Source organism: Adelges cooleyi, unplaced genomic scaffold, assembly GCF_023614345.1.
Source record: "Adelges cooleyi isolate 19-005CV unplaced genomic scaffold, UGA_ACOO_1.1 ACOO_flye_CR_arks_rails_tigmint_CR_PRNA_3, whole genome shotgun sequence".
In the NCBI taxonomy this organism is placed as follows: Eukaryota; Metazoa; Arthropoda; class Insecta; order Hemiptera; family Adelgidae; genus Adelges; species Adelges cooleyi.
Window position 1 is genome coordinate 80,128 of NW_026095970.1, and position 72,089 is coordinate 152,216.

Sequence of the window (72,089 nt, forward strand, 5' to 3'; positions counted from 1 at the left end):
ATAATTTCACCCAACAAACTAAACATAAATTAACATCCAACACCTAATATCATAATATAATATAAATTATGTATTTTTTTATTCAATAGTCTATCGTTAACAAAAATTAATAAAAATAATTTTTTAATTGTCTTCACATATTTTGTGTAATTACATTATTTTTTTTAACATAATATTAAGTAGTATAAATAGTAAAAGTATATTTTTTTTATAAAAAAACAATAATAAAAATTGAATATCTAATGTTTAGGTAAAAATAATTTTTAAATAAATTAAATTATAGTTGTGGATATTGGTGTATACTATACCTATATTACAAGGTGTTACTTGCAAGTTTTTTTTGAATTGGTCACTATTTTGATACAATATACCCGACAGTAGGTATCAAAATAGTGACCACTTCAAATAAAGCTTAGCTCTTGAGTTGTGTGATCAGAAGAGACCGATGGAAAGAACTATTATTCAAGGATTAATAAATGACAAACAAATTGGGATCGCATGCCTACCCGTTTCATTGACCAAGCCATGACATTAAGCGTCAATTCTACATCTATGAAATGATAAGTATAAATGATGAAACGACAGTGTTTGCGGTCACAAACCAATACACACTCAAATAAAGTTTGTATTTTTAGGTCTAACATGAGTATTATTCTAACATTAATTTCAATATATAAAGGGCCAGTGCTTCTAAGTTCGTAGGAAACTGTACTGTCAGCACACCTGACCTAAAGCAAAGTATGAAAACTTAGTTAAGCCAGTGACTTTTATCTGTACGTTCTTTATAGAGTTAGTGACTAATTTATTACGATGAAACTTATTATGAATTAACTCAGAAACTATTACTTGTGTTGTAACACACCTTTTATAATACTTAAACTAAAAAGGAAAGAAGGTAACTCTTTTTAAAAGTAAAATAATTATAACTTCAAAAGATTTATACACAACAAAATAAAATATTTGTTAAAACAAAGTTAAAGTACAAAATGATATAAAACGTGAACATACACCCCTCGTATAGACGATCATAATATACGATAGAGTGACCCTTCCTCGGACCAAGCCCAAGAGAGTGCCTTCGGACATAACAATTTGTGCAGATTTAAATAATATAAATAAATATAATTTTCGCTGTATAAATAATTTGATCGTTTGCCATTTGGCCTAGATATATTGCTTAGTTTCATACTCGTATTAATCCTCGCTCCTACTACACTACCAAAGAATGATCTTTTTTTTCTTTGCTTGCTTTTTTCAGACTTCAAGAAATTTAATAATACATCATTAAACCTGAATGTTGTAAACATTCTCGAAGTAAAATAAAAAGGTAGGTAAAAAATGTACAAAAAATATTTTGACTTTTGAGCAAATTAGGGACATGACTCTTTGTGGTGTGGCATTTTTTAGAAATCTGTAGTTCACCGTTGTTACAATTCATACCGCACACATCAATAAAATATAAATAATAATCAGTCATAGGTATAATCAAGTTTTTACTTAAGCCTGGCTTGTGTTCTACCACAAGTTACTCTACATATTATAGTCTCTAATGTCAAATATAAATAAAAGTATATTAAAATGATGACCGTATCGGCTGACAAAACATTTGAAGGGCACAGGGGAAAAACGGTAGTAGTCACATTATAAAAATTTTAGAGTATAGCAAAAACAAAGTTCGTGAATTCCTCTCCCTCTTACATAAGAACAAAAAAATCACATTAAATGCTATTCTAATAAAAAATGTATTTATTTAAACAATCTATTGACATAAATAAAAAAATTAATGGCATAAATTGAAAAATATACTATTTGAAAAAAAAAAATGTCATAATGTGACTACTACCGTTTTTCCCCTGAGCCCTTCATTTAATAGGTACTAGGTAAGAAAAATAAATATGATAAGATAAATTATAACCATAATAACAATTTTATGATAATAAATTATTATTTAGGGTTTCTGTTCGTTTGACAGTCGTATCATAATATCTGCGTGTAGACATTTCTCCCGACTCTCACTTAAGAGTATTGTATCTAGGTAGGTACAAAGGCCAAAGCACTCAAATTAAATAAATATTTAAATGGCTGTAAACATTCAATTTTCAACCAAAGTTAATTCAAACGTCAATATTTGTAAAACAAAATAAACTCATCGAACTATATAGTTTAAAACATTAGTTGCTGTTTGAGTTTCTAAAGTTACCCCTTAAATTTCCCCTTAATTTTGAATTTAAACATTGAAAACATTTGAAAACCAAAATATTGTACAAAATGTAATTTTTGGCTAGTATAAGTATTTCATTGAAATTTCCGCTATTACAGAAATTATGAATGACCCTGTATATGCTAAAGTTATTATTGTGTGCTCTGATAATTTGTTTAAACTTTTCCCGAAACTCTAAACGGATATGATTAATAATAATGTCAAACATGAAGTTCATACGTTTTTACAAATTACATTATATTACATCGTACTTTCCTTTGATATTGTAACTAGGCTATGATAGATACGGATAGCTGTGTCAGCGCTTTTACGAAAATACAGAATCTATGTATATAAAGCACACCCCACCCTGTCTATTAAATTAAATTTATCGGGAGACAATGTTCAGCCCCGGTTTCATCCAGACACAAAATAAAAACACATTATTGTAAAAGCAGTATCTCCCGAAAGCGCTACCTGCCGACCCAAATGGTCAGCTGCGTGTGTGTAGTGGTGTATATAGCTCTAATGGAAGTGGGAGGGGCTGTCTTTTTTTTCTTCCCCTTCGTGTGCATCCGTAGAAGACCGGAGGAGGACTACCCAGTGGGGCTGCATAAGCAAATCCAATGTATGTAGTGAGTTAGTGTGTAAGGGTCACTAAAAAGTTTCAAAAAAAATAAAGAAAGAAAATTCGAGACTGAATAGTGGTAATAATAATAATAATATTTAGAATAATTTTTCAGCTACTTTAGCTCAACAACAAATAATAATTACCAAACAATAAAGACAATAATTGCACAACAATATTAAAATACACTACTACTGTAGTCTGTACACTGTACACTAAACAGAACCAACTGTATCTGATATATGGAATCTACTAAACACAATGCAAACAACCTTCTCTTCATATGACACCCATTTTAAAACCATAAATAATAAACTCAATAACTTAGAAAAATGTAATGCCGTACAAACCACTCTAAATGATTTTCATATCGAATTATCTCAACTAAAACTAGATAAATTAACTCTTGAAGGTGAATTAAATTCAGTACCTGAAAAATTGGCCAAGCTCGAAATTACTTCTGTGACACCATCTCAAACCAATAATCTTGACTTTTATACTGAGATTGAGGACAAGATTTCAAGAGAAAAAAATATTTTTTTAGTCAATGTTTTAGACTCTGAGAACGAGGACCTAACCCTTCCTTCAGCTACAGGGTCAGACTTACTAAAAGATTTATCCCTACCAAGTATTAATATTATTCGTGCTAAACGTTTAGGCAAATTTGTGTCAAAACCTCGCCCCATTCTATTAGAATTAGATTCACAATCAAATGTTTTAAAAATCCTCAAATCTAAAATTAAACTACGATCTATCAGCCGTTGGAGTCATGTATCAATTACGGAAGATAGGACAACACATCAACAGGCTTCAATGAAACAATTACGATCTGAACTAGGCAAAAAAAGAGATTCTGGTGATAATAGCTGGTACATCAAATATAACAGAGGAACTCCGTATCTCACTCGAAATAACTAAATTCCTACCAAAGGGGCAATGTTGTAAATATTAATCATAATAGAAAAAATGGTAAAAAAAACGAAAGGAAAAACGAAGTTGAAAAATATGTAGTGGAAAATATGAGTGTGATATCACTCTAGGAGATGTTTTTGACGGACTAGACAATATTGGTTATGATACTGCCCCGGGTCCTGATAAAATACCTTCCATGTTTTTAAAAAGATGTCGTTATGCTCTTGCGCTTCCAATATATATTTTGTTTAAAATATTCTTGAGTTCAGGCGTCTTCCCTAAATCATAGAAGATTAGTTATGTTACACCAATTTGGAAGGCAGCAGAGAGAGACTCGATAATAAACTATAGGCCAATTTCTAAAATTAGTGCGATTCCTAAATTATTCGATAAATTAATGGAAACTAAATTATCAAATAAGTTAAAATATGTTTTTGATGACAACCAACACGGTTTTCGCAATTCCAAATCTTTAAATACTAATCTGATTTTTTATTTTTCCCATTTAGTAGAGTCAGTCTCTCATGATGCAATCTACACAGACATTAACGTTCGACTCGGTAGATCATAGTATGTTAATAAATAAGTTGTCGAAATTCGGTTTTAGAGGTACCTTGATCTCATGGTTTTCGTCTTACCGGCCGTACTCAGTAAGTTAAAATCCGAAGTACTATTTCCAACCCCATAACGGTAACCTCAGATGTTGTCCAAGGAGGTCTTTTATTACCTATTTTATTTTTTATTTTTATTGATGATGTTAAGAATACTTTTACTCATTGCAAATTCTTGCTATTTGCAGATGGTTTGAAGGTTTATTTGACCATAAAAAAGGTTAAAGACTGCTATAAATTGCAGCAGGACCTTGATAGGTTTACACTTTGGTGCTTAGAAAATGGTCTACAAATAATTACATCTAAATGTTCACAAATAACTTTTCACCGTAAAAAGACGCCTATAGAATTCCAATATAGTCTGGGAAATTCAAACGTCGCAATTGTAAATCATATTCGTGATCTAGGAATTACTTTATCTTCAGATTTAACTTTCAAGCAGCATATCGAAGGTATTTGTGATAAAGCATTAAGGAACTTAGGTTTTATTAACCGGAATTGCTCCAGTATGTCCCCGTTATGTTTAAAAGTCCTATATTGTTCGTTAGTACGATCACCGTTAGAGTTTGGCTCAGTAATATGGAATATTGAACAAACCGGCTTGACGAACAAACTAGAAAAAGTTCAAAGACGATTCTTACAAATGGTGGCCTTTAAATTAAAAATGTCCGACCAGCCAATTAATAAAGTCGAAAAGCATTGCAACCTGACTTCTTTAAAGTCCAGGCGAGCATATTTTGATGTTCTGTTCCTTTTTAAGCTAGTAAATGGTATAATTGACTGCCCGGATTTGCTGTCTGATATTGGTTTATGGGCCCCCCAGGTTAGAACTAGGCAGAATAAACTATATCACATTCCCATCGCTAAGCAAAATTATGTTCTAAATAGTCCCATAAATAGAATACCAACTTATAGTAATAAAATGAGAATGAATTTTGATTTTGATTTTTTTTTTACGATAATGATGTTAAACTAAAACATGTTATATTTCAATAATGTCTTCTGTTTTTGTTTTGTTTTGCTCAAATTTGTATTAAGTACACTCTCTGCCCTTTTGGGCGTATGAAACAAAAAAAAATAAAAAAAATAAACTCAATGAAAACAATTAAACGATAAAATTAATAAAATAATGCTTAATTTAACTTATTATTTACATGCTTAAATTGTGTGTAGAGAAGTTAGTTTAATTAATTCGATTGAAGACTAATCACGATTTTAAATGGAATTAATAGTTGCTGACAAGAATAATTATTTTTCCCTTAAGGTAACTAACACTAAAATATTAAAGATAATTCGAACACGCCAATTAAATAGAACGACAATAATTAAAAAAAATCACTAGTAACAAATGACTAGTAGGCTATTCGAACCTTATTAACGAAAAAGGGACTTTTAGGGTGATTTAAAGTTAAAACTTAATCACCTTCAAATTAAATGCTATGGTTATTATTTATATGTAAAACTAAATAATAATTTATATAAAAAAAAAAATAATAATAATATTTTTACTTAGAATTTTATGTAATCTGTATATTTGACTTGATTTAGTAAAGTTAATTGAATATTCTATACTTTTAAAATGTTAAATTCTTTTACTAGAACCTATTACTTCAAGGCTTGGGATTATCTAGTTTAAACACATTTTAAAATTATAACAACACTTTATGTGATTTAGTTTTTTGAGCATAATACACTTTACCTAGCACCTTTTTGGTGGGATTTTTGGTTTTACCATCTTGTAGTGTTTTTTACGGTTACTACAAATCTAAAGCCTTTCGTTCCAAAATTAGACCTACTTGAAATTTGAATATTTCCACGTGTATAATTATAGGCAGATGGCAGCCGCATAATTTATATGTTACGATGTTAGGTTAGTTTGGTCCTTTAGGCAAGCTATATTTTCCTTCATTAAAATTTCCCTCCATTTCACTCGATACTGAACTAATTCCCTCCATTCCTGTACTTCCAATTTATCAAAGTCTTCTTCCACAACATCCAGCCATCTTTTCATGGGCCTACCTGTAATCACTGTAAAAAACTCTACGAGTTGTTAATTTCTCTAATCTGCAAAAATACTATAATAATTTATCAGCTCAACATTTTAAATATTTATTACAGTTGAAGATTTAAAAAAAAATGGACAACATAAGAGATAACTTTACTAGAACTGTTAACGATACGAGAAAAATAAAATCTGGTAGTGAAGTCAAACCGATCAAGAAGTACGCATAAGATGATATTTTGTCGTTCCTATTGCCAGTTATTAAAAAACCAAGGAAGTAAGTAAAAATATATGAAGTAACAATATTATATTATTCTTAATATATAAACAATATCATATAAAATAAATAATACTTTAAACATTAGCTCTTTTACAGTTTAACTAAACTTAGGTTAGGGGAAGTCATATGGAAAACAGTTCCCCCTCATTGGTTCTGTATTTAAAAAAAAAAACGTTTAACAAAATCTATTAGATGAGTATATTGCATATTTGTATGCAACTTTAAACATAATTTCATTATTAAATAAAAACATATTATTTGAACATATTTTATTTATGTTTTTTTTTGTAGAATTGTACATGATGGCTTGGAATTTGTCAACGTTTTCTCTAGACACCTCTAGAGTTAATTATTTTCTAAACATTTCAGATATGTTGAAACTTTTATAAAACGTACCGATAAATATGAAATGTACAAGTGAAATGAAATTTAAAATAAAATTGTATTTTATAGGACAACTGGTAATTTTGAGAATGAAAGTGATCCATATTAGACCCAACTCTAAGAATTTCACATTATTTTACTGAAGAACACGATGACACAATAGATAGTGTTTAAATGCTTTAAACATTTAAAAAATAAAATAGTGAAGATCAGAAAGGGGTTTAGGATTCTAAAAACCTTAAGACTTAAAATTAGTGCTTTATTAATTTTTTTTTTATTTCACAAAAACATAAATGTAGGTTTTTTTAAGAACACTAATTTTAAGTTAAAAGGCTTTTTAATCCCAGACCTCACCCCTGATCTCCACCAATGTGTTAATCTAACCTTATCTTTAAATATTTGTATTAACAATTTCTTTGGTGGCTGTTCTTAAAGACCTATGCTTTTAATAGAGTGAAGCTATGCGCCCACTCTTCTCTGCCAATCTAATGATCTCATATAAGAGTTACGATGTATATAATACTTTAATATATTATTGAACAAAAGTTACTTATCTATACTAAAAGACAAAAGTAGCAAGTATATAATATAATGTACTGTTGTTTATTACATATAAGAAGAATATACAAATATAATATTTAGTACAAAAATTAATTCACAATATTGTATTACACAGTGTATACCAATTATTTGTATTATTAAAAAAAAGTAATATTTACTTATGACTATATTTTTTAATTTTTAATGTTCTCATTAAAAAATCAGTGTAATAAGCAAGAGTACTAATTATTTAGTATTATTACGGTCTAAAAAATTATTCTAATGGTATACCTAGAGCTTTATCCTATACAAATTTCTCTATGCTCTGAATTCAAACTTTTTATTTTTTATTTATTAAAGGAACAACCAAAAAAGAAGGAAAATTACATTTGGACTGTAGTCAATTTCTAGGTTGCGATGCGTGAATTAATCAACAGTCAACAGGTATTTGTTAACAAAATATTTTCATACATTTACAATGTATAGATAACAACGGTAGCTACTTATTATAGAGTTGACAATAAGCCCTAATCGTATCCTCCATAGTACATAAAATATAATGTGAATTACGTTATGACTTTTACAATTAAATATGTAAGTTCCCATTTAAGATTTAAAAGTTGATAGTGCTGTGGAAAAAAATAAAAAAAGGTATGAATTTGAATATTGTCTTATATTGTAAGGTAACATAATATTAAACTAAAATGTTTTCAAAAAGAAAAGCTATGAAATTGTATTTATTTGACACGAGGTAAACAAGATCTTCAGAATTTCATGTCTCGTTGGATTTCTTATGGTAAATTAAAAATATAAAAATATTACTAATGTAAGCCATTGTTTGATTTTTATTACACAATAATAATTTATGCTAAAAATATTATTTTATAAAAAAATTGGTTATTGTCTAATATTGTAAAATAACAATGTCCGAAAAGAAATACCATACAGTTTTGATTTTAAGAGAAAACGAGTGTCTTATCCTTAATTGAATCACTAAGTATTTAAACACATATCAAAAAATTTTTTACCACGTGAACGACTAGAAGATATATATTTTTTTCCTAATTGAATACAAAAAAACTATAAGAATTTGTTCAAAAGTTAGTGGAGGGTTTATTGCATACGTTTATTGAATCGAACAATCGACTAAGTTATTTCATCTACTTCTGTATTAAATTATTTAGGTTAAATCCTTAGTAAAGTTTGAAAAATAATTTTTTTTTGTATTTAAAATTGTTTTAATTCTCTCTTTCTTAGGGAAAATCAAGAATCAAAATATAGTCGTATAAAGATGAAGCATAGAAAATATAACTAAGCACCTAATTAAATTATTATGATGACAAAAAAAGTATTAAATCATAGTAACTTGCTTTATGTGTCTTGGGTAGCATTTAGCATTAATATGTAAAAAAAGTAAGAAAGGTTATTATTAATTTTTATTTCTATAGAAAATGAACGTCTGCAAGGGCACAGAGTACAATTAAAGATATTTTCTGTAATCAAAAATTGTTAATAATAATATATCAAAAGGATACAATTATAAAAAAATTTAAAATTTACAGCTGGCACAACCATTGACTACTAAAATATAATTGTTTTTTAAAACGAACGTCCTAAAGGATCAAGTACAGTTAATAAAGTGAGTGCTTATTTCTAGATGTTACAAAAGTAATAAAATATATCTAATATATACAAAAATTCCATATTATACATCCATACTCCAATATAGGACGAACCAAAGCACAAAAAATAATTGTATGGCATAGTACTTTGATAAAAGATTCTATTAAAAGCCTAGTGCTTTACAATTTAAAACATAAGTAATAGTTTTTAAATACTCGTAGTTTATTACAATGTGTTAGAAGTTGAATCAATACAAGACATGATAGAAGCATATTATATATAAATGTATACTGAATATGGTACTAAGAAGACTCAGGAATCGAAGATAATCTTTGGGTTCTTCTATGTTTAACGCCAAACGATCAACCATGGCATAATAAGTGTACCCAAAAGTATTGCAGTTTTATTTTGGTATTCATATATCACCTGTAAAAAATTAAAATTATGTAATTATTAAAAATTAAAGGTAATGTTTGACTATTTATGTAGGTTATTGGCAAAGCTGAACAAAAAAGTACTAGTTGTGATTAAAGGGGCTTAAGGTTTTTACTAACTATTAAATTTAATTAGGCAACTTTGTTTTTTATAGTAGCGTGAAAACTTTTTTTTAAAAAGTATTAATTCTCTGACGAAAAATATTTGTAAGTTACTAACGATATTAACGGTTGTAATAGCTATTTAGGGGCTTTTAGTAAGAAAAGAAATTATATAATATTTAACAAAACAATAACAGTTATCTGCTTAATTTATTTAGTAATTTCATAATTTTTTTTTTCTCAAAAAAGCCATCCTAATGGGTTTGAATTATTGTGAAACTGGAGAGTTAAAGTGTTTAATAAAATCACTCAAAAAACGATTTGATGCCAGTCTATTCTATGTATGTAGTAAAATCTATTATCATCTATTATAATCTATTACCTGATGTTTTAATTTTTCTCAATAAAAAGTTTGACTACAAATTTTGTGTTTTTACAATTTTATAACATTTAAAAGTTTTAATTTATTTGAGACAAACAATATGTTATTTTAATAATGTTTTATATAGATTCCGAAAGGATGGGTTTTTTTTCATAATATTTGGATTTCTAATTTATAGATTTGGTATAAAAAAAAAATAGGTCCAAAAGTTTAAAATTTATTGTGGGTCAAGACACACAATTTTAAAATAGGGTTAAATCAAATTTAAATAAACAATTGAATGTTAAACTGTAAATAGTAAAATTTAGTATTTGTTTATAGTGGTGTTTATCGTATAACTATAATTTAATCGTATAAATATTGTTTTTACAATGATGGGTCTTTATTTTTTTTTTTTTGTGCCTAGACCGCGGAATTTCCTAAACCGCTAATTCGACTTCTTTATGCATTAAATTTATATATCAAAAAGCCTGTACAGTGAGGTCCATGCTGCACTACTGGACCTCATTTTGGTATGTTATTACTGTGTTTGGTTTAAAATGTACTAGTTTAGACTATACTTGATTAGAATTCTTACTATCCCCTTATTCATATCGAAGTGTTAATTTAAAAATTGAATATATCAGTTTCAGATAATAACTCCTGTAAACATGTGACCTCCCTTGTCTATGCTATGCTTTGTCCCCACTATGTTCCCGCCGTACTGTCTTTTTGTGTATAAGAATATTACAAATTATCTCAAAATTGAACACAGTAATCAAAAAACAATATATTCTTTGCTCCAATTTGAGGCTAAAATAATATTACATTTTTTAATTAATTTAATAAACAACTGTATTCGTTAGTTATTAAAAACATATTTAAAGATATTTTCCGATGGATTTAAAACACCTAAATGGGCATCAGATATTTTGCATGCCAATTTGATTTTAAAACTGCCTTCGAATTTATAATGACACAGTGATAGCCTTAATAGATGACTGGATCAAGACACAGTTTAAAAAAAAGAAATTAATATTTAAGTCCCTTAACTATAAAAATAATACATTCTCCGCGTATACGTATTTCAGCAACAATGTTGTCTTCAGCGGTAACGGCAGACTTTTAAAATCTAAAGGAGCCCGCTTGGAGCCAAAACAAAAAATTGGTGCCTAAGACCTCGATTGCCACAATATATAATCTTATTTGATGAGAGCTTAAACTTCTCAAATGAAGACGAATATCAAATAATAAATCAAAATAAATTTAAATTTATAATATTATACAATAATAATGAAAATAAAATTGGCACCTATACATTACATAATATATTATTATTTATCTAATTATTGTTACTATATATTATGAAATCTGACTTTGTAAAATTGTATACATATACTTAAGCTAACTGACTTGTAAGAGCATGCAATATGCTGAGACATTTTAATAGAAATTTTAAAAAAAGAACTACCTTAAAATTGTTTAAAAAATTATCAAAATTTGCAATAATTTTTGTATAAGAGAAAATATAAGTTTTACATTAATCTCATTTCAATAAAAAAATTGCATTAAAGGTTCAAACTAAATTTATCAAATAACGCTATTAATTATATGTTTTGTGTTATATTGTTCCACGGTGGTGAAATTATGGCAAAAAGCTTGTGTAGACAATCCATTTTACCCCAATAACAAAATTCAACGCAGATAGTGCAATTTCAAAATTACATTGACAAAATCAAAGGGTTTTCGATGGAAACTGCTATAAAATGATTGCTATAACATACTACACCTCTAATAGTATGATATAGGCTTTAAAATCAGAGAAATTACCCTTTTAACCCGTTTTTAATCAACGTTGCGCCGTGATTGGTAAATAGCGCTGAACGTCACTATTTCATGAGCTTCACGGTTTCATGAGCTTTTCCAGTAGGAACAGTCGCGACCGTAGTTTCCCGGTGGCTTGATCAAACGTTCTCGGCTCTCGCATACATTAGTGTCTCTAACGCCAAAAATGTCAATAGGATCCAGTGAACCTGGTTCAGTGTTTAACCTGCAACGCAATCAGATTACCGAACATCGCCAGGTTAGTACATTATATTTTTACTTTTTAATGTTTATAATATTTGAAATACTTAATAATTTAATCACATCTATTAACAGAAAAGAAAACGAACCACATATACGTTACATCAGCTTAATAAACTAGAAGAACTATTCAATACTACGCGGTACCCAAATGAAATACTAAGACAACAACTGGCTGAAACTATTGAAATTGACCCATATCGTGTAAAGGTCAGTTATAACTTTTATTTATTTAAGTAAGTTGTTTACTTCTTGTGTTAAAAAAATAGTTTACACTAACTTAATTGAAAAATGTTGCACAGTGTATATAAATTACGTTTCATTACTATACGGATCTTGTGTGTGCAATAACAAAAATATTATCCAGTCAAATTTGTTAGAAATTCGAGTTCTTACACTTCTTGTGTAGCAGTCCTTCGGTTACAAGCTTCATACTAGTAAAAACTATTAAAATATATATAATGAGTAAAAAAACTCTTTTAATAATTTATTATTTTCAACTTTACTATAATACTATTACTATAAGATATACTTACAGTATATTATAGTTACAGTATTAGTCATAGATAATAGACTGGGCCAAAAAAACAAACAACTTTTTTTTGAACGGCACTATGAAAATATTGTTCATGATGATAAAAAAATGATGGTGAAAGTTAGAGCCCTTAATATTAACATTCAGATACCTATCATGACGACTGACGGGTTTTTACACTAATGGCATTTTTTTTTATCTATAACTAAGTTATTGGCCTGAAAAATTCTATTGATACATATTCCTAAAGAAAATTGAGTTTCCTACAAAAAAGCTAATTATGTAAATTTTCCTCAAACAAGTTTTTTTCATCGAAATCACGCCTTAAACATTTAACGGTTTTTTCAGTTTGAATTTTTGTAACTACCACAAATATCAATAATTAATATTTAAACGACTTGTTTGACGAAAATTTACAAAGATAGCTTTTTTTAGCTAAAAAGAAATATATCTTAACTTAAAAAAAAAAAAGTTTTATGTACTTTCGTTGATATAATAAAAAAAACCTTTGTGAGTATTTTTGTTAGACTATACAATAGTGGCTTATTTCCAAAACTAATTATCAACCCTTTTTAAAATTTCGAGAGAATATGAAAAAAACTGTTTAAAACGTCTAAAACAATCATAGATATAATTTGTTTATTAATCTACTTACATTTTAAGTTATTTTTCTGACAAAGTTTCAAATCAAACACTTTAAGGCTTAAGCCAAATGAAAATATTTAAGAAAAATGATTTCAGATAATTAGTATTAGCTCTAAAATGTGTGTATATTATTAATTACTAGATTAAAGTGGGAGGATTAAAGTTCCGAGGAAAAAAATCATTACGATTTTATTTATGTTGTCAACTTGGTAAACAAATATAATAAGTATTTTCGTTTTTTTAAACTTAAATGATTACTAACTTTAAAATTAAATTCAGTGATAACCTAATGTGAGTATCTATTGGTTAAATTTCTCATTTCTTATTTGTAATTCTATACATAAGGGTTTAATATATAATTATGTAAACAAGGGCGCCCATAAACATTAAAACAAATAAATAATAAGTTTTGGAAATAAATTTACAAATAAAGTTAAACTTTATTAGGGAAATAATAAGTTTTGGAAGTATATTTAAAGACCAAATTAAAACAATATATTATTTAAAAACTTTAACATAATATCAATATTAATTTTTTGGAAATAAGCTACTCTATTATGATAAACTATGTTAAAAATAGGGTAAGCCATCTTCTGGTAAATAACATGTTTCTTAAATGTGTGTTTACTTTTTGACTTGTGTCACTTAACAAACACATATCGACTGCCCCAACGAAAAGGGTCGTATCTCGTTTATGCAACTTTTCAGGATGAACCAAACAAACATTCAAATTTAAATTCTTATTCTGTTTTTAACATATCAGTTTGAAAATTTGGATACATTTTATAGTATGTTATCCAAATTTTCCAAGTTAAAAACAGAATAAGAATTTAAATTTGGATGTTTGTTTGGTTCATCCTGAAAAGTTACAAAAAACTAGGTACGACCCTTTTCGTTGGGGTAGTCGATGTGTAAATTTCAGTTTTCTTTACTGTTTGTACATTTAGCTGTCGTTACATTATTTTACGCCTTTCGTCTCATTGTGCACTAACATTTTTATACTACACATGACACATATTACAGTAGTATTCTAATTTATGCCACTTTGAACTTAAGTAATCACACTTAGCTTAGTCTTCACTTCCTCATCGTCACATAATATCTATATTTTCCAAACTAAGTTGTTCAGTACCTCATAGAGTTTCTCAGGGAATCAACCCCGTGTAAACTTAATTTACCTAAGAGTACTTACATACACCAGCACTTTGAAAAAAAATGATTAAATTAAAATCTAAAATTTATAATTCAAAAAATTTTTAGTAATAATTAATAAAAGCCCAATCCCACTTAATATTATAAAAAAAAATGTATAGATTAACTAAAACAGTATCTATATATTTCATTTGTAAAATATCGTGTATTGTTAAAGTTTTCGACGAAATATTACCGGGGGATTTAGCTTTCAACCCCCCTAACCTCTGAATTTTGGGTATGAAAGTCGAAAGTTTGATTGTACAACTTTTTGTTACTTAGATTTGGTTTCAAAACCGAAGAGCAAGGCTGCGTAATGATTTGAATCTACAAAATTACCACAACAAGTTGCAGAACCGGCGAATGAATAATATTGAAGCGCAAGCCGATTTAAGAGGTAACCTCGTCAACATTTAATTTAAATAATTTCAATAAAATAATTATGTTAACTAAAATTTTACCTTGTATAGAACATCAAGCACTGTATGGAGCCCATTTTAACGAAACCAGTCATGGTACTATCAATTTAAGACCGGATATAGAGGTGCAAGAAGAGCAGACAAATATAAGTGTATACTTAAATAACTTCTATGAGCCCAGAAATGTTGAGTATCCAATTTATTTTGCGTTATAATGTATAACCTTTAATCATTTTCTAAGTTAGTTAGTTATTAATAAATTTATAACATTAAACCATACTTAACAATGATTTTTTTGTCTGTAACCGCTGTAACTTATTTTTATGTTATTCATTAATTGTTTACAAAAAGGTGTGATATTTTTTTAAATACAAAACAAAAAAATTGTTATAAAACACTAAGTATTATAATTAATAGTTTTAGTAGTAGGATGAAATGTATGCCTAACTATTTATGTTTTAAAAGTAGCTATCAAAAAAACTAATTTGGGATGGGAGTAAAAAGAATTTCTTATTAAAATTCCCTTATTCAAAAGGGAAGAACATTAACTAGGTTCTTCAGTCGTTTTTTTAGAAAACATTAATTTTACCTTAAACAAGCACTTAAAAAAGTAAAAAAAGGCAGTATTCAAATATAAATTTTGAATGTTGGTTTAATAATTTAAAAAAAAACTGACGAGAGAACCTATAAATAAAGATCTCATTATTTTAAATATGATAAAAATGTATTCTACGATTATTATTTAATCAATATTAGAGACTATGCATAGCTATGTTTCGATGCAACTTTTTTTTAAATATCTGTCAAAGATGCTGTGATAGACAGAAAAAAATTCCTAATTACTGAACTAATAATTAGACATCATAGTTAAACCTTTAAATTAAGATTTTGTAACTCCTTAATAAGACTGGAAGTAGTACCTTATATGTACTTTCTAATGTCAAACATGAAACAATTTGTTTCCTTGCCATCAAGAGCATAAACAATATTTTAAATATGTACACTTTTTCCATTTTAACTTTACGTCAGGATAAAACTTTTTTAAAAATCAACCAATTACTTTTGAATTTGGGTATCTTTTTCTATAGATATAATATACTATTACCAGTTTACAGAGACAATAATATTAAGCCTTTCATCCAGTGAGGGTTTTATTCTTACTCTTTTGGTTTGGTTTTATGTCTTTAGTTCTAAAATCTAAACTAAAGCTTAATCCAATTGAATACATTAAAAGTTAGAGTATCAATAAAATCATTTGTTATGTCATTTTGTGAAATGTTAGAACACTCAACATTTAAGCATTGTGTGCAACTCAACTTTTTTTTAAATAGTCCCAAATTCATTTAAATATTTTATTTACCTCGAAAAAAATTCCAACATTTGCAAAACTAGAATTACAATAAACTACAAAGGTATATATTAAAATATTCTATCAATAAATACCGTATGTCACAGATCTTAAACGTTTTGTAGTTTAAATTTAATATATTATGATTAATACCTTATTTAGGATTTTGAAGCTTTATTAGAATGTTCTCAGGAAAAGAAGCCAAGTCGAACAAATTTTTAAAGATATAATTCAAAGATATTTTCACTGAGCCAAATTCTTTCTTCATAGCTGACATTATCAAAAGTTGTTTAGGTTTTGTTATAAAAACATATCGTAACGAGATGGAATTACTTTTATGATAATGTATGTGCCTTTTTGGTTAATATCAATCAAGTTCTTTTAAATATAATATAATTCTATGTGTAATAATTACATGAAAGTGTTCAAAATTAAAAAAACATGTTTTGTAGCTCATGGTAGAATAGTAAAAATTAGTTCAGCAGTATGCATAAAGTTGAAGATGCTAGTACATTTTTATTTTCATAGCCAAAAATATGTCTAAAAATATCGTTATTGAAAATAAATTAGGAGAGTAAAAAAAAAACCTCTACTCAAAGTATAAGAATTTTAAATTCTATACCCACTCTAAAAGAAAAAGAAAATCATACATTATAGAAGTCGGTTGCAATTACATTTTGTAATTAGACCTTCTATTCGTCTTTGTCATTGCCGTTGCACCAGTGGAACGAATTTTTAGTGTTGGTAGTGTGGAATAATCTAAAAAAAGACGGAGTATTAATGACAAGAACTAAAATTTAGATTACTTAAATATGATAAATAGTTTTGTACTGCATTTCAAACAGACAACTTTCATGCAAATAATTTCAATTTTAATTATTAAATTAATAAGGTAAAAGTAGATGAAAATTATTTGGTAATGAGGAACCTTTATTGACTATTAGGGAAAAACAGTCAACACCTTTTTATAAATAGATCAAGGGTTAGAGATGGTTAAAATTTTTTTTATTTTAAACAAGCGACACAAAGCATATGACTAAAATTTAATATCAGCTCAAATTTAGGGCGGAAAAACGACCACTTTTTCAGAAGCAATTAAATATGCAACGCTACAACACCGTGTTTGTACTGCCATCAGACAAAGTAAGGTCGTAACACAATAAACAGAACGTTTAAATTAAAATCAAAAAAGCAATAATTGTCGTCACTGTAGCGTAATTTTATACAAAGCAGTTTTATTAAGCGCATTTAATGTATTCTAATATTATTGATAAGCAAACATTCATGTATATTGGATATGCAAAAACAAAGTAGTCACGTTTAGTAATGATATTCATTGCTTAATCTATATTTGAATATACACACTATAAATCAAAGTTCACATTATGAATAAAACTTTTTTCTGTACAGAGAGCTTTTAATTTACAACATTTATTGTAAACTAGTAACTTTTTCTATGAAATATTTGTTGTAAAAGTTTTTCTAGGGGTATTTTTAGAGTGTAACAATTATAATATATTGTCTTGTAAAAGGATACTTCTAAAAAGTATTTTAACCCATTGGTACATTCTGACTAAAACATTAAAAAAAAACGTATTTAAAATAAAGTCTTAAAATAAGACAGAGTTTCCTGATGTACACTTAGGTAGTTGTTTAAGTTTTAAATGCTAACTTTTAGGTATTGTACATATTTTATTTTAACAAACGATCAATTTTTATGATATGGTTTTCAGGTAACATTTTTTCTATAACCCTATTTACCTACCGCAGAAAAAAAGTAAAAGGGATTTTCATTCCCTTAAATTAATAATTCTCCTAGAATAGATTTTAAATAAAACAAAGAGGCCATGAAAAATACAATTTAATTAAATAGACTTTTTTTTGGAACCAAGGCGCAACAAATAATTTTGAGTAAATTAATTTTGGTGTAGTCACTCTCCTACTTTTTTACTCTGCTTTTTCTTATATATTTTCAATATATAAAGGAGAATATATTCAAAAGTATTGAAATGCATGAACAAATATTTTATTACAAGTATTTAAACAGAATCATAATTTTATAGAAGAAACAAGTATAAAATCAATGTATTTGTGGTTAAAAACATTGATCATCAAACTAATTTCAACAAATATGTGTTTCATATTAATCGTTCAGTTGTACCTTTGCATTAAAAAAATTTAGTTTGTAATGTTTATAATGTTAAACCTATATTCTATAATAATTTTCTTAGTTAATTAGTTATTAAATATAATTTATAACATTAAACCATACTTTATAATGATTGTTTTTTCTGTAACCACTTTAACTTTTTTTATGTTATTCATTAATGGTTTACAAAAAGGTGTGATATTTTTTAAAATTAAAAACGAAAAACTGTTATAAAACACTAAGTATCAAGATTAATGTTTTGGTAGTAGTCCACTCTAAAACAAAACAAAATCATACATTTTAAAAGTCGATTGCAATTACATTTCGTAATTAGACCTGTCTGTCGTTGCCGTTGTCATTGCCGTTGCATCAGTGGAACGAATTTTTAGTGTTGGTAGTGCGGTATAATCTAAAAAAAAGACGGAATATTAGTGACAAGAACTAAAATTTAGATTACTTAAATATGATAAATAATTTTATATTGCATTTCAAACAAACAATTTTCATGCAAATGATTTCAATTTTAATTATTGAATTAATAAGGTAAAAGTAGATGAAAATTATTTGGTATTGAGGAACCTTAATTGACTATTAGGGAATAATAGCCAACACCTATATATTAATAGGCCAAGGTTTAAGGGTGTCTAAAATTTATTTTATTTTAAATAAGCGACATAAATCATATGACTAAAATTTAGTTTAAAATAAAAAAAAATACCCAGACAGTTTACATATCATAACTTGAAATTATGATGCGCTATAACGTTTTAGTTTAAAAATAGTCGAATGTTTATAAATTTGTATGGAAAGTTTTTTAAACATAGTTTTATGAATAGGTATACTTTGATAAACTAAAAAAAGTATACAAATCCATTTACCCCAATGGGTAGACATTTTTTACTTTATCTCACTCTATTAGGTGTAGTTTATGGCTTTCAGACCTGAAAATTAGTCTAAATATAATTTAGCGAAGGGGGAGGGGTATAATATATTTAATTTTCTCAAAAACGTGTGGTCTATATTATTTTTTATTAAAGAAATACAAAAAAAAGAGTTATAATAACTCTTGAATCCCTATGATCTCCAACTATCCAAGATGTACCGTTTCCATTATGCAGTGGTTCGAAATCACTGTTTTTTTTTAAATACCAATTTTTTACACGATACTCTCCAACAAAAAAACTAATATTTATGGGGTTTTGGCCAAATATTTCAGATTTTAAACCACTGTGTCGATCCCACTAAGCTGTTTATTAATAAAAATCATTTTGATTGCAATAAGACAATAATAAAATTATAATTACATTAAGACAATTATAAATGTTATAGTCCCACTCTCAACCATATTTTTTAACGAATAAAAAGTTGTTAATTAATTTAACAATTCAATTATAGTATCTTAGCTTCAATTTCAGGAAGAGTAGGTATTGGCTTTATAGTTATGTGTTTTAGCTTTGGGACGGAGCTAAGATGGTATTGGTAATACAACGATGTGTTATACGTTTTGTTTTGTTTTTTTTTTGTGTAGAACACACATTGGGACTTAGTATTAGAGTGAATACATGATTGGTAGATCGGCTGTCAATAACATTATGTTACCGTTGTTTCCCATAAGTCGTAATTGACTACCTGTTATGTTCACTCTTATAGAGCAACCTAGTAGTATAGTCAAAGTGTATTTTTCTTCTTTTTTGGACTTTCCTTATATCCCCAAAGGATCTATTCACTCTAATTTTCAGTCCTCAAATCTTAAAACTAACCTTAATAATGTAAAAAAAGCTATGGTTTCCACATCTTCTAGGAGTAAGGGTTTATGATTTTTGTTTGCCAATTCATAGGATGTTAAAAAAAAAAATTAACATTCCACAATAATATGGACAAAAAACTTCAAAAAGAAAAACTACAAAATTATAAGTTCCACTAAATCCACATCTTGTTAGGATGATATATTATAAACTTAATCATAAAGAATTTTGAGTTCTTTGAAACACTTGTAATTTATAAATTATTCCGGACTATGAATTGACAACAAATACTACAATTGATAATTACAATAGTTGTAATGAGCAGCTATAAGATTGATTGCTATAAAAAAATACTTTCCGAGGGGAAAAAAAAAATTTTACATTTTACAATAACCAATTATTATGTATATACTCACCAAACACGACTATTCTAATTAAAAAAAAGATGACTTGTAGCCACTCAGCAAATGTCACAAATATTGGTCGCTGTAAATTATGTTCGTTAAAAAAATACACAAATTAATAATTATTTTAATCATTATTATTTATGGCTATACTTACCTCGAACGATTATTAAATTAAAAACAGAAGATATGTTGCCAGTCAGCAAAACTTGCAAGAATCGGTTACCATTATTCAAGTTTCCTAAAGTAAGGTAAAACAATTATTATTTTAAAATTATCAGTTATTTTGTTTATACTAACTATAACTACAACTGTCTAAATCCAGGAATAAGAAATGTTGTATTTCAGCAGGACCCCCAAGAATTGACGGCTGTAAATGAGGTTCCTGCAAAAACAAAAAAATAATAACGTATTATTTACGGTCATGAGGATTTTGTCATTATATTAGTCAAAAAATGATAAATTTGAACTTTTACATTATAATTTATAAATCTCATCTTTCGACTTTTAATAGCTGCGTGTATTAACAAAATATCTATAGCTGTTTTAATTATAACTTAAAATAAAAATCTATTAAAAAATTAGCACTGTGTAAACCTGCATATTCTAAACCAATCACAGTCCAAACTAAGCATTGTTTCAACCAAAACTGACTGTCGTCATATTGTCTTTAAATTTTATTCATTTTTTTGAACCGAATGGTATATAAATATAACGGTGGTTTCACCGCACTTCACTAACCTCTTATAATATGATGGATAAGAATTAAAATAATCAAATATTTAAAAAAGTTTAGGCCAAATCTGTTGTAATCCCTGACAATGATAACATTGCTACCAAAATATGCGTATACAATAAAATGCATTTTGTTTTGTAGTTTAGGATTTTTGAAATATTTGATTTTTTCTTAATAACTATAATAACTATAGTTGCTTAGCTGTTTTCTAGATAATAACATAATATTTCTTATTTTCTAAGTCACATTAATGATGTGAATACAAATAAAATGTCTCGATTTTATGTTTTCTTGGGAACTACTAACCACACAAATATATTGAACAAAATTATTTTTACTAATTATTTAATAATAAATGTAAATATTGAAGTAACCATATTCTGCTGATTTGTCCGAATGATATTTATTAATATTGGTCAGGTTAGGTTTACTATCAATCAAACTTAATAATTCTTCGAATTAAAAAAAACGAAAAACTTATTCTAAAAAATATAAATGAAACTACTACCATTGTGTAATCATAATTGCCGAAATAATAATACATTTTATTTTTAATTTTTAACATGGTTCGCATAATTCAACGCATAAAAATAAAAAAATATTTTTAATTAAAAATCAGTTTTAAAATACAAATTAACATATATTATAAACAATTTCTCTTAAAAACCAAAAGTAACTAAAAAAGACTAATAACATTTTATAACAAAAAATAGTAATAATATTGTTTACCATATTGCATGTGTAGTTTATGAAAATTAAAAAATACATTATAAAAATGTAAAAACTAAACAATTCATGTGACCGTCGAAAAATTAAATGGAAAAATAACACTTATGTTATTGATTTGTTAAACGATAGTAATAAATAAAAAATTATAAGACAATTAATAAAAATATATTAAATCTGAATTAAACCATTAGTAAAAAAAATGATAAAATAATAACAAATAGATTTTAAAAAACTATTTTTAAAACTGCCAAACAGTCACGTGAGGTGTATGAAACTATGAGCCGTGTGCTTTTGCTTGGTGACTTTTCAGAGTATCTTGGCGACCATATGATTAATTTCCACACACTTCGATTTAAGTACATGTTTGTTCATTTTAGTCAAGAATAAAATGTCAATTTATATGAGTACATATGTTTCTACCAACTAACAAAAATATTAAATACATACATATGTATTCTGTTGGTGATTCTTGTACAACCTGGAGTTACTTAATTTAACAGTACAATTTAACTACCAAATTATACAACATGTTAAACACTGGTTTATAAAGTATAAAACACATTGGTTTCACTAAATGCGGTTGTGCAAGAATATTTGTATATTATATTATTATAAGTTAAACTTTTTAAAGACTATGTTGATTTTCTACTCAAATACGATTAAATAGAAATATTATATGTTGTAAAAATTTTGTAATTTTTATTTTTATTTGAAAACATAAAAATCTAACAAAAAATAGTATTTTTAAATTCCCCAGTTATTAAAGTGAATTATGAACATAGGTATTTTAATAAAGAATTGAAACTATATTACCTACTTATTATTTTAAATCTATAATTAACTCAACAAAAAAATAAACACAATTTACAAGTAACACAATAAATTATTATTCTTTAATTTAATCTTTCCATAAACATGATTCGTTGCATAAAAATTAATTAATATTTCTAATTAAAATTCAATTTTAAAATACAAATTTACATATATTATAAACAATTTCTCCTCAAAGCCAACAGAATGACAGAATGTTTTTACACAGACATTACATCGCCGGTATGTGTTCTTTCGTGAGTTTTGAGGTAAGATTGTATATTAAAACTTTGTTTACAGACATCGCATTTATCATAGTATCATTCTGCATAGATATACATAAAATTGTTTTAATGATTTGATACATTTTTTTTAAGATTTTAGGGGTTTTTGTTAATATGTACGCAATCTGCGAAAACATAGTTTTCCGGAAATTAAAGAAAAACTGTAGTGCCGAATTTGTTTTTCGTTTAATATGTTATGGATACATATGAGTTCAAACAACTGGCAAATTTTCAACTTAAAGGAATTAAAATTACGCCTAAAAACCCCAAAAAACTTGTACCCCCCTCCCCCTAGGGAGATGGATGGGAAATGGGTATAATTTAAATTTGATACAACTGACGTATGAGGGCATACCAAATAAATATTCCTAACAAATTTCAACTCGATCCGACTCTTTTTCTCGAAATTATAGCCAGTAAATTTCTAACTTAAAAACTCGTACGGTTTTTTTTTGTTTTTTTCAAATTTCGACTGTGTAGAAGTAAAATTTTTCGACTTTTACCTCCTCAGAGTACCAACTAGATTAAATTTGTGATTTATAGAGTTGCTACTCGAAGGAATTGGTCCAGTATTAAAAAAGTTACAGTGCATACAGATAAAAAAAAAAACACATATGATACCTTCGCAGCTTTGTTTCGAAGCTAAAAGCTGCATAAAAAGCAAATTCCAATAGTTTTGTTATTGTTATACATTATAATAAAATATTATTCAAGGTTCTTTTGGCGTTACGTTTTATACATGTACGGTTATTCTATTGACCAGAGTCCTTATAATATACGTTTTATACTGTACCTAATATTACGCTGCAACCTTGTGTTCAGTTTTAAAACATTTTGTAATGCTGTATGACGAATGAGTACGGTGTAAAGAAATAATATGTCATTTGATGAATTTTATCGTAAATTGTTAAAACATTAAAAAAAAAAAAATTGTTCAACGTTCAATGCGCGTATGACGTCGTCTCGTACCGTACTGCATGCAAGGCCATCCGCCATGGTGAAGTAAAAACGGTAGCGTGCGTTTCGCCGTAATAAATCAATAATAACGCTCGGTAACAGCTGAGGGAGTCCAATATGCATTGTTGCTATTGCAACACCCTCGCCGCCACCACAACCCCCAAAACGTCACGTAGCATTTTATACCATCGCCGCACATAAAAAAAAACATTACACTCATAAAACGTTATGGATTTGTATTAAACAAAAACGTTTGTAATTTAATAATAAATTAAGTTAGATTTTGTGTGATACATTATATTAATAAACATTGAGTATATTAAATTTGTTTTTATTATAATACTCATTCTATCAAATACTAGTTAACTCAATGTTAAATTTATATGTATTTAATAATTTTATATTACGTATTAGGTAATATTGGCTGAGGGTGAACCGTGAAGTGGTGTGACGCCACTGTTCGGACTGTCTCTTGGTTTTAGGCGTATAGTGTGCAACCCAAGTTTCATCTCCAGTAGAAATACACTTGAGAAAATCATCACCCTTCAGTTCATAGCGTTCCAAAAACTCTTTGGAGGTCTGCACTCGATTTCACGGATTTGGCGCGGATTCTCCACTTGGCGGAAGACTCGATCGACATGTTTCACGAGAAAAATTCCTGTGACCACAGTTTTTGACGTACTGAACTCGTTCTGGTCTTGTTTTGAAGGGGAAAAAATAAGCTTAACTGCATTGTGGCCAACATAGCAAAAAAAATTTTCTACGGCCTTGGGGGAGGGGGGGCTTGTATTGGGTTGTATCTTTACTCTCCGGACGTCCTTGGTGCGATATCTTATCTATAGACGTTATTCAATGATAACCAATTATAAAGATGAAAGCATTATTTTTTTCTACCCTTTCAGTATGATTTTTTTCTTACTTGTCTGTCTATCTGTTTATCGTATCTGGGTAATAATATTTATTGACACAAAACTAATTTAGTTTGTGTCGTGCTTCAGTCGGCTTATGTATTATTATGTAGTATGTATTTACGTGCGTCAGGCGTGTAATATTTTATACCTAACCTAACCAGTTTAAGAGCAAAAAAAGTCTCAGAGTCATGATTTAATTTATTTATACTAAAAAGCCTCAAGCTCAAATAGAGCAGCTCGGATAAATGTATTTAAATATACAATTATATAGATGATTCTCTGAAACCAAGGAATTTTGACATAATTGTTTCACTTAAAGAAAAGTCAATTTTTTTACAATATTTTTTTTGTTTCTGATTAAGCCATGAGATTCACATAAAGACCTTTAATGTTCCTTCATAGAAATTCTTAGTTAAGCAGAAAATTTGAATTAAACAAATTGTCATTGTGAGGGACTGAACGGCAGTGTGAAGGACTGAGGAAATTATTCAAACAAACGAACAAATTTGTTTAATTAACAAACATAATGCATAACAACATAATACTGTTATTGACAAATAGTAAGTTATTAGTTATCACAATTTTAATTTGTATTCTACCAAAACTCTGAACAAGACCGAGTACCGCGCGATGACGAGTGAAAAAAAACGCAGCCTTGAACTTTCACTTAATAATATAACACGATTTAGGAAAATATAAAATTAAATAATTCCAGTAACCATGTCTATCAGTGTGCTCATTTTATAAATATTCAATGATGTACGGTAATTTAGAGTTCATCCTCATTATGGTTCCTAGCAAACTGGTTTAGGTTAGGTCGGAGGAAATGGCATGTATACCACTATCGATCCGGTATTCGTCAATTCCGCCCATTTTGGGCAACTACCTATATTGTATACATCTATTGCGCCGGTGGAATTAAGGTGGTATACTAAAAAATATAAATCAACAGCGCCGGGGTTATATTATAGATTAAATGTAATATAGATAAACAACGCGTATGGAACAGCTGGAAGCTCTTTTTTAGTTAGTTTTTCTGTCAATAAGGCTCAGAATGGATTTCAAACATATGCTTTTTTGTGGATCACATATAATTTATTCTGGTTTGAGCTATACCACACGTTTCCACCACTCTTCCCAACATTGATCGCTCCCAGTGTCCAAAATCTACACTAAAATATTTGTGTTATATGCGTTTCCCATCATAACATGGACATTATTTATCTATAGTACATTTAATGTATAGTTATATACATCAACTGCGGCAGAGTTTGTTTTAGCTTCGATGCAAAGCGAGAAGGTATTGGTTTTACTCTGATGTGGGCTTTTTTTTTCGCTGTATACACTGTAACTTTTTTAATACTAGACCAATTCCTTCGAATAGCAACTCTATAAATCACAAATTTTGTCTAGTTTGTACTTTGGGGGGGTAAAAGTTGAAAAAATTTAAGTCTTCACAGACGAAAGTTGAAAAAACAAAAAAAAAACCGTACGAGTTTTTAAGTTAGAACTTTTACTGGCTATAGTATCAAGAAAAAGAGTCGGATCGAGTTGAAATGTTTAAAAAATATTTATTTGGTAAGCCCGCGCACGTCAGTTTTGTCAAATTCAAAATATACCCATTTCCCGCCCCCCTAGGGGGGGTACAAGTTTTTTTGTTTTTCGGGGTTTTTAGCCGTAATTTTAAAACTTTTGGGTTGAAAATTTGCCAGTAGTTGGAACTCATATGTACCCATAACATATTAAACGGGAAAAAAATTCGGCACTACAGTTTTTTTTTAATTGCCGGGAAACTATGTTTTCGCAGATTATGTATATTTCAACAAAAACACCTAAAATCTTTAAAAAAAATTGATCAAATCATTAAAACAATTTTATTTATATCTATGCAGAATGATACTATTAGGTTTTGTGCTCAAGTACCACTCTTGACTTAAAGTTTACACAAAGTTCATTTTTTTTTTTTTTTTTTAACTAAAAACCCAGTGTACCAGATGTGAGAAACGAACAGACACTAAAAACTATCAGTTGGTAACGTCTATCCGTGATAGATTAGGTTAGGGTCCAATGATCGGTATCATAATATTGTGTTTATTACATGATATCATAGGCGACTAAATCGTGTAACTGATTATAGTAGACACTCGATTTATTGGGAAAAAAACCTATCCGTGTACTTATTAAGACATTTAATGATTCTGATACGACAAAACCACTTTCGTTATCTCGTTATTTTATAGCCTGCGTTATATAACCTTACCGAAGGTTAACTATGAGTATTTAATGTCCAACTACCTGCAAATAATGAAGAGGACTGTTGTTTTTTGGATTCAGATTAAGTGTTGGTTTTTATGCAGTATACCGCCTCAAAATGTTTTTTTTATTACACAATTTTTTTAAAGGAAAACTTATGTTTTGTATATTGTTATACTGTTATTCATTTAAAGAGATTCACGCTTGATTGTTTAAATTGTCTAATATTAGATAATCTGCTTCGTGCTAATTTTATTTTTTTAGTTTATCAACTTGTAGCTCTAATTTTGTAAAAAATATTTCATTATTTTATTACTATGTACCATTACTATTAAGATAAATTTTAATAATAATTAAGTCATAAATGATAATACTTTATTTTGTGACTAGATCAGATCTCGTGAACATTTAATATCATGATACTGCTCCTATGCTATTATTAAAAAAACACAATTTTTAAAATCTCCATAATAGGTTATTGTTAAATAACAGGCAACAGCCGACCGCTAGTGGCTATACATGTTAGTAATATTTAACTAATAAGTAATAAATGTAGGTAAAATTTATTGTTTTCTCCATCACAGTACCAGTATACGATTTATTTTAATTTAAATGTAAGAAAATCGATTTTTCTTTAGAAAATAACAAGAAATTAATATACAGGATGAGGCAGTAAAACGGCGATTTTCTAATGTATTTAAATGGTAAAAACCCGTTTCACTATCCCACCCTTTACATTTTAAGGATCTATGAAAAGGTTTTTTTAGTTGCATTTTATTTTGTACATTGTCAATCTAGTAAAATAGAAGTATAATATAGCTTTGAAATAATATAATCTGTGAAGTATAAATAGTTTGTTTGAGATTGCTTTAATGGAAGTATATAATACATAAATATTAATTTTATTGAGAATAAGCGATTATAATTTAAACTATGGAGTACAAACGATTGAAACATGAATCGTCGACCATTCCAACAAAATATAACAAGACATTGTATATGTGTTATTTGGTCCACTAAGTTTTTGCAAAAAAAAAAAAAACCAGTACAGTGGGGTCGGGGCATAGTGGGGACGGAGCATAGTTGGGTCGGGGCATATTGGGAACGGGGAGGTCACAGGTTTACAGGAATTTTTAAATCTGAAAGTGATAAAATCACTTTCGAAAAAACGCTTCGATGCAAATCGGTAGTTAGTATTTTCAAGCCAGTACAGTCCAAACCAAGCACAGTATAAACCAGCAAAGTTAGAAAGTTTTAAATGAAGATTCTGTATTTACAAATGAGCATCAAAGCGTTTATTTGAAAGCGATTTTATTCAATTTTATCACTTTTATTTATAATAATTCTTGTAGACCTGTGACCACTCCGTTTCCTCATTGCTTTGATTACATTATGCCAATACTCTACTGTACTAGTCCTCTCGGATAAAATCGCATATAAATAAACGCTTTGATGCTCATTTGTAAATACAGAATCTTCATTTAAAACTTTCTAACTTTGCTGGTTTATACTGTGCTTGGTTTGGACTGTACTGGCTTGAAAATACTAACTACCGATTTGCATCGAAGCGTTTTTTCGAAAGTGATTTTATCACTTTCAGATTTAAAAATTCCTGTAAACCTGTGACCTCCCCGTTCCCAATATGCCCCGACCCAACTATGCTCCGTCCCCACTATGCCCCGACCCCACTGTACTGGTTTTTTTTACTTGTGATTTTTAATTTAAGTTTTCAACGCTATTCATTCGTATGTATGATTTAAGTTAAATTTTACTTAAGGCGTTAAGCCTGTGATCGCCTTCTAGACTTTAGCCAGTAAACCTAGGATTCTTTTAGTTTAGCGTAGCGAGCGAAGCCATCGAGTTACAAAACACTCGGTGGCCATCGAGTTACAAAACACTCGGTGGCCGGCCGTACGATAGTAGATATCAAAATATGGGCGCATACTAGTTGCATCTGGGAAACTACGAATTGCATCCGATCCTTATCGTAACTAAAAAGGTCAATCTACAGTAGTTGCCTCTCAGGCTTAGTATATATAAATATGAGTTGCATCCGAAAAAAATTATTATTAGTTGCATCCCGCTAAAGAAACAGGGGTTCTAAAACAACGCTAAAATTTTATTGAACTTTTCTAATAAAACTGACATTATCGTTAAAAAGTACTACTATCTACGTTATTTTCCATTAATTCCGCGTGTAATACTTTTGCCGGTCTTTCGCACGATGTAGTTTTTACTGGTTTTCCTTTTTCATTAATCATTTCATCAATTTCATGTTCCATTTTAGCAAATAATAAAAAATTATAAAAGCACTCGACGCGTTCACTCTCAGTTTTCTACTCGACGATTGCAACGATAACACAATTTTTATCATTAACTTAAGCTTAAACCTAAGCTAACATGCATTTTTAAGGTACAAAAACTAAGTTGGCATTCTCAATACAGCTCTTTTAAAAACTGTCTTGCAGGAACGTTACAAGCTAAAATATGTTTAAACGCTTATTTTTTTTTTAAAGTTTTAATATAAAAGACATCGTTTCGGCGCAGTTGAAATATACTCTATCGATCGATACCCCGTTGTACCACAACTCACACAGTGACATTTCTAAATAGGGGAGGTGTTTTTGCAGGACCCTGTATAATAATGTTCCTTTGTGATGACGTCGCCTGTGTGTATGCACAAAGTAAACACACCAACATAAAACCACGTGAACTGTGCATGCAGCATGCACAATGGTCATCCAGAAGCGACGTTTTTCAATGTACTTTATATTAAAAATAGAAACAACTGAAGGTCTGAATATTAAACTGAAGATAAATCTAGAGTCGGACTAAAACATATACGTTTTTTTTTTAAATCTGTAGTCAAAGTTTTTTTTATATTAAGGAAAAACCAAAAATAGAGAAGATAATAAACTTTGACTGTTGTAAATTTCTAGGTCACTAATGTCTATGAATCAACTATGTCTGAATGAATCAACAGTTGACAAATATTTGAAAATATTTTCATTATATTATTACGATATAAGTAACAATGGAAACAAATTATTATAGACAGGCGTTGTCTCATCACCGTAATCGGTCCAGAAAAAAACTATAAAACACTAGCACATAAAAAATATAAAATTATGTGAGATTTACTTACCATTTACTTTTAACAGAACCGCTGATAATTGATGATTCAAAATTTGCTCGTTGTCGACCAAATTATAAAGCACTCTAGTAGACATAATTTCGAAATTTTCGCGGCTAACAGACTGCCTAACCGGGGTATGCGTGCGGCTCGGTTAACATTTAATAACAGACTGTCGGGCACTGCCCTGGGAGAAATTTCATAATAGGGCTCACCCCTTCCGGTTTTTGTTATCGCGTGGCAACCTTTCGTCCTCATCCTATTCCGTAAGACTACCGAATCGGTGTACGCGTGGTGTTTAAACAAAACATTTAAAAAAAAAACTCTCAAAGGGCTAATATAAGGGTTAACGCAACCTCAGATGATAGGACTGGATCAAAAGACTGACAACATTTTAAAATAATATCAACTCAACATAAGTAATAACACATTCTATTAAAACTTATTACATATATTTGAATTTTTTTTCAAATTTTTATCTACTACCTGGTGAATTATAAATTAAAAACAGCTTCCTTAGTGCAGAGTAAACGTTCTTAACTGGCTTTAACTGTTTGTATTTTTTTATCTTAGATATTTTTTGAGCTATACTACTGGATATTCATAGAAATTTTTTTTTATTAAATTGTAAAACACGTTCGGCATAAAAAAAAAATCGAACAATATTTTGGAGTACAGCTCGGTCATAGTTCCCTTATATAAAATAGTTCCCTTATATATGGTTTCCTTATATAAAAGTAATAAAATTGTAACTATTTAGTTAATATACTTAATCTGACAACTTTCCAAGAACTTACAGCAGTTTAAAGTTAAATTTGGAACAGTTAAAATTGTTTTTATAATTTTCAAAAGGAAGTAGTAACTTTGTAGTTATTTATTTGTTATGAATATATACACAATTACATAATATTTTAAACACGTAGCAGTCTTAACTTATAGCCCCTACTAATAGTACAAAAAAGGAAGTTCCCACGAAAACGATGTATTAGTATTCTAACGTCCGAGTTCGGTCTCTCCTGAAATAGCCATTCCGGGTTCACGTTGAAAGAAATCTCTTATTCGCGTAGATGGCTGTCAAACGCCGAACATAGAAACCGCCTGGAGTGCACAAGCGGAAACCACTTCTCAAAGTGTATTTATATACATTGATAGTATAGCTGTGGTCGATGATAGGGATAAAACCAAGTTGTATACAATAATACGAAAATGAAATACTTTTTTATGAAGAAAATATGTAATTTTCACTGATATAATTCAGTAATAGCTTTTCCATTGTTGACAATTGAAATTGAAATAAACTGTCATCATAGTAAAAGTTTAAAACTCTTTCAGTTCACGCGCGTCGTTAATCGAAACCGGTTGTCCGTCTGTACGTAAGCAAAGTTTATTTTCGTCGTTCGTTCCAACGCTTCCCTGGGTATGGCACCCAGTAAAGCAATGCTTACTACTTCAAAAAAAAGTTCTGTCAAAAGAACATCCAGTACTGCTCTTTCGCCACCAATAATTAACAGAAACAGATATTCACCTTTACAGACTCAAAATGACACAAACATTGATTCGGATAATGATATCGATTTAGACCCTACAGAGGTAAGACAAAAAATACCACCACTCTATGTTTATGACATCACAAACTTTATCGAATTCCGAAATACAATTACTCCAATGTTAGTTCACGATTTTAACATTGTTAACAAAAATCAGTTTTCGAAGCTACATCTCACCTCCGCTGATGATTATCGCACAATAACTAAATATTTTCTCGAAATAAATAAAAACGATGCAGTCGGTACGGTATATTGTACATTCAGTACCGATGGACAATGCGGTAGTGTGGGGTGGCGGCTGCCGAGATAAAGTTCAAACAAGGGTCATATGTGTAATTGTTTTATTTAACTAGACGATTAGTAAAAAAAGAAACATTTTTTTATTGAAAAAACATTATTTTTTTAAACTAATTACGATCATTTTTAATGAAAAATGTCAGATATTTTAAACGTTTTTTTGATTGAAGAGTGTACTGTGTAGTACTAAAATTTACCCATTTTAAAAAGCAAGGCGCGAATCATTCAATCAATAACGTAGCACAATAAAAACAGCAAATCTTGCGGTAAACTATGATCAACTAAATAAATGCATTTTGGGCTCAAACCGCAGAACTGTTGGCATCGATCGGCTCAGCTGTAAGTTAACTACGGTTAGGTTATGTCGCCGGCGTCACGGTCTCGGCCAGCCTCGGCACTCGTCGGACGGCAGTGGCATGGTCTGCGGCTAGTCGGCACGCCGTCGGCGGCGCCGGAGCGTCTGCGGCGTCTAGTTCATTTGCCGTCATCGGCGACGGCGGGGTTGTGTGCGTTTAGTCCCTCCGCCTTCGGCGTCGGTGTTTTTGGTGGCGGAGGCGGGACGTCTAAGCTTCGGGTAGACAATCTATGGCTAATTGTAAATCGAACCGGGCGGACTTAACATGTCATCGGCGCGGCGGCTGTAATAGTGAATTTTTTTTGTACCATCAGCACAAAAGTGTACATTTTTTATTAGGAATTATTTCATTAATTATTTTAATACGAGTGATATTACACTGATGACGGGTTGCACCGGATATTTACATAGAGATAAACTCGATTAACTGGAGTTAAAATAAATTATGTTGCAGAAACCATGTTTTAAATGTTATCTGCTGTTAAAAATGTACTTTATCACGAGTTAAATTAATTTATCGCTGTGTAAAAATGTACGTATAGTTAAATTTTGTTTGCAATGTTTTGCGTTAAAATGGTGATAATGGAAATGTGCGTTCAGCGGAAATCAGTGTATCGTTGATTAGTCCCAGTATGATTATACCATTAACTCCTACTGCTGATGCCATTTATTCGTTAACCAGTATACTGGTAATAAACTGAATATAAAACAACAAGTTTAACAAAAGTTAGTTTATTACGGTGGTAAATAATTTACCAATAGATAACAACAAGTTTGGTGCAACCCGGTATGAGTCCTTCAAAAAAAAAACAGCATGACATCACACTATTAAGTAATTCAAGCCAAAGGTTAGTTTAATATTTATTATGTGAAATAGTATTTTATTAATAAAATAATAATAATATTGTTAGTTTTATAATTTAATTTTTGGACACAAAATCCCTGTTACACCATAACAGGGGTTTTCTGCCCAAAAATATAATATTTAAATTATAATATTTAATAGTAAATTTTATGTCTTTTGTAAAAAAAAAATGCAAAAATATTCCGTGTGACGTACAGATTTAAAGTACTGTTCGCGGCCGGACGCGCCATACGCAATATTAGAGTATTTTTGTGTAAGATAGATGTTCATAAGATACAGAATAAATATCAAAGTCCTTTATCTAAAAAACGAATAATAATAATAGTTGTTTGTTATTATTGTTATATTATTAATTATTAATGTATATAGAGAAAAATACTAAATTATTATTGTTTGGTTATCATGTAAATAACACATTTTTATTTAATTATTTCCACTTGGCTTATTTTATTAATTTTGAACATAGTTGGAAAAATAACATAAAATATAGAACAATTAAAAGTAATTGTATGTTATACTTCTAGTTGTTTTAGAAATGTTTAAACGATTTTTGCCTATTTTGCCAAAAGTGTTTATTATTAATTTTGAAAATGAGCTACTCATATTCTTTATTCATCGACTAATTTGAATTCGATTTTATTTTTGGCGGAAAAGAATCTCTACCGCAACAAGTGTTTCTAATGTCTGGTAATTGATGACAGTGATATCGACGGGGGTCAATATTACCAATTATTTTATATTATTGTATTTTTTATTGGAATCTCGCCGAAGTACTGTCTATAAAAACAGAACGAATGACGATCTTAAATTAAAATATTTACAAAGTCATACGTTGCAAACCAGTTGTTAAAAGTTAAAAATTCAAACGACAATATTTTAAACTATGTGTCGTTAAAAAAAACAATTGATAGTCTTGTTACGTATAGTAAGGAATGATCTTAAACATCTTCAAAGTATTGAAAAATATAGTAAAATATGTACCTACAAACACAAGAATAAAATAATTATAAAAATATTTGCAAATATTTTTATAAAATGCCATTTTTTTGGCAATTTTTGAAATCATTTTCGTAATACCTTACAAAACTAGCGTCTTGGTGTATATAAATCTAAAGTAAAAAAAAAATATTTAAATATTTCCCCCGCCCAAGTAAAAAAACCAATATTTAGCAAAAATATTTAGATTTTCTATCATAACTCAAAAAGTTTCAATACTAAAAAAAATTAAAAAACTATTATTTTGTAGAAAACATTTTTTTTAACTTTGATTTAATTTTGAAAGTGAATAATAAAGTTTTTTTTGAAAATCAGTTTTTCTACGCTCTAGACTAGTTTATTTCACATCAAAATCAGACTTGAAAAAATATATATATATATAAAACAACTATAAACAAAAACAAAACACCCGGATTATGGAAAAAAAATGTTTGTTACTCTATCAACACTTTGGAAAAACAAAAAATAGCAAAGCATATCGTTATATGTGGGAAACACATTTCTAGTAAGTTGTTGTGGACTATAAGGAATTCGATTAAAACTTAATCAAGTTTTTGCACACATCTTGTTCATAGTGAAAATTAATATACTGAAAATATTGGCTAAACATATTCCTATGATATGTATGCAAACACAATGGCCCCTTTCCGGACTATCGATCAATAAATCAGTCGTCCAAAAAAAAAAAACAAGTAGTTATATTATTATAAACTACTCTTTTGTGATTCTGAGAAATAATTATTTACAATTTTTCATAATCCGGGTTTTTTTTGTTTATGATTTGTTTTTATATATATATATATATATATTTTTCAAATCTGATTTTGGTGTGAAATAAACTAGTCTAGAGCGTAGAAAAACTAATTTTTCAAAAAAACTTTATTATTCACTTTAAACATTAAGAGGATGCCACACCTGCCATTTTTAAGGAGAAAAGTATAGGCAGTTTTTTTAAAACTTTTAAAAGTTTTTCTAAATTAAAAATCTTAATTTAGAGTTTAAAATACAATGCATACTTATTAATACAGTTATGAGGATACTTTGTTGATTGCCATTTTTTTTGCCAGACTAATACAGTCATTTCTATAGGACAAATTACAATTTTTTCCATTCAAAACTGCTTTGTGCGAATTTATTTTTCTCAGGCTTCATATATAGTTAAGGAAAGAAATTCATACATATTATTTATGACGAAATTATCTGTGTTCCAACAACCATATTTTTTCGATATACCTCACACAACCAACGCTATATCATTTTTAAAAAAGTCAAAAAGTCCTTTCTTAATTAATTAATAATTCATTAACTAGTTAAAATATTTAAAAAAGGGCGATAGTAGAACACAGACAATGCTGTTGTCTATATTATGTAAAAATGTGGTTTCTTAGTTTTTATTATAGCCTTTGTAAAACTAATCCGCGCAAGGCGGGTTTTTTGAAGAAAATAAGCGGCGTGTGACGTCCTCTTAAATCAAATACATCACTTTTTGTCCTTGATATTATTATAAAGGGTCATGCAAAAAAGGCCAATGTATTTACATGCAATTTAATTTAAATGTATAGATGAAATGTACATAAGATACGGTGGTGTCAATTTTTTAATATGTCAAGAGTAGTCACCGCGTATTCGGCGAGATTACGGCCAGTATGTCTCGCATAATTATATATTATTTGTTTTTATTAAAGTCCTTTTTTGTATAATATCTGAGCGCCTTCGCGTGAGTATGGTTACTGCTCTCGTTCCGTACTCTGCCAGACGCAAAGGTTTCAAACTAATGCTTAATTATTTTCGTCCCTTTGAATTTGACATGCCGATGGAAAATGTTTACCGCGACGGTCTTTGGTCAATTACAGCGTGCAACTTCACTCTCGTAGTATACCGTGTCATGTCCATCCACTCACTATTTTGTTTCCACTAAATAATTAAATCGCTTCCGACGGTTGCAATATACCGTATAACCGTCTAAGATCAAAGTGCGTGTAGCCTTTCGGAGATAAAATTATTCTATACACTGAAGTTTTGCGGAGGTACGCGGCGGCAATTATAGCGTTCCGTAGAATCCCGGAGTTGTTAGTTTTCACCCCCTGCGTGTCTGGCCTGTACCCTGTCATCAGCCCACACGGCCAACCCGGATATTGCGGGAAATGCTGCCGTAAGTGCTTTTCGTAAAATCCCGGGGTTGTGGTCTTCACCCCCTCGCGTGTCTGGTCTGTACTATAACTACAAACAAAATGGTTTTATGATGTCAAAAACATTTTTCACGTATAATCAATAATATTGGAAATAATGTTCAATTTTAATAATTAAGTTACTTTTACAGCATTTTCATTGGTATTCGTGTACTGAAGGTACACTACAGAACACATACAGTATATTATACAACATGTGTACAATTTTTGTTTTCTTGCTATACCGAATAATTGATAACATATAATACGTAGAAAGGATTTGTCGAATAACCTATTTAACCTAAGAATACCTATTTCGTGTGTTTTTAGTTTAACTAATAGTGATGAGCTACTGTATAGTTCAGAATTTTTTTTTTAGAAAATGAGAAACACAAAAAAAAAACTATGGCATATTTTTCGCCGAATCTGCATCTAGCCTCAGAATATTACTTTAGTAGGGCTAGTTATTTTTTAAACAAACTCAAAAATAGTTTTAAGAAGCTCTGTTACTAAGCGTGTTACTTACGTTTGACTAATTTGATAAAATAGTGCTTTTTTGTTGTATCTATTTTGCTTGTTGAACAGAACTATGTAGTTACAAAATTAATGTAAAATTTCAAGTTTCCTTAAGTGTATACAAAAAAGTAATTTAGGAAGTTTTGGTTTTATCAATTACTTACACTGTTTGTTTTTTCAAAACAAACAAACGTACTAGAACAATTCTGAGGCCAGACAATTTTTTATAAAATGCACTTGATATTTTGAGTTTTGTTTATAAAGAACGTAAAATATTGTTGTAACGTTTTTGAGTATATTTTATTGATACGCCTCGTTTTGGAAATTAATACATTAAACTAATATTATAAAGTGACCACACATTTACGTTAATTAGGATAAAAATAAGTGAATCGTCTATTTGGTTAGCTGTTGTCCCGTCCAGTGATTCCCAAGTGACCTTATGTATGTATGTACATATTATGTATTGTGCGGGAATATTGTTATGCTACTATCATATTTTTCTTATTATTAATATCACCCTAAGCCCATTTCTATTGCTTGCCTCGTGTATACTTTCACTTCCCATCATTGGAATAAAATATGTTACCCTTCCGCACTTGGCATTTAGGTCACCAACCACCAATTTGATTACATTCCCTGGCAGATTATCATAAGTTTGTGTCAGGTCCTCGTGGAAAAGTCCTTGACGTTTTTAATTATTTTTTTTATAGCTGAAGCGTATAGAAATAAAATGTTTAAGTTATTAAACATAGTTATACCTATGCAAGTGCAACTGACATTTTTATTGTCACCGGGTGGTCTTTTTAATCAGACTTGTGCCCATTTACAATGAGGGTTTATTCATCGCATAGATTGATTGGTACCCGATAGGTCTGGCCGCCAAGTGAACACGGCACGCTAAACTTCGACGCCGAAAATAGCTGGAAAAATATTCGTAAGCAAACAATGTTTACCAAACTTGTTGAACTAAATTTTAGTTTGTAAAATAATTCACCAAACACTTGTGTAAAATGTAGATGATAGGACACAGATAATAGAACAACAAGTTTGTTAGTTAGAAATTACATTAAGTGTTTGTTACGATATTTATAAATATTCAATGTGAAATATTCCTTGTGCAAGGAACGGCACACATCTAAGTGATGGTAAAAAATACTCATAAACCTGATGGAGCATGTCGACCGTAATCAAATTGATGGCGTCTAAAAAGCACACATCAATATGCGTACATTATAATGTATTTTGTTCGTTGATTTATGTTTTGGATACCTTTTATAGCGATTTCAATGGTTTTAGTACTGTTGTGAAAACACCTACAGTGTAGTTGAAAATGTATTTTGTGGTTTTCTTTTATTATTCCTGGGCCTACTCTATTTTGATTTCTGGTTATTTGTTGAGATCATTGAAGATAATAATATTTTAATTTGTGTGAGTTGTGACGTGTTGTGTAAATTGTGTATCGTATTTGAAGTTATAGACCCATGGTGGTTAAAAGGAGTTTCTTCACATGATGCATTTATTAGTTCAATTCCAATTTCTGTGACGTATAGTTTTCTTCCTGTATAAATAGGTATAATGTTTTTTTGATTTTTAAAAGGATGTTGGCGAGTTAGGGAAAATAGCACAAATAATACATTAGTGATTGTTTCATTCTTCTTAACCACAATGGACTTGTATGAAAACATACAATTGATAATTTTGTTCCATGATTCCAAACAGTTTCATTATATTTACACATATTCGGAATCAAGCCGATACATCGGACCCCCTTCATACATGTTGAAATATGATAACTGTACTTAATATATCTTTGTACAGTTCTTTTATATCTAATAAAAAACAATATACTAGAAAACCTTTAACTCGTATGGTGAATTCTGATTAATTTAATAAAGTACTCAAACCGGAAAACCAATTTCACACTACACCAAGCGATGCGATTATATGAATGTATAATGTAATTAGTATTATAGATATTGATGATTTTAATGTAATTGCGTTGTGGACATTATTGAAAACAAATTATTCTTGTGTATAATCTGAATGCTAATACAGCTTGGAATTATACAATAATAATTGTTTATCATTTTTCCCCGTTTTAGTTTATATTCAGTACAATGTATAACTGAGCGTTTATAAAGGTTTACGGAGCCATGTATGCTCTCTTTTTTACAAAATTAAAAATGTACATCAACTAGTTATATGGCCAATATTTTAAAGAAACAAATGCATTTCGAAATTCTTATATGTCTAGACAATCAGTATAATGTTTAGATATATCATATACCTATTATATTTTTATATCAAACATGGCTAAGCCTTGCAGCATAGATTGTAAATATTCTTTAATAAAAAAAATATATATATATATAAAGATTAGGGCGAAATAAGTATTTGTAATTGTACATGAATCAGGTAAAAATAATGAAAATGTTATTTGCTATACAACAGATTAAACAGTATTATAAAGTTAAATGAAGGATATGTATATTTTATGTTATTTATATAAAATAATTTACCTGTGACTTTTTTTACTTAAACTTAACGTATAATTTACCAATATTATAAACGATTTTAATAACCAATACACTAATAAGCTAATCATACTTTTTATTTTATTCGTTTATTTACCTACTATGATAGTTTTTAAACACTAAAGGTACAGAACGTTTTATGAAGTCTTGATTGTTGACATATTCCTAATGAAATTACTATTTTAAGTAAAGTGAACCTTACAATTCTCATCTCAAGTAATTGTATGGGGACACTTTAAACGGATATGATAATAAAGTCATCGGAAGACATTTTTTTATTTAGTACAGGTGTTCGCTGGCTTTTGTGGTTCACCCCGGAGGGATCGCCTACGGACTGACTAGTAGACGGGTCCTGTAATAAATATATACAAATATGTTTTTTTTTTTAATTTAATAATTAATCAAAATACTTTATACTTTAATAAAAAAAAGATTTAAAAATATCTAAATGACTTAATACCAAATTCGATTTAAATGTATATTTATTACTCGTATGATGTACACTATACATGCACATTAAAGAAACAGATTGACCAAAAAAAAAATGTTATTTAAATATTTTCAGTATTTTATAACAAGTTTCACAGGCCATTTTGAGAATTCTTCCCACCTAATTGTGTTTCTAAACAAGCACAAGAAGACAGTAGGCCGTCGGTATTTAGAATTTAGATAGATTTATCAAAATAAAAAGTAAAATTATTGGCAATTTCCTGTGTATATAATAATAAAATGTTTAAATTGTTCGTAGTGATAGATATTTCCGTATAATTTATAATAAAATAATAATAAGCAAAATATTGATTTTATTGAATAAAAAAGTATAGTTTTACACTGTAATTATGTATAAATATAAATTCTATAATTTATATTTATATCAGCGTGTCCCACAAAGATACGACAAATTAAATCACTTTTGTTCTAGTTAATATTTTTAATTTATTTTTTTTAATTAATTTATACTCATTTGCGCTAAAAGCACCGCGTTTTTTATTGCACTTACCTATTTAATTTTTTTAAACTATTTAAATTTTTTTTCAATATAAGCATTTTATTAAGAATAATTTTTCAAAAATAATTTGTGAAAAAAATTAGTATATTTATTCATCCATTAAAAAGTTATATGAATTTGAAAGTTATGAAAATTTGATTTCACATTTAATGCGGCGGCCATTTAACCATGTTATTAAATAACAATTATTCATGTTCACATTTTTCCAAGTTTTTTTTTTTTTTACTGATTATAATGATACCTACAACATACAATATTATTGATATAAGTCGAAGACTCAAAACTGAAGTTGGTCGGTCTTGTGCCGCCAGTGGAGCCGTCCACTCTGTCGTTGCTGCTGGCCGAATCTCGGGTCATTGTGGTCGTTTTGGTGCGTTTGAACGATGGGCCCTTGTGTCGCTTGGACTACCTGATGTCCACCTGGAGCTTGTGTCGGTTGTTCTGAGTCAGCGCCACCTAAGCCCATCGTCTCAGTCGGCGCCTGGGGGCCACGTAAATCCACAAGTAGGTGATACTCATCACCACCAGCGGTATGTAGAACGACCCCACGGACGAGTATATCACCTACCGGAATGAATGATCAGCTGGCACAGAGTGCATTCGTCGAACGCTTCCGGCCAGTCGTTGGCGTCGGCAAGCTGATGATGGCACTGAGCAGCCACACCAACGCCACTGTTCAGAAAACACAACGTGACGAGCCAGCCAGCTAGTCGGCAACGTCGTCTGCAACCTGTGGCTGCCGTGCGACGTACTGTACTGCACCGAGTCTATACTGAACCTATGCACCACCGGTACCGTGCCATCACCCAGCCGATAGCGTACGCTCAGGAGCGCACCGTGTCCCGAGCGCTCTGGACAGTGGCGTTGGTGTGGGTGCTCAGTGTAACCATTAGCTTGCCACCGCTGATCGGCTGGAATGAGTGGCTGAATGCGTTCAACAAATGCACTCTTTGTAAGGTGACCAAAAATTCCGGTTACTTGGTGTACTCGTCCGAGGGCTCGTTTTACATACTAGTGATGGTGAAGAGCATCACCTTACTTACGGATATACGTGGCAACCAAGCGTCGGCTGAGACGACGGGCCCGGGTGGCGCTGCCTCAGGACAGCCGACACCAGATCCAGGTGGGAACTGGGTCGTCCAAGCAACACAAGGGTGTGTCGACCAAGTACACGAAAACTATTACAATGACTGGAGATTCGGCCAGCAGCAGCGACATAGTGGACGGCTCCACTGACGACTCCGGCAAGACTGACCAACAAACCTCGTCGGGCGGCTGCAAGCAAGTCAAAGAACTGCTCGAGAACAAATAGTGCATATCGCTATCAAAGGAACGGAAAGCGGCCAAAACGTTGGCATCATTATGGGTTTGTTCGTCGTCTGTTGGCTGCTGTTCTTCTGACCTATCTAACCTATCTGACCTATTTTGACCTATCTGTAATAAAGGTTTTTTTTGTCATATACTACCTTGTCTTAATTTAATATTTTAATACTGTAAAATCTTTATTTATAACCTTTAAAGTTTATACAAGTTAAAAAAAACTTTTGAGTATTACTCCAGTAATTCAATATAAATAATTAGATTAAAACATTTTTTAAAGAGCTTTTTAAAACGGAATAACTCTTAAGTTGTAACCTTACATAGTATGTTTAGGGTATTTTACATTTGTATTAATTTGTTCTTATCATATTATTATAATGCTGTACAAGGTGATCGTGAACTACTCAATAATACTACACTAATAACTACTCAAAAAAAACCAGTACAGTGGGGTCGGGGCATAGTGGGGACGGAACATAGTTGGGTCGGGGCATATTGGGGATGGGGAGGTCACAGGTTTACAGGAATTTTTAAATCTGAAAGTGATAAAATCACTTTCGAAAAAACGCTTCGATGCAAATCGGTAGTTAGTATTTTCAAGCCAGTACAGTCCAAACCAAGCACAGTATAAACCAGCAAAGTTAGAAAGTTTTAAATGAAGGTTCTGTATTTACAAATGAGCATCAAAGCGTTAATTTGAAAGTGATTTTATTCAATTTTATCACTTCTATTTATAATATGCCCCGACCCAACTATGTTCCGTCCCCACTATGCCCCGACCCCACTGTACTGGTTTTTTTTTTTTTGCAAAAACTTAGTGGACCAAATAACACATATACAATGTCTTGTTATATTTTGTTGGAATGGTCGACGATTCATGTTCCAATCGTTTGTACTCCATAGTTTAAATTATAATCGCTTATTCTCAATAAAATTAATATTTATGTATTATATACTTCCATTAGAGCAATCTCACGCAAACTATTTATACTTCATAGATTATATTATTTCAAAGCTATATTATACTTCTATTTTACTAGATTGACAATGTACAAAATAAAATGCAACTAAAAAAACCTTTTCATAGATCCTTAAAATGTAAAGGGTGGGGTAGTGAAACGGGTTTTACCATTTAAATACATTAGAAAATCGCCGTTTTACTGCCTCATCCTGTATATTAATTTCTTGTTATTTTCTAAAGAAAAATCGATTTTCTTACATTTAAATTAAAATAAATCGTATACTAGTACTTAGATGGAGAAAACAATAAATTATACCTACATATATTACTTATTAGTTAAATATTACTAACGTGTATAGCCACTAGCGGTCGGCTGTTGCCTGTTATTTAACAATAACCTTTTATGGAGATTTTAAAAATTTTGTTTTTTTAATAATAGCATAGGAGCAGTATCATGATGTTCACGAGATTTGATCTAGTCATAAAATAAAATATTATCATTTATGACTTAATTATTATTAAAATTTATCCTAATAGTAATAGTACATAGTAATAAAATAATGAAATATTTTGTACAAAATTAGAGCTACAAGTTGATAAACTAAAAAATTAAAATTAGCACGAATCAGATTATCTAATATTAGACAATTTAAACAATCAAGCGTGAATCTCTTTAAATGAATAACAGTATAACAATATACAAAACATTAGTTTTCCTTACTAAACCAACACTTAATCTGAATCCAAAAAACAACAGTCCTCTTCATAATTTGCAGGTAGTTGGACCTTATATACTCATAGTTGACCTTCGGTACGGTTATATAACGCAGGCTATAAAATAACGACAGTGGTTTTGTCGTATCGTTTTTTTCCAAATAAATCGAGTGTCTACTATAATCAGTTACACGATTTAGTCGCCTGTGATATCATGTAATAAACACAATGTTATGATACCGATCATTGGGCCCTAACCTAATCTAACACGGATAGACGTTACCAACTGATAGTTTTTAGTGTCTGTTCGTTTCTCACATCTGATGCACTGGGTTTTTAGTTAAAAAAAAAAAAAAATGAACTTTGTGTAAACTTTAAGTCCATTTATTACTTATTAGTTAAATATTACTAACATGTATAGCCACTAGCGGTCGGCTGTTGCCTGTTATTTAACAATAACCTATTATGGAGATTTTAAAAATTGTGTTTTTTTAATAATAGCATAGGAGCAGTATCATGATATTAAATGTTCACGAGATCTGATCTAGTCACAAAATAAAGTATTATCATTTATGACTTAATTATTATTAAAATTTATCTTAATAGTAATGGTACATAGTAATAAAATAATGAAATATTTTTTACAAAATTAGAGCTACAAGTTGATAAACTAAAAAAATAAAATTAGCACGAAGCAGATTATCTAATATTAGACAATTTAAACAATCAAGCGTGAATCTCTTTAAATGAATAACAGTATAACAATATACAAAACATAAGTTTTCCTTTAAAAAAATTGTGTAATAAAAAAAACATTTTGAGGCGGTATACTGCATAAAAACCAACACTTAATCTGAATCCAAAAAACAACAGTCCTCTTCATTATTTGCAGGTAGTTGGACATTAAATACTCATAGTTAACCTTCGGTAAGGTTATATAACGCAGGCTATAAAATAACGAGATAACGAAAGTGGTTTTGTCGTATCAGAATCATTAAATGTCTTAATAAGTACACGGATAGGTTTTTTTCCCAATAAATCGAGTGTCTACTATAATCAGTTACACGATTTAGTCGCCTATGATATCATGTAATAAACACAATATTATGATACCGATCATTGGACCCTAACCTAATCTATCACGGATAGACGTTACCAACTGATAGTTTTTAGTGTCTGTTCGTTTCTCACATCTGGTACACTGGGTTTTTAGTTAAAAAAAAAAAAAAAAAATGAACTTTGTGTAAACTTTAAGTCAAGAGTGGTACTTGAGCACAAAACCTAATAGTATCATTCTGCATAGATATAAATAAAATTGTTTTAATGATTTGATCAATTTTTTTTAAAGATTTTAGGTGTTTTTGTTAAAATATACGAAGTCTGCGAAAACACAGTTTCCCGGCAATTAAAAAAAAACTGTAGTGCCGAATTTTTTTCCCGTTTAATATGTTATGGGTACATATGAGTTCCAACTACTGCCAAATTTTCAACCCAAAATTTTTAAAATTACCGCTAAAAACCCGGAAAAACAAAAAAAATTGTACCCCCCCTAGGGGGTGGGAAATAGGTATAGTTTAAGTTTGACACAACTGACGTGTGCGGGCATACCAAATAATTATTTCTTATACATTTCAAATCGATCCGACTCTTTTTCTCGAAGCTATAGCCAGTTAAAGTTCTAACTTAAAAACTCGTACGGTTTTTTTTTTTGTTTTTTCAACTTTCGTCTGTGAAGAATTAAACTTTTTCAACTTTTACCCCCCCAAAGTACCAACTAGATGAAAATTGCGATTTATAGAGTTGCTATTCGAAAGAATTGGTCCAGTATTAAAGAAGTTACAGTGTATACAGATAAAAAAAAAACACACATCAGAGTAAAACCAGTACCTTCTCGCTTTGCATCGAAGCTAAAACATTTTTCTGGATTTTTGTGAAAAAGGCATTAAAAGGGGTCAATTTACATGTTATTGGGGTCGGTGATTACGAATTTGTTATCAGTTCTCAATTTTAATCATCCGGAAAGAACTTAAGTAAAAAAAAAAAAAATTGAATTTGTGTAAACTTTAAGTCAAAAGTGGTACTTGAGCACAAAACCTAATAGTATCATTCTGCATAGATATAAATAAAATTGTTTTAATGATTTGATCAATTTTTTTTAAAGATTTTAGGCGTTTTTGTTAAAATACACGCAATGTGCGAAAACACGGTTTTCCGGCAATTAAAAAAAAACTGTAGTGCCGAATTTTTCACCCGCTTAATATGTTATGGATACATATGAGTTCCAACTACTGGCAAATTTTCAACCCAAAAGTTTTAAAATTACCGCTAAAAACCCCGAAAAACAAAAAAAATTGTACCCCCCCTAGGGGGGTGAGAAATGGGTATAAATTAAGTTTGACACAACTGACGTGTGCGGGCATACCAAATAATTATTTCTTATACATTTCAACTCGATCCGACTCTTTTTCTCGAAATTATAGCCAGTATAAGTTCTAACTTAAAAACTCGTACGGTTTTTTTTTTGTTTTTTCAACTTTCGTCTGTGAAGAATTAAACTTTTTCAACTTTTACCCCCCCAAAGTACCAACTAGATGAAAATTGCGATTTATAGAGTTGCTATTCGAAAGAATTGGTCCAGTATTAAAGAAGTTACAGTGTATACAGATAAAAAAAAAACACACATCAGAGTAAAACCAATACCTTCTCGCTTTGCATCGAAGCTAAAAGTTTTTTTGACATTTTCATGTCTTAGCTCTAGCACATAACCGAAAAAAGCGTTATTTACTTAGTGTTACCAAAAAAGTGTAACGAAAAATTACCACATGGAGATGGAGTTAGGGTGGGAATGGGGTTGGGGGTAAGAGATATGAGATAGGGGGGATAGGGGTGGGAGATAAGGGGTAGGAGATAGGGGGTGAAAGATATGTTGTACGTTCAACGTTCAAATTAGAACTAAATGATAAATTCAAAATAGTTTAAGGACCCAAATTCTCTATGAATTGTTTTAAGCTAGATATTAAACACTACAATATTAGCCAGAAACTTGATGTTTTAAGATACTAGCTTGTTACTGCTTCTTAATATACTATATAATTGTCTATAATTCCACCACTACTCTAAATTTATTCGGTACTTCAACGAGACATGAAAATGCTCTTTCGTGGTAGCACACTCGGCTGAAAAACTTTTTTCATTTTTTTTTTATACAATGAGATCTTAATTTTTTTTGTTTTTACCCTCCTCCCAACTTAGTTTTTTTAATAGCAACTTTTGAAACTTAAATTGTAACGTATATGTTTTATTATTTTTTTAAATTGAGAATAATACATTAAACATTTTGACTGGTCGATAACTAGTTTTGGATAACTATTTTTGAAGTTATTGAAGTTTCAAGTTAAGGACAGGAGGAATGGTGGAGTGTAGTATTATTTTTATCTGCGCTCATTTCCCAACCGCACTTCCCCTCCCACTCTAGTTTTAAAACTCTTATAACTTCAACAATAGTTATCCAAAACTGGTTATCCACCAGTCAACATATTTAGTACGTTATTCTCAATTTAAAAAGTTAATAAAATATATACGTTACCATTTAAGTTTCAAAAGTTGCTATCAAAAAAGCTAAGTTTGAAGGGGAGTAAATACAAAAAAAAATTGTAAAAAATTGAGATCACATTGTATAAAAACAATATAAAAAAAAAGGTTAATTTCTTATTAAAACCTATAAGATATTGAGTGGTTCACGCTAAGTGTATCACCCTGTATTTAGTTGAAATTTAAAGGTCTTTTAAAATGATTTCTATTTATTTTCATTATACTGTTTTAATTATTTTGCATACAAATATGTACAGGGTGGGGCAGTAAAACGAGCGATTTTCCGATGTATTTAAATGGAAAACCCCGTTTCACTGCCTCACCCTTTACAACTTAAGGATCTATGAAAAGGTTTTTTTAGTTGCATTTTGTTTTGTACATTGTCAATCTAGTAAAATATAAGTATAATAGAGCTTTGAAAGAATATAATATATGAAGTATAAACATTTAGTGTGAGATTGCTCTAATGGAAGTATATAATACATAAATATTAATTTTATTGAGAATAAGCGATTATAATTTAAACTATAGAGTACAAATGATTCCAACTAAATTTAACAAGACATTGTATATGTGTTATTTGGTCCACTATGGTTTTGCAAAAAAAAAAACCAGTACAGTGGGGTCGGGGCATATTGGGGACGGGGAGGACACAGGTTTACAGGAATTTTTAAATCTAAAAGTGATAAAATCACTTTCGAAAAACGCTTCGATGCAAATCGGTAGTTATTATTTTCAAGCCAGTACAGTCCAAACCATGCACAGTATAAGTTAGAAAGTATTAAATTGAAAAATCGGTGACTTAAGTCGTTTTTGAAATGACCTATTCAATTTAATACTTTCTAACTTATACTGAGCATGGTTTGGACTGTACTGACTCGAAAATACTAACTACCGATTTGCATCGAAGCGTTTTTTCGAAAGTGATTTTATCACTTTCAGATTTAAAAATTCCCGTAAACCTGTGTCCTCCCCGTCTCCACTATGCCCCGACCCCACTGTTCTGGCTTTTTTTTAAATATAGAGTTATGAAAAACTCTTTATTTGTATAAATTATGTAAATTTAATAATGAAATAGTTAGGGTTTTATTTATTTAAAACTTAAGTAATTGTCGTCCAAAAAAATTGACCATGTCAATTAGCCTATTTTTAAATGGATTTTGGAGATTTCATTTCAATTTTATGACGTATACACTATGTATACAATGATAGAATATCAACATTTTGCACATGTTATTAATTTTTATGTTGAGATAAAAATGTAATACTTGTTAAAACAAATTTGTTTGGAGTTAGGTGATGCTATATTCCATACATTTATTGTAAAAACACCACGTAACTTAATGACTAATTATGATACCGAAATGGAATTTTCACTGAACAATTGTAATTGAAGTGTTCTTTCTTTTTTATAATATCCTTAAACAATTTTTTTTCAACATTTCAATTAGCCAAAAATTGAAAGACACATAAAAATTTTTATAAATTTCATTAAATTTTTATGCTGACTCAAGTTCAAAATAAAAATAAAAAAATGTTGAACCGAACTTTTTATATACGTCTTTTAATAAAGTTTTAAAGCAGCATGTAATGGAACGATTGCGATTCGTATGATAAGAATTTATTATTATTATGATTGTTGGCGGCGAAATTTGAATGTCACGCCAGCCAGGTATCATCCGACAATCTCTGCCGCCTGTTTCCCTCCGCTACAATCAGGTCGATCAACGGACACCCGTCGCCAGCACATGACACGGCCATATCATGTGTTGACCGTACCGCTCTTACAATACTTTGTAACTTTTTATTATACGCAGGTATGTATATTACAAATTAAATTTATTTTATCTTATTAAATAACCGGTAAAGTGGGTTAACTATATAGTGAGGTTAATGTTATTATCTCATACAGTGATGCTACAGTATATTATAACTTTAATACCTAACAATTTTCGCTGCGGTTACTTGCCTATGATACGCATATACTATTTTTTATTACAGTGTGACTAGCTCCGGCTCACAGCGACTTCAAAGTTCAAATCCTAAAAAGACGATCGAAATAAATATCTCCTGAATTTCAATTATAAAAACGTCAAAATATATGTTTATGGGGTCACCGCATTCGAATTTCATATACATTTTAAAGTCTGCCTCCTTTTTTGGATTTAGAGGGAGGATTCTTTTAATTAAAAAAAAAATTTCATGAAATACAATAAATTATATGTATTTGAAGTCTATGCTTTGAAGTTTGATAAGAATTGTAAAGAGCTCCAGCTAGGAGTTACAGGCCGGTAACTCCTAAGGGTAGTTTTTAGATTAAAAAAAAAGTCATCCATTAATTGTAATAATAGGATTATTGAAATCAAAAATTGTATAAGATTTACAATCAAATTATATTTTCGAAAACAAAAACATTTGTAATTGAATCCCTAAGTATTTAAATGTAGGGATTCAAGTTATTTTTTTTAGCAGAGGTCTGCAATTAAAATTAGGTTGTTTAATTACTACAGACATAGCTATTTAGAAATATATTTGAACTGTCTATTGGAACGAGAAAATGGATTTTATCGTCTCAATATTCCAATAAATCGTAAATATACAAACGTAAGTACAAAATATCTATTTTTTTTAATACTACTTGTTTCATACGAAAATCCGGATTTTTCAAAAAAACGCTATTTGAGCCACTTGAAAACCTTATAAATATTAAGTATTATTACAGTTAAAAGCCGTGTACCTATTAAAATGTAAATCAAAATTTAATTTATATAATAGTCCATCTACCGCTTGCAGTATTTCATTTAGTTCATGGTGTTGGCGCTTATAGCTACGTCCATGTTAACTCAACTATCGCATTTCACCAAAGCCACCATTCTCATAATCATCGTTCTCATGCATTGCGTTATCAACATGACCACCGTAAGCAGCGCCATCGGCTGTGAGGACTTCATCATTAGCAAACCGTACAAGTAATACTTAGATACATGTTTAACTGTTGAGTACAACTTATTTATATGATAGCCGTCTAAAAGTTTACGCTTACTTACAGCATTGATTGAATTTTTAGATATTATAGTTTTTTTAGTGTAAGTACTTTACTTAAATAAAAACGAAAAATATAAAGCAATAAAGTGATACGGTAATAACTATCCAGGCGCGAAAATCACTTCAAAACAAAACTAGTAACACTAAATTAATTATTGAGGCTAAGTGTCACATAATAATAGTAGTATCTGTCCGAAGTTTTAATATAACCTATTACAAACCTGCTACTATACTATATTTAGGCTCAGCCGTTATTTCTTGAACTTAACAAATAGGTAGCGCACTATGATTTTAAATGAAAAATAAATAAATAGTAAAGCACTCTACACTACTTTAAACTGAACGTTTAAAACGCAAACTCAACTACCTAATGATTAATTGCGATGTCCTGTTATAACCGTAATATATTCAACATTACTGGGTATCCCATGTAGGCCAATATATTTGAAACAGTAATAGTTGTTTAAAAGTTTTTGTAAACGTATGATAGTTGCTACAAGGTCGGGTTTTTAAATATACTAAACGAGTTACTGTTATATTTTTACCAGCGTTTTGTTTTTTTGTCAGGATTTTATCGTTTTTGCTGACTTCCGTCACCATGGTACTCGTTTACTTGGCTATAGGAACGTAAGTATCACCTATTTACGTTTCAAATATTTGGAAAATTCCTACAGTCGGTATCAACCGCAATGTGTTATGGGTTCAGATGGATAAATCTTCGAGGTCATCCAAAATCCGAAGACGTAACGAAGCTTTAGTGTACAACATCCTACCGCCAAACGTAGTCGACCACTTTCTGGGAAGCTACAAACTTCAACATGAAGAACTAAATAGCCAAAATTTTGCTGAAGTCGGAATATAGTACATAGTTGATTATTTTCCTCGTCGAGTAAAGCTGATTTAATATTTTCCCTTTTGAAATTGAAGTCATCAAATACAATAAAATAATTTTTTTATCTTTTAGACTTTTATTCCGGAGAGACGGTGAACAACCAGGGACTGGAATGTTTAAGATTCCTCAAAATATCTGATTTTCACGTGGTATGCTTAAACGGTATTGTCATATTCAACGGCCAACGCTCGTCTAAATTACATAAGACTAATGAACGTTACAGCTTTTTGAGCAACCACGGTACCACGACATCATTAAAATCAAAACTATTGGTTCATCTTAAATGGCGGCTAGCTGGTTAAATTCGGCAAGAAAGGTTGAGGTAATAACTCCCTGGTTACGCTTATATTTTGTTTGACACTTACTTATCGTTAACGAATTTAGGCCGAAGATTCAATCGAAATAAGATGGGCACATCTAGCGTTTCTCGTCGACTTCGCTGTTGATCTGAAAAAATCATTGCAATGATTTAACGAGCAAAGTTTCAACCACTTTGTATTACAAATGGGTAAATATTTAGTGTACTCGTACAATAATAATATTATATTAATAATACAAGTCTGTTCAGGGAATATAGGTTACGCAATAATTATTTACTGTACATAATCATTGTTTATGATAAGAGACGAAAAATAATTTCTTAAATATTAAAAAAAAATGTTTATCACTACTGAAGGTAATATAATAAAATATGCTCTATTGTAAAATCGTTTAAAATTAGCTTGTTATATTAATTGCAACTTTATTTTTCCTCACTAACGTAACACCTAATGTCCCCAGGTACCAACCACGAGTTTTTTTAATTTAAAGTAGTACTGGGGATTTAATTACAATATTGAAAAACCTGGGACAGCTGCTCCTGTAGTAGTTTTTATCAAAACCTAGTCTGTCTACACAATTGACGAGTTCTTTTTATTATATTATATTTCTTCCTGGTTTATAATATGTTTTCTTACTTAATCATTGTGTATGTTACATACATTTTTTAGCTTCGATGCAAAGCGAGAAGGTATTGGTTTTACTCTGATGTGTGTTTTTTTTTTATCTGTATACACTGTAACTTTTTTAATACTGGACCAATTCCTTCGAGTAGCAACTCTATAACCGCAAATTTCATCTAGTTGGTACTTTGGGGGGGTAAAAGTTGAAAAAGTTTAATTCTTCACAGACGAAAGTTGAAAAAACAAAAAAAAAACCGTACGAGTTTTTAATTTAGAACTTTTACTGGCTATAATTTCGAGAAAAATAGTCGGATCGAGTTGAAATGTATAAGAAATAATTATTTGGTATGCCCGCACACGTCAGTTGTGTCAAACTTAAACTATACCCATTTCCCACCCCCCTAGGGGGGGTACAATTTTTTTTGTTTTTCGGGGTTTTTAGCGGTAATTTTGAAACTTTTGGGTTGAAAATTTGCCAGTAGTTGGAACTCATATGTACCCATAACATATGAAACGGGAAAAAAATTCGGCACTACAGTTTTTTTTTAATTGCCGGGAAACTGTGTTTTCGCAGATTTCGTATATTTTAACAAAAACACCTTAAATCTTTAAAAAAAATTGATCAAATCATTAAAACAATTTTATTTATATCTATGCAGAATGATACTATTAGGTTTTGTGCTCAAGTACCACTTTTGACTTAAAGTTTACACAAATTCAATTTTTTTTTTTTTTTTTTTAATTCAAAACCACTAATTAATTTAAACTATGGAGTACAAACGATTGAAACATGAATTGTCGACCATTCCAACAAAATATAACAAGACATTGTATATGTGTTATTTGGTCCACTAAGTTTTTGCAAAAAAAAAAAAAAAACCAGTACAGTGGGGTCGGTGTATAGTGGGGACGGAGCATAGTTGGGTCGGGGCATTGTGGTGACGGGGAGGTCACAGGTTTACAGGAATTTTTAAATCTGAAAGTGATAAAATCACTTTCGAAAAAACGCTTCGATGCAAATCGGTAGTTAGTATTTTCAAGCCAGTACAGTCCAAACCAAGCACAGTATAAACCAGCAAAGTTAGAAAGTTTTAAATGAAGATTCTGTATTTACAAATGAGCATCAAAGCGTTTATTTGAAAGCGATTTTATTCAATTTTATCACTTTTATTTATAATAATTCTTGTAGACCTGTGACCTCTCCGTTTCCTCATTGCTTTGATTACATTATGCCAATACTCTACTGTACTAGTCCTCTCGGATAAAATCACTTTCAAATAAACGCTTTGATGCTCATTTGTAAATACAGAATCTTCATTTAAAACTTTCTAACTTTGCTGGTTTATACTGTGCTTGGTTTGGACTGTACTGGCTTGAAAATACTAACTACCGATTTGCATCGAAGCGTTTTTTCGAAAGTGATTTTATCACTTTCAGATTTAAAAATTCCTGTAAACCTGTGACCTCCCCGTCACCACAATGCCCCGACCCAACTATGCTCCGTCCCCACTATACACCGACCCCACTGTACTGGTTTTTTTTTTTTTTTTGCAAAAACTTAGTGGACCAAATAACACATATACAATGTCTTGTTTTTTAACATCAGAGTACAATATTATTTATCTTATTTTCATTTTCTAGCTTCACTTCCTGGTATGTGGGCAAGAACCATAAAAATTGGCAGCCAAAACATTTAACATGACTAGTTGGAAACTTGGTCAGGCGTATCGTCCAGATTATCTCATAAAGAATATGCAAGTTGATCATCAAATTGCAATTTTCACATGTCCTACAACATGGCAAGTATGTTTTAATTTATAACAGTTTTGTAACTGAGTTATCCAAACTTATAATCGTAGAGCCGAGGCTGTCACAGGTCTGTAAGAATTATTACAAGTGAACAAAATTGCTTTTAAGGAAACACTTCAATGATAATTTATAGAATATGCTGTAATAATTGTTAAGTAGATTGCATGTGATCTGTTTTTTGACGTTTTAGACCAAAAAGCCAGAAAAAATAAAAAAAATAAAGTTATTAGGTATAGTTGTGTGTGAAAATCCCTCACATATCTGCATCTAAGTTTAAACAAATTGACTAGGTATTGTAAAATCAATACCATTTTTTGTTTCTTTTTCAAGCTACAACTAATATGTATTAAAAATAAAAAAATCAATAAGTTTAATAATAATAAATATAAGAATAATAAATAATAATATGTAATAACAAAGTATAATAATAGGTAACAATAAATTTGATTAATTTTAAAAATGGATTGTTTTTGTTAAATGGGATCCTATTCGATTTTTAGGCTGACTCAATTAATGTGTATAATAATGGACCAGGATTCTAAAATAGCTTTGACATACTAAATGAGTTAGTTGCAGTAAATGGTTTTTAATGGGTCTCGATTTAAAATGTGGTTATTTAGTAATGTTTAAATTACTTTTTGGAGGTGGCTTTTTTAATTAAAATATTGATTAAATTATTGGGTATTGTTGAAAGTTCATTTTTATAAATTTTAAAAACTATTTCAATTTTACATAAATATATAATATCTACTGATGGATTTATTAAACCACCACGGGTTTTCATATTTATTAGCGATTAAAACATTAAACTGATTATTGTCGCATATATTTAGGTCGTCGTTTTGCAGTGGCCGCTTCCATTTGAGTCCACGTGTTGCGCAATCCAACTGGCGTTTGACTGTACCACGAGTTGGCCGCATCTACTACCACCGCCCGACTGTGCTGTACCACGGGTTGTTGCATCTGTTAGTGCCGCCCGACTGTGCTGTTCCGACCGCCGATGGTTGACCGCTACAATTACCGCCGAACCTTGCTGTTCTACTGTGTCGACGTGTTCCAGGGTGTGGTGGAGTCATAAAAAGCTGTATTTAGTTTGTTAAAATGTATTGTTATATTTTGGATACATTGTTTGTTTCTCTTTTTTTGCTGTCTAAACAGACAAACTTTTTGGGTATATTTCATAGTCTTTATTGTTATAAATCTGTAATAAATCGTATATTTTGGTCACAATTAGTTATGTCATAAGTTCTGATTCGTGGCGAAACTCATTGTTAAGCCATAATGAGAACAATTAAAATTCAATATTGAAATAAAATTATTTAAACATTTTTAATATAAAAATTTCGTTATCGGGTATTTTCATATTAATATTTTTCCATGATATGATTTCTTCCATGCCATACCTAACAACTCATTCTGTCTCTTTTGAACGATATCGATATCTATCTCTCTGCTATAAGTCCATTTCTTTATAGGTCTATGGTAATAACCGATAACGCATAATATTATAGATAAGTAACAAATAGGCTAGGTTAGGTTAGGACTCGACGGAACAAAATTTCCCTCGTTTTGGGGAGAATGCATTTTTAACAAAATTTTCAACGATATTAAAAAAAGTTATTGCCGTTAAAAGTAAAAAATTACTATTGTTCGATTATTGAATATATTAACAATCTGACAGGATAATATTGGACAGAATTTTGCAGAGAGCATCTGTCCTTCAATCACTTACTATTATTATCGTTAAAATTGTTTTTTAATTGCCAGCCATTTGAAAATAAGCAAACCATTCAAGAGTATTGAATAACACAATACTCTACAATATTACTTGTTTGTTTTTTTACAAAATATCCTTATATTTGTTGTATACAACAATTTTTGCATAATGGATTTATATACAACGAATCGGTCAAATCTCTTAGCATATTATTAAAGAATATATGTATGACCTTATTGTTTTTTAAATATGCGTACATTATATTGCAGTCATCTGATGTTATCACAACAAAATATTATTGTACATTGGCACTAAAAGTGTTTCACAGTTCACGCCTTATTGAGTATAAAGGAAATCAGTTATAATACTCTTATCGTTCTTATTGTTTATTGATGCAATAGTCCAGATTGTTTGTCTAATAAAAACAAATACTTAAATGCACCAACCCGACATAATAATTACAAAGCTTTTTGGTTAACGTTTCAACAGTAACTGTATATTAGAGGGTTAATTACGATAATATTTGATGATACTATATTACCTCATCATTTAAAACTAGGTATTTAGAAGTATTATAATTGTATTAACTTTAGACAATATTATAATTTATAGTACCTAGAAAAGAAAGTAAACAACAAAAAAAATAGGATGCGCCCTAAGTGTACATATTCAAATGTATCCAAAACAAGCAAATATCTATTAATTTACAACATCTAAAGTAGTTTAAATTAAAAGCGTTTTAAAATAGTTAATAAATGAGTAGTAAAAAATGTATTAAAATTAACAAACTTAAACTTTAGCTTTGTTTATAACCATCATAGCTACCTAGCATGAAGGTTTCAAAAATATGTTAATGAGTGAAACATCGACCGTCTACGGCCTAACACAATTTTTAATTTTAGGTATAATGTTTTAAAATAAATAATTAAAAATAAAATTTGTTGATAGAAGGTAGTCTGCGAGGGTAAAAAACAAAAGTAAGGGGTGAAAATTGGAAAACAGTATAAATTACGAACTCGTGTGCTAAGTATTACTACTCTAAGAAATCATACATAACTTATTACTTGTATAGTATAGTTCTTGAAGATAAATGTATATTAGAAAATAAGCAATAAAATGTAGGCCAAACAGTCAAAACAAAACGAAATTGTCAACACTGCAAAAATTACAATCATGCCTATTATTTTAAAGTGGCCCCAAAATACGATGTCGGTGGCATTGTTTTAAAACAAGCTGTTGTTTTTTGATTTTACATTGTTTTATAAAAATTATATCTTTTTGCGTGTTTATTCATTTGAGTTACTTTTCTTTTACTTAATTTTAAAAGTGTTACCTTACTCTCATCTCCCCGAAGGTAATAAAAACTAAGTGTCTTTATACAAAAATAAGTGTATTGTAATAAAGGCTGCACCTCCTGGGGAAGCCAAGTGCGGCTCTGGGTTCTTGCTAGAGTTATAACTAGTGGTTAGGCTATTAACCCGTTTATTATAGTAAATATCTAGGCAATATAATTGCGTCGAGTTATTTCTATTTATAATATATAATCGGAGGCCTGGCGTTGGATGGAAAGCACCCGAGGCAAGATCAATCCGGAAAAGGCGACTAGAGCTCTGCCCCTTTTCGCACCACTTATTATAAAAGGCACCTTAGTTGTCAGATACAAGGTATTAAGTAATTTTATTTAAAGTGTGTGTGTATTTATAACATTTCATGTACGAAAGTGCGTATATGACAAAATTAGCGCCCAACTGGTAACTCGATCCTTCACGACACCGAATTTTTCCAGTCGCTTTAAAGGTGAGTTAAAGCGAATTTTGCAAATGGTATGTCGACCAAAAAAGGGTTAATTGATTGGATTTTTCTTAATTTTAGTTTTCGGTTTTGGTACTTTAATTATAAATAATTACTGATTTTAACCTGACATTAAATTTATTTGTTTTAGGTAGCATTATAATTTTAAATTTTGAGACTATTTCAAAAACAGCCAATAAAAAAAAAGTCAAACATTTCATTTTACGATTTACAGTTGTTTATAATGTTGTTATTACCATTTTAATTTTAAAAAAACCGATGAACCATTTGAATCGCTTCATGCAAATAGGGCCTTAGTTCTTAACTTTAAACTTTTGGAAAAATGAAAAAAAACGTTTGATATGTTTCAAAATGCATAAAAATATAAGAGCTTTATCAAAGTTAATAGGTATTAAACAGTAAAATTACATTCTGTAAAACAATATTATTATTTTCAAATGCAGTCCAGATTATTAGCACTTAAGTATAGTGGACTTGAACCCTTTTTGCACGAAGCGATTCATTTAACATTGTGTAGCATATTGAAGATAATATATTTTTGGTTAAGATATGGACTATATTATAAATTACAACTTGGATAAAAGATTACATAAGTATAGTAATTTACAATGAAGTTGCTTCTAGGCCTTAGCTTAGCACACTACTGCAGATACACAATAAAACAAAAAAAATATTTACTTATTATACTTAACAAATATGTAATTCACATTCGAATAACATGTTAGTTCAAATAGTATCCATTTTCGGACGACTATGCGGGCTTGTGTGTTAACATACATAATTTGTAATAATTATACATAGTTTATGTACTCCATATACGTACTAAACTAAGTTTTTTCTATAGTTTTGTTATGGACAATGTACATCGTTCGATTCTAAATTTTTGTTAATGCGTTGCAGATGTAAGTATCTTACCCAATGCCTCAACGGGCCAGTCCATTGTTATCTCCATACTATAGCATATTAACTTTTGCTACTTAGTCGTTATCAAAGTACACTATAATGTGTACCGAACTTGTTTTGAAATTTTGTTGTTAAGATGTATTTGGTACAATTTAATTTTTACACGAAAAACGTGATGATCATATTATTGAGAGAAACATAATGAGGAAATTGTTAAAGTAATTTTAGAAATTGTATTAAATGTTTTCTTGTATTTAAGAATTTATATTTAAATTATTTTGCTTTATTTTTTCTATGAATGGGTGCCCACAACGAGGCTCTAATCAGTTTCGTGCGGCTCTTGAAACCAAGCTTAGAGTAAAATTAATACATTTTCATTTCTTCATTTTATAAACATCTCTTAACAATGTGGCTCGCTTCGAATTAGCTTTATAAATTTGCGGCTCCAAAATAACGGCTTGTGACCACCCATGGAATATAGGTATGATACAAAATATATAAACTTAAACAGAGATTGTCTACACTCTATGTAACCAATCAAAAATTGACATATTTTGTTATAATAACAACAAATATCGTTTGAAATAATATTCTAATAGCTTAACTGATTTTGAATTTGTAAAAAATAAAATCAGTAATATTTATTCCTTTTAGAACGGTATACAGGTTTTTTTTCACAAAAATATTTTAGAATAAAGGTTTAAAAAAAATTGTTTGTTATTTAAAATCAACCAATTGCAACCCTAGAGCATATTCACTTTTTGACCTATCAATTATCATTAGTAATAATGTAAAAATCCACTTAAGTATGTCATATACAAATAGGTAATATAAGTATTAAAAGTATAATAAAATAGTAAAACTGGCCAAAATAATAAAAAAAAAAAATTTAGAACATTATTTTTATCGTTACAGACATGCAGAGTATGTTTTAAAAAGTTTCGAGGAGGGGGGTGCTTCAAAAGTTAGTTCATATTTGGATTTTTGGGCCATGTATCGGGTGATTCTTTTAACGCCCTACACTAGTTTACACTCAAAATAATAATTTTACCTATCAATGTCAAGACCAATCTGACAAGTGACCACGAATCGTTTTAATAATAATATTTTGTACATTTTGATACTGTTATAATGAAATATAACCTAAAAATTGCCGTGCTAATGAAATACTTAAATTTTAATAGTCAATAACTGTATAGCTATGTGCTGTTTACATTAATACTAACACATATCTTTTTACGTTAGTTTTAAATATATTTGCGTTTAATTTCATTGAAAATTGGTATTCTTAAACTAAACCATGCTTATCTTTAAAGTGGTTTTGAAAAAAATAATGCTATGTATAAGAAAATTTCGGCATACCTTTTGATTATGGTAAATCACATTTAAACTTTCCGGAATAAAGAAGTTTGATTTGTTTACTTAAAAATTATAAAATGCTTAATGGTAAGTGAACCACTCAAAATTATTTAAAACTATTGTAATTATAATAATATTTTGTTTTCTGTGTATTGGGTAAAAGGCACCGATAATTAATATTTTTCATACTCTTCCCTAACATCAATAAAGTTAGCTTGCAACATGTTATAATTGGTGACAAGATATTTTAAAAGCGTTTGTTTGATACATACATATGATGTAGAATGTGGATCTATACATTAAACCTACATCATTGTGAAAACTGAGAAAATAATAGGTAAAATAAAATAATGTATTTAACTACCTAAATTATAATGTTATAACCTTAATATTAACAAATATTTTGTTTTTTGAAGTGTCGGACGCAACTACTCTAGTCAGTGTTATCCGAAAAAGTTGGAACGCAATCCTTTGTACTTTTATAAGAACTCTGAACAGACAACTGCTAACAATATAAATTTTTATTTTTCATTTTAAATGGTAATTTTAGAACAGACATACTTAAAATTGATTGTGCTAAATTGTTAAAAAAAAAAATGTTCATAAATTTAGAATGTGATTTTTTTTATATGTTTTAGGAGTTAAGCAATAGTAATTTTCTATGTTCAATATTTTTTTAATAGAAATAAAGTATGTCAAATTTAATTTCAATGACATAATATTTCATGTCGTCGTACCTAATACATTTGTAATATTTTAAACTATATTATGTAATATTCATAATTCAATGAAAAAAGTGCTTATTTATTACAATAAATGAATCAAAAAACTGATGCAAAATTGTTAACATGTACTATAATCTTAATTATCTTAAAATTATTACTTATAGACTAATATTAAACTCCTTTAAAATATAAAACCTACGTAATATTCAAATTTAACAACATAATTATTATGTTTAAATTATTGTTATATTCATTAAGTAATATTAATTCTTAGTTTGAGGATAATTTTTAAAATAGTTTGTTAATTATTGTTCAAAATTCCAAGGGAACCAAACTAACCTAACCATATGTTCTATTCACTTATAAGTAAGTATTGCACGAATTTGGAAAATGTTCGTTCAGTCACATTTATGATGTGGGTCATTAAGGTAAGTAGTTTTCAGCAAAATACCCATGTTTGAAGCCGTAAATTAATAGCAAAAAAAAAACTTAATTGGTTCAAAGACGATATGGGTCATAAGAAAGTAACATAAATATTATATAAAAAAATTATTTGTATTTAATTGTTAACTCTTTGACCCCAAAAAAAGTTTTTGAAAATATAAAAAAAATTTAAAAAATGTCCAGGGTTAAAAAAAAATATATATATTTTCTTAAAATATGCTTAAAACTCACTTAATTATAATTTTAAATGTGCAGGTTTCATGTCTATACCACTATCTATGGTTAAATTACAGTGTCGGGAACATGAGGTGTTTTTGGATAATTTTTTTTAAAAATTGACCTACCTAGGTCCAAAAAAAATTTTAAACATTTTTTTAAAGTTTTTTTGTTATTAAAGACCTATAAAGAATGTATGATAAAAATTTCAAACATTTTTGAAGTATAGTCGCACACCCATTCGGTGATTTCACGCGGAATGACCCAGCACACTGTCGTCTTCGTTTAGTTCGCATATCTTTAGCTCGTGACCCGTTCGTTTGTAATGTGGTTCGCCCACCCGTTCATTGTTTATTGAGCTGATGTCCACATCATCCTGTAAACAAACTTATTTTTAATTTTCATTTCTGGTAGGTTTGTTATCAAATGTAAACGGTTGAGTAATCATTTTTTTATCTATTCCGAATGTACATAAAACATGTGACCGAAAATTCTTAAAGTAGAAAAACTTAAGCAACACTTGTGGTTATATATATAGTATAAAAATAAAATAATTAAATACGCTATAGAGTATTATTTTTGTGGTTAAGGGTTTTTTTAAATATTTTATTTTTTTACTAATTCTTAAAGTAATAATTAAAAGGAAACAAATTTAAAAAGAGTAATGACGTGGAGAAAGTAATACCTCTAAATTGCCGAATCTGTCAGGCAATTTGTATACATTTTTTATTTATAAATTAAAATATAATATGACCGCCGTCCAGTTACTTTGAACCTCCGATTATGTTTGTTTTATAAAGGACAGCGCAAGTATACGTCACTGAATTCATCAATTTCTAGGGACTCATTTGCCGTCGACTGAGATGCTTTGGCTAAAATAATATGCATTTATTGAGTATAGAGTATATTTAATCGATTTTCTTAGTTTTTCATAATAAATGGTTCCAAAGAAAAAAGAAAAATACCATAATAATTTTAACTCTCAATAAGAGGACATTAGGCTTGGTACTTGTTTAATATGATTATTTTGTAAATTATTTTTTCCTATACTTGTAACTAAAGATCAAAATGCCCGAAATTTTCCAGGAAAAAACGTTTATTTTTTAAGGATCGGAAAAAATGAAAAAATTGGGATTTTTTTAAAATAATAAATTTCAGAGAATCACAATTTTTTTGAGATCTGATATAATAATTTAAGAAGTTTTATTTCCGTATAAATACTAATCAATTGTGTTTGAATCATATATAGATGATCCAATAGTTAATCTAACAAGTTAGTAATGAAATTCCAAAGAGAAAAAAATACATTTATCATAACCCTTGAGCCAGATACTGTGATATTGTTTATCCATCTCGATGATTATAACAACGGTTTAAAAAAGTGGAAATTGATAAGACTATTGGTTACTGTGCTTTGTTTTATTTTTTAACAAATAACAGCAGAATCGAGACATAAAAATTAAAAACGCGTTTCTTATATGAACAAGTTTTAATCGAGTTTTTGTTGGCAGTCCTGGCACTCCTAACTTTTATATATCAAATAAGGTAAGTACTCTGTACTAGGCAATAGTTAAGACATTTTTATTTTTGCCGTATCATCTTATTATCATTGATTAAATATTAAAATATACTAAAATTACACAATTTTCTTTTTTCTTTCAAAACTACATACTAGTCAGATAATACTATAAATTATATAGTATTTAGTTATTACTATCTGCAGAATTAAGTAACTATTATGTTAAATCAATGTTTTTTAAATTGAAGTTAAACAACAGAAATGTTGGTTATTAAAAATAAATATCTGTTTTCAGGTAGATACCCATATTTCCTAAAGATGAGGCCGTAAGTGTTTTCCTTTACACAAAGTCAATAACAATATCACTAAAACTAGTTTTGATTCTCAATGCTATATTTGTAACAATAAATAATTTAATTATATAAAATATTTACTTGTAACACTATTTTATAACTTTGTTAGTTCTGTAGGACACTAGTTTTCTTTTGTATATCTTTACTCATTAGTAATAAGTAATAACTAATAACCATAAGCTAATGGTTTATATACAAACATTTTTGTTATATTTCATTATTAGGATTAGGATTTTGATGCTCACGTTTTTTTTTTAATGTTGAAATGACGGGCTAAATAATTGATTAAAACAAATGAGTTTATAAATTAAGAAAATAATTATAAACAAATTACAAAATTAAATATCATGTTTATTTTTAGTGTTCACATCAGCATCCACTTCATAAATTGACACTCCCCTCGCAATTAAAAACGTTCGTGGACAACCAATTTCAAATGTTTTTGATAAAATGACAACAGCACAGCAAGAAGATAGTTGATAGTGTAAGAAGCACGTGCAATTGTTCATTCTGGAGCCGCTTTGTCTATGTTTAATACTACCTATTGGAAACAATTTTTTACCAGTTTAAGGCCTACATTTACAATTACATCTCCATATTCAATCAGTTCACCTTTACTGGATATCGAGTATCAGCGAGTAATGAATAGTGTTAAACTCAAAATTACTAATGCAACATGCCTAGCATTATTAACTGATGGCTGGACTAATGTAACCGGTGGTGGAATAATTAGTTTTGTCATAACTACACCTGAACCAGTATTTTATAAAAGCGTTGTGCCAGGGACAAATCGAGAAACAACTGAGTATATAAAAGATCAAATTGCATCCGTTTTAAAAGAAATTGGGCCAGAAAAGCTTTTACGTATATGTACAAATAATGATAGTGCTATCAAAGGTGCTTGGGTTAAAATCAAAGAGGAAAATGAATTCAAACATATATTTGCTGTAGGCTGCTTAGCTCATGGACTTAATTTATTGCTTAAAAATTTATGTGCACTTCCATCATTTGATAATATAATATCCAAAGTAAGATGCATTGTAAAACATGTTAAAAATACTTATGTAGTATTTTCTACATTCAAAGATAACCAATTTAAACTTTATGGACAGTCAGCAACTACACTAAAATTGCCAAGTAACACTAGATGGGCTGGAAGCGTTATTATGATGCAAAGTCTATTAAAAAATAAACAGAGCTTAAAGGAAACTGATATTGCTCCTAAATTAGTAAAGGTTTTTGATAAAGTCGCTCAAAAAAATTTACTAGATGAAGATGTATTTTGGGTGAATGTCAAAAGATTATTATCAATATTGTCTCCAATATCAATTGGTATTACAAAATCTGAATCAGATAAAGCTAGACTCTCAGAAGGTCATGCAATTTTATCAAAAATTGTAAAAGACATAAAAGAAGGAATGGTAACCTATCCACTTACAACAACAAAAGAAGAAAAAGTAAATTCCATAATTGTAAAGAGGAAAACATTTTGTTTATATCCTGTTCATAGTGCAGCTAACTTATTAGACCCTAAATATAAAGGTATTGATTTAAACTCTACTGAAATCTTTGATGCTATAAATACTATTTTAAGTATAAACAGTTGGTTAAACCTTGACCAGAGACCAATTTTGGCAAACTTGGCAGAGTACCGTACATGTACAGGTTTGTTTGGACTATCTTACATAATAGAATCAGCTGAATACTGTTCTCCTGATGTTTGGTGGAAAGGCTTAGCAACAAATGAACCTGAAAACTACTTAGTTTGCCCTGCACATCGGCATCTTGTGAAAGAAATTGGTCGGCTTTTGGTAAAGTACATACGAAATCGAGAAATAGACTGAAAATAGATAGAGTACACAAATTAGTTGCCGTTCGATCAAACCTCAATATTATTAACAGTATTACAACTAATAATATAAAAACAACGGATAATAAAAAAAGAAGAACTAAAGAAGTTGATTCTGAATCGATTAATATTGATGACCAAATTATAAGTATAAGTTCTAGATCAGAAACTACAGAATCAGATAGAAGTGATCCAGATGCCAATATTAGCGATGACGAAACATTTTCATCTCTCATTAATAAAAAATAATAATTAGTTATATACTAAAATTTGTTATTAAATGCCAATTGTTACTTTTGTTTTACCAGAGAATGGACAATTTTTAATTTTTAAAAATATATTTATATATAATATGCTATGTATATTATGTCATATTTTCTTGTAATTTTTGTAAAAAAGAAGTATTAACCCAGATAATTGAGGACAAAATCTAAAATTATTTTAACTTAATTAGGTGCTTGTTTCATAAAAGTTTTTAAAAATTATAACAATTGTTAAATTTTAAAAAGAAATCTTGATAAAACCTATACATCGCTCTATTTGGAAATTAAAATAAAAATAACTAAAAGTTAGGTAGTTCATAGTTAATATTACTGTAAAAGTGTAATATCATATGTTGCCATACAGTTTTTTCTTTTCCCCCAATTTTTCCTTTTTTTTCCGAAAATAACCGATTTTCTCCGGTATTTTTTTCCTGATTTCAATTTTTCCGGAAATTTTCAATCTCTTCTTGTAACCTGCAGGTACATATTTTACTATATTTTTCAATACTTAGATAATGTTTATCACTATACCTTTTGTATAAAAGAAGTATAAACTTCGTTTAAATGGCAACATTAGATTTTTAATTTAATAAATAGGTAAAAAAAAACTTCAAGAATGTTAGCGTTATATTATATTTCATCTTATAATAATTGTCATATATATTTGGTTTACAAAAAAACCAGTAGCCGCCAGTGGTAATAGATACAATACGAATCGTATCAAGGTAGCTAATACAAATACAGGTAAAATATTCAAATAATACAGAAAAAACATACAAAGGCATGAATTAAAACAGTATTCGGACTTAATAAGATAGAATTCTATCTTGTATTTCGGCACATGATGAATAAAAAAAATCGATGGTGTTAGTGCTACTACACAAAGCCAATAGACTATCAAAAAATGTAAAAAAGCGACACAGTGTTCGATGCTTTAAAAGATGAAATGTTGGACGGTTACTAGAGTTGGAGGAAGGAACTGTCAAATTAAGTAGATTTAAGAGATGACTATCTTCAATTGAGCCACGAATAAGATTATAAAAAAAATAACATCTAGAAAAAGACGCTTAGAACTCAAGAATTGTGTGCCTAAGGCTTCTATTAAAGGCTGTGATAGTCGTGATCATCAATTACTATTGCATACTATTGTGGTACACATAATGGTACAGAAGTTACGTCCGATAAAAAAATTATTATTCTTCACTATCTGCGACCTGTTAGAAATTTAAGAATAAGTCATATTTAGAAAAGAACCACCAACAAAAACCTAACAGTAAATAAAGGTCAAGTTTCAGACCCCCTGCAAAATCAGCCTATCAAAGTAGTGATATCTACATTGTGGCCAAGTCTGCTATTTCTTTAGTTCATAACCAAACTTCACTCCTACTTTCATGAGCAATACTACTGTTTTATTTGTATTGTTTAACACTTGGCCAGTTTTTGAATGAAACTTAACCTTTCTGAATGAGGTATAAAACAGACTTGGCCGTAATGTAGATACCACTACTTTGATTGGTTGACTTTTTCGAGAGGAGATCTGAACCTTTTTCTTTTTTTCTGAGTTCTCTTCTTCCCATCACCCACATAACTCCTAAGTGAGTACATTTGATAATGATGTTTCATGTTTATAATATGAGGAGAGAACAAAACTTTTGTCTTCATATTTATAGATTTAAAAACATATTTTCCTACTTGAAAAAAAGAATTCAATACTTTTTTTACGTACAAGGGTTGAAGATAAAAATGTTTAAAGTATTGACAAATATAGTAAAATATGTATCTATAAGAAAAGAAAAAAAATTTTTTTTTTTAAATATTAATCTTTTCGTAAAAATTGAGTAGCTTACATCATATAGATCACCAGTAGTGTTTACTAGTTTTAAAATTATCAATGTTTTTACGATAGGCGTTTATTAAAAAAATTTATCACGTTCAGTTATTAGAAAATTAATGTTTAGAGATGTGTTTAGTATATTTGTTCACACACTGTATTTTTAATTAATTATTTATTTGTATTTTTTATGATACTTATGTTATAAACATTATGTTATTGAGTTTTATTCATTTAAAATTACATATTTTATAACCCTCGTAATCCTAAATTTAGTTTTTAATATCGTTATAGAGTTTCTATTAGTATCGTGAAGTTGGGAAAGTAATGGAAAGCAAATCTTACCGTTACTCTTTATACCAAACACCTACAAATATTTAAACGCAGATGTTTTTAAGGTGTATTTGTGTAATTTATTTGTTTTGTTTCTAATCATGATGTGTGATTGGTAATTAGTTTGTATTCATTTGGTTTAAAAGGAGGAAATTATGAAACTGTTTTGAACTTCCAAGGCTTGACTAATAATATCAACTAATATCTCGTACGACCACCTAGCCTATAATATAAGGTATAATAAGATAGTGTTCAGTCCGCTATGTGCTTATATTGGCTGCGTTTTATACATTGTATGTGACAAAGGATTACCATTTCTGATCCAGATATTATTTTTAAATTGACAGTCCTAATGCACTGGATGGGAAATGGCCATTATAGGCTTTGCACGGCTACGTATTAAAGGAGTTATAATATTTAACAGAGTTGAAATATAAGCCTCATGGGCATTGACAAATCAATAAGACCTATAAACCGCTGGCAGTGACAATTTTATTAGTCATTTATTTTTTACACAAACATATGAATTATGATACAGAATTTTATATTAATCTTTTTAAAAGCGGTCTTTGTACATCACAAAACTAATAAATTACTTTTCATTTAGAAAACAAATATTACTCACAAAAAGTTTTTTGATATCCTCGTTCATTTCATTTAAATAAACTTTTATATATATATTTTCATAAGTAATAACGCAATATTAATTTTTCTCTTTTGAAAATTATATAATATTATGCGAAATCTATACCAGAAAAAAAAACACTCCTTTATGGAACACAAAATTACTAATAATCATTATTTCAATTAATAATAATAATTTTAATATTTGGCGGTTTTATATTTGTTAGACACTCGATTGACGAATGATGATATAATATGAGGTTTATCGACGAACTGTTTTGTTGAACCATGATCATAGTATTTACCTGTACGTAAAAAGGATTGTTATTCGGCAGAAAAGGACCGCATAACATTAAACTGATTTCAAAAATTGGTAACGCATTTTTTTTGCCATCGCTGTGTAATTCCTTTACGTCACACGAAAAAAATGCATTAACAGCCGGATATTTCACCAAAACATAATTGTTAGTACCTGAAATTATTACATACCATATTAAAAGCAATTTAACGGAGATTTCGTTCCAATAAGTATTATCACAAACCTTTCATCGGCCTATGAAAGGCCTACTAGTTTGAATAATACAGCCCGGCTTAGTAAAAGCGATTTCTTAATCAAAACTTTTAGTGCTAGTACTGCAAGCACGAATAGTATGTGCCGACTCGCTGGTCACGTAAAAAGTCCATTCGCCGGTCATCGGATCCTAAAGATAACATAAAATAATTAAAAAATGAAGTAGTTTTTCACCAAAACGCCACATATTTAGCAACTTACATAAATTACATTACTACAAATATCTTTCAGTTTTTAATTTTTTACCAGCAAGTAAAAGTTATAGTTGCTATAATTTGTTGTTGAAAATATTAAGATGTAGAAGTTTTAGGCAACTGAGAAAGTGTACCCAGTTCATGCAAAACACATTTAAGGGGAATGAAAAGGACTAACTTGTATACAAATAAAGACTAAAACGTGAAGTCACTTTCTTAAGTGTCTACCGAACCGTTTTTTACCATTTTTTCTATCATAAAGCTTAACATTTTTTCTATGAGGGCTAAAAGTCCATTTTTCATTTTTAATATTTTATTATAAGCATTAATATTTTTACTTTTCTGTAGTTTTTTCTAAAAAATCTAACTCCTTTTCTAATAGATAATTAAAAATCGGTCTTTTAGCCACATAGTAAAAAATAGAAAGCTTTACACAAAAAAAAAAAATTAAAATCCGTCCAATAAATAAGCTAGAAAATGACTTCTATGACGGTAATTTGTTATTCAACTTTCGCCATATATCGAAGAAAAATAGATTTAAAAGTTTTATAACTAAAAAACCTCAATATTTTTTCTCCTTAATATTAGTCGGCATATTTAAAATGGCTACTAGATAAATTTTTGCCGTAAATTGTCCATCCTTTGTCCCTTAATAAATTGCGCTTTTCGTTCCCGTTTCCGTTTTTAAGTCCAAAATAATTTTTTTTTTCTAGATTATTATATTGTAGACAGGATAGTAAAGAATTATGAATGACGAGGTAACAAGCGAAATTTTTCGGAAAATCATTAAAAGGGGTACACTCACTAACATACTAAAAACTCAACTCCCCTTATGCTAATTTTTCAATAGGGGTTAAACAACCCCAAGATCTGTTTTTTTAAATTCTTGAGATATACAAGGTGATTTATTTATCACGGGCCGTTCAATATCTCATAGGGTTTAATAAGAATTAAAATGTATTTTTCATATTGTTGTTATACAATGTGGTCCCAATTTTTCACAACTTTTTTTGTTTTTCCCCTCTCTGAACTTAGTTTTGAAACTTTTGAAACTTAAAAGGTAACGTATATATTTCATTAACTTTTTAAGTTGAGAATAATGTACTAAAAATTTTGACTGATCGATAATCAGTTTGGAATAACTATTTTTAAAAGTTTTGAAGCTTAAAGTTTAGGGCAGGAGGAAAGGCGGAGTGTAATGTTATTTTTATCTGCGTGCATTTCCTAACCGCACTAACTCAATTAAACATACACACTAATTTCCCTCTTGGCTTTATTTATGACTAAAACAACACTAGAAATGTAGATTATTCAAATTTTTATAATTATACTAAAATCTTAAATACTATACTGTGTTTTCCAACATTTATACAATATTACCATCAACATAGCACCATTATTTTAACACGAATGTCTTAAATGTAAATTTAAACACTTCAAACCTGACATTTGATAAATATTTTTAAGTCTTTTGAGTAGGTAATATATTTGTGAAAAAAAAGTCATCATATAAGTTTTATAATACGATTAAAATAATTATTTTAAGTCTGCTTTTCTACAACTGCATGAGTTTTTGCAGCCTCCTACACACCGACTGATACACAAAAAATTAAATTTTAAATTTTTTTAAAGTAACTTCAAAGTTTGGAAGTTTACTAAAAAGTGCAATACTTTAGAGCCTATAACTTTTTAGGACTAAAACTAAAGATTTAGAATTTTGTACAGAACTTACTTATCTCTATACATATAGAACATCTGGTAAAAGTTTGATAATGGACACTTTTTTTTACTAGGACTAGTAAGAACTTGAATAAAAAGATGTTATGCGTACTTCTAAAATACGATATTTGAACATTTTCTTACTAAAAAAAGTTCTTACTACTTCTAGTAAAAATAAGTGTCCGTTACCAAACTTTTACCAGATATTCTATATACATATAAGTAAGTTCTGTACAAATTTCAATTTTTTTAGTTTAAGCCCTAAAAAGTTATAGACTTTTATGTATTGCATTTTTTAGTAAAATACCAGTTGTACACCATAAAAAAAAAAAAATTACGAATCATAAGTGTAGAGTAAGATGTGTCAGAATGAAAAAAAATTGTTTTTATTTTTGACTTTGAGTCAGCATAAAAATGTAATGAAATTTATAAAATTTTGAGTTTGTTTTTTAATTTTTAGCTATTTATAATTTTGAAAAAAAATTGCTTAAGGGCTATATAGGACAGCCTTATATATCCTATTGGCCGAGAATCTATATACATATAAGTTAAAGACATTTAGAAAACCCAATCGCACCCACATAAGGTGATTTACATAATTACTTCTAAGTCATTACATATTGTCTAGTTAATGCCACGATAATGTAAACAAACAGCTGAAATGCTATTAAATAAAAAAAAAACAATTTTAGGTTGCTTTTCTGACTTTACTATTGCCTTGCATCAAATTTATAAGAAGAAAACTTGTAGATTATTATACGAGGAAGAACTATTGTAGAGAAAGTTCATAATTTTGAAAAAAAATAGGTTTATTTAACCCTCTCCCCCTCAAATTTTAGCTGAGGTAAGGCATTTTTATTATGTTTCTTAGATACTTTTTTAATGATTTAATCTACCTAACCTAACCGAAGAGTCCCGCCTGTTACTTCGTCTTTCATAATTAACCCCATGTTTGGTCTCTCTCGCCTACACTGTTGATGTAAAGAGCAATAGAAAATACTACAGTCTATTATCACTTGGTCATATCAAGTAGATTATAACAATGATTTACAAAAAATTTCAAAGAATTAAATTTCGTATTTACAATATTCTCAACACGTAAAAGTCAATATTATAATTAATAAAATATTTGAATTTAAACACAAATTTTTTTTGCATTTTTTATAAAAGACAACCTGGCCAGTGGCCAGCACTTATAATTGTATAACATTATTATTTACTGCATACCTACCAAAATCGTCACGATTTTAACGTTTTGCAAGTCTTAGGTAGTCATCAGACCATCGGACTCGTCTATTTTTTTTACCGGTCAGGTTTAATACGTTCACCATGGATTTTAGTCCGGAAATGGATACTAAAAGCTGTTTAATTGAATCGTCGACGTTAAGCGCTTTTGAGGACGGAAATACCTCGCTGTGGGGTACGTTGGTGGGCAATAAATTAATCCAGTTAGTGTCCATCGATGTCTTGCCGAACTCTAATACTTGGGAGACGTCATTCTCACTAACGTCGAACACCTGACCTGATCCCATTGATGTTATGCTCTCGTAGCACTTGGTCATCGAAGAACAGTGTCCGGTTTTCACAACGACCACCTAATCATAAAAGTAAATCATTATGCCTTTTATGGTTGAATTTGATAACTTATTCATATAATATGCAATTCTATGTACTAGCAATTAT

The 72,089-nt window shown here is 29.4% G+C and overlaps 1 protein-coding gene, 2 long non-coding RNA genes and 1 pseudogene across 3 annotated transcripts; 3 read left to right on the forward strand and 1 right to left on the reverse strand.

Annotated features, from left to right (window-relative positions):
* Positions 1–20,624: 20,624 nt before the first annotated feature.
* Positions 20,625–24,115, reverse strand: LOC126837826 (uncharacterized). Its single transcript, XR_007685626.1, has 4 exons — positions 23,951–24,115; positions 20,899–20,983; positions 20,756–20,839; positions 20,625–20,680 (listed from the first exon to the last, which is right to left on the reverse strand). It is a non-coding gene; the product is annotated as an uncharacterized LOC126837826 (long non-coding RNA).
* Positions 24,116–40,935: 16,820 nt separating this feature from the next.
* Positions 40,936–42,102, forward strand: LOC126837840 (tyramine/octopamine receptor-like; annotated as a pseudogene).
* A 9,291-nt stretch (positions 42,103–51,393) lies between these two features.
* LOC126837827 (uncharacterized) lies at positions 51,394–53,902 on the forward strand. The gene is made up of 3 exons (XR_007685627.1): positions 51,394–51,546; positions 51,609–51,732; positions 53,807–53,902. It is a non-coding gene; the product is annotated as an uncharacterized LOC126837827 (long non-coding RNA).
* Positions 53,903–62,987: 9,085 nt separating this feature from the next.
* LOC126837806 (uncharacterized) lies at positions 62,988–65,120 on the forward strand. The gene is made up of 3 exons (XM_050571759.1): positions 62,988–62,995; positions 63,630–64,838; positions 64,967–65,120. Exons 1-3 carry the CDS (start codon positions 62,988–62,990, stop codon positions 65,118–65,120), a joined length of 1,371 nt encoding a protein of 456 aa, XP_050427716.1.
* Positions 65,121–72,089: the final 6,969 nt, after the last annotated feature.

What these genes read in the sequence shown, in the direction of transcription:
- LOC126837806 (XM_050571759.1), top strand. An exon ending in ATTGGTCGGCTTTTGGTAAA is followed by an intron (nt 64,839 to 64,966) that starts GTACATACGAAA and finishes TAATAAAAAAAG; the next exon opens with AAGAACTAAAGAAGTTGATT.